Below are 65,886 nucleotides of genomic sequence, written 5' to 3' on the forward strand. Positions count from 1 at the left end.
AGGAGGTGCGGGATTACCAAAACTGTTGTCCAGAGGGCTGAGGAAGGGTTGTTGAGGTGGTTCGGACATGTAGAGAGAATGGAGCGAAACAGAATGACTTCAAGAGTGTATCAGTCTGTAGTGGAAGGAAGGTGGGGTAGGGGTCGGCCTAGGAAAGGTTGGAGGGAGGGGGTAAAGGAGGTTTTGTGTGCGAGGGGCTTGGACTTCCAGCAGGCATGCATGAGCGTGTTTGATAGGAGTGAATGGAGACAAATGGTTTTTAATACTTGACGTGCTGTTGGAGTGTGAGCAAAGTAACATTTATGAAGGGATTCAGGGAAACCGGCAGGCCGGACTTGAGTCCTGGAGATGGGAAGTACAGTGCCTGCACTCTGAAGGAGGGGTGTTAATGTTGCAGTTTAGAAACTGTAGTGTAAAGCACCCTTCTGGCAAGACAGTGATGGAGTGAATGATGGTGAAAGTTTTTGTTTTTCGGGCCACCCTGCCTTGGTGGGAATCGGCCAGTGTGATAATAAAAAAAATAAAAAATAAATATCTTTCCTTGTATTCTGACACAAACTTAAAGTAGCAATATCCGTGATGTGTCAGGATATATTTTTAAATTGCTTTTTATACATAAAAAATTTAACATTTGGATAAATTGCAACACATTACATACAATAGAAAGACTTTTTTTTTTTTTTTCAGAATCCTGAAAAGTCATACAAGCCTGGCAAGCGGCACGTATCACACTTATACTCTGGTGGCACCATGTGTGACTTGACTGGCAAGCCAAGGCAGGTTGAAGTCAAGCTTAAGTGCAAAGAATCAAACAGGTGAGTCACATTTGTGACAAAGTAATACTTGAATACAATTAATTATTTGACTTGATTTCTATAGTGACAAGATGCCCTAAATAGTTTGCAGAGAGATATTCCCCTTACATAAGTATTTAATATAATTTTATTATCTCAGTATTTCTCTTTATATAAAGTATTTTAAGAGAGGACTATTGATTTGGTTTTATTTACCATATTCACTAACTTGTATGTATATTTTATCACTCATAGTTCACCATGGAATGGGAGGTAAGTAGATAATCTTTGCCACTTTTTAAGATGTTTGATAGGACGTTTACAACAAGTTGTCTTGTGAGGTTTTTAGTTTAATATCTTTATTATGTAGTCAAAAGATTAGAGGCACTACATGAACAGCAAATGATTTGTAAAACATAATCAGACTTGGTCCTAGGTAGTAAGTTGGTAGACAGCAACCGCCCAGGGAGGTACTACCGTCTTGCCAAGCGAGTGTAAAACGAAGGCCTATACACTGTTTTACATGATGGTAAAACAATTATAGACTTTGAGAGCCCCTTGTAAGTCCGAGGTGCCAGTAAATGAGTACGTCACTAAGTGAGGAGAGGCTGCATGGACATTTTCATTAATCCATCTATATTTTTTTTCAAAATTATATAAGAAACACATTACATATCATACAAACATCATACATACACTCACATTACAACAAATTGACATAACTATGAGATGTGGTAGCCAGGCGGCTTGTAGGATCGATTTTAAGAATCATGTTTACTCTAGTCCAACACCAGAGAAACGTGTACACTATAGTATTACTGGTTTAACTGTAGAAAAATATTACTTTCGTTTGCATGAGAATGGGAGTGTTGCTGTTATTTATTCTACTGCACCATCAAGACAAACTTGTACACAATATAAGGGGCTTGTATTTTGGGGGGAAAACCTTCACAAAAGCATGCATAATGTGAAATGAATGTGTGTGAACAGAAAGTAGACAGGTCTTAATACACACTCATCTGCTCGCCCTCAGTTTACACTGTTTACATCCTCTGCATCTCTCTCATTCTCTCTTGTTTACGATAATAGTAATAATAATAATAGCGATAAAAAAGGGGAAACATAAGCCTCTTCAAATACCAAGTTAAAAGTGATTAAACTCGGTGAACAAGGTATGTCAGTGGCAATAAGCATAACCATAATAATAGCTCTTGGGTGTTTTAACTGTCATATATTACACTATTGTAGACAATTTCATTAATTCATCTGACATTTTTTCAGTTATGTAATAAATACGCTACATATCATATGCACAAAATATATACAGTGGACCCCCGAGTTTCGTGATTAATCCGTTCCAGAGAGCCTGCAGAAAGTCGAAATTCACAAAACTCGAAACCATTTTCCCCATAAGAAATAATGGAAATAAAATTAATCCGTTCCCGACACCCAAAAATATTAAAATAATTTTTTTTTTCAAATTAAATGAAGATTTACATACTGAAATCAATGAGAAATCAAGTACATACATACATAAAAAAATAATAATAACATTACACTTACCTTTACTGAAGACTTCTGGGTGGATGGAAGACGGGAGGAGGGTATAGGAGGAAGGTGTACACTATTGTTTGGAAGGAGAATCTCCTTCCATTAGGACTTCAGGTATGAAGTCCTTATCTGGGGTTACTTTCCTTCTTCTTTTAATGCCACTGGGAACAACTCAAGAGTCACTGGACCCCTGTCCAGAGAGGTCTGTTTCTGGCATTTCTTTAAGATTTCCCTGAAGTGGGACACAACATTGTCATTGTACATGTTGCAGATATGGCCTGTTTCAGCTTGGTCAGGGTGATACTTTTCAATAAAACTTTGCAATTCATTCCACTTTGAACACATGTACTTAATCACTGAAGAAGACACCTCCTTCACTTTTTTTTCCTCCTCCTCTGAAGCAAGTTCCTCAGCTGTGGTCTGATGCTGTTCAAGTTGAAGCTCTTGCAGTTCGTCAGTGGTTAGCTCTTCCCTGTGGTCCTCCACCAACTCTTCCACATCCCCATCACTCACCTCCAACCCCTTGGACTTGCCCAATGCCACAACACCTTCCACAACAGGCAGAGGGTCGGCAGGGTCAGGGTCAGGGTCTGTCTCAAACCCTTCAAAATTCCTCTGGATCGTGTTCCTCGCTTTCTTTACCAAAAGGCTTGCACTAGCTTTCCTTGGGCCCATGGTGGCTTATTTAGCAGTTGCAATCACAAAAAACAATGGATTATTACGTATGTACCCGCAGGGTGATGGTCACGTGTAGGAAAACAATGGCACACTGAGCATGAATGGCGTGGGAGATTGGCTTTGTGTGTGCGGCAATGGGCGGATGGGTACCGAACAGTCGCCGAATCACGAGTCTAATCACGAAACTCGAGGCCAAATTGTGCCGAAAAAACTTGCCGAAACTCGGATTTCACGAAACTCGATGCCGCCGAAACTCGAGGGTCCACTGTATAGTCATAGTAAAACAAATGAACATAATTGTGAGGTGTGGTAGCCGGGCAGGCTGCCACACCTGACTTCCTACAATAAATACTACTTGCCTCTCACCTTACATTAAGACTACAAATATTTTAAGTAATGAGTGTACTGTATATGCATTTTACATTTCTGCTTTACAGTGGTAGCCTGGAACCTAACCCACCATATACGTGGGGCCCTCCTGTATATATGTAGTGTTAGAGTACTAATACATTATTTTATTAATGTCTGGATGCATTAGTTCTTGTTATTTTATAAGATAATATATATTCTCAGTCCTAGTTCTGTGACACTGTACCTGCTGGAACCCCAGACTTGCGAATATACATTAGGTGTGGAGACCTCACTTATCTGCCCGCTGCTCCAACATGCTGATGAGCTGGGACTCTTCACTCTGGCCACAGGGTTAGAAGACTCTCAGGTAACTGCTCACACACTAGTTCTTACAAGTTGTCATATATACATTTAACTCTGTATATATAATGAACTTATTAAATTGTCAGGTTATAGTCATTGAATTACTTTAAAGTATCCCACAAAGAAGAGCCAAGTCTTCAGATGGTTATCTAATATTTATCTCCAATTTCTGGATTAGTGGCAAGTTGTTCCTTTCATGGTATATTGATTTTTATTCTTTAATCACAATTATAAATTTATGAAGCACTTGTTAAAATGTATAAATAAGCCTAAAAATTCATATAAATGTGATCAGGGGAATTGCTGGATTGATTACATTTTCTTGCCCACTTAATAACAGGTTATTGTAATACTTTACTGTTTACTGATAATCAAATATTTTATATATGAAACAAAATAGTTAATATGCAGTAATTAAATATTAGATGTGAAGAAATAAAACTACTCGTACGAGCTTTGACATTTCTTTATTGACCCCTAAACTGTCCAAATGTAGATCTACATTCACGTGCGTAGCACTCCGACCTTGATTTTCCCCATTTGAAAGAATGTAAAAAAAAAAGTAGATCTATGTTCGGAGCCCCCCTGCACATGGACGTAGATCTACGTTTGGACAGTTTGAGAGTTAACTCTTTACCATGAGATTTTTATATGTGACAGTAGTAAATATATATTTTTTTATATACTACATTGGTCATTAACTACCAATTTAATTAAGGTGAGGCAAAGAGGGAAATATTCTCCACATTTATTCCATAGGTGTTGTGCCAGTAGTACATACACTTCACAGTTCAGTGACCCTCCAACCTGAAACATTCCTAGAATTCAGGCATTACATGTCCAACTTCCAGGACACAAGTCTGGCTAAACAAATTGACTGACTCCTTCATAAATGTTACCTTGTTTACACTTCAGCAGCATGTCAAGTCCCATAACCTATTAGCCTCCAGTCACAATTATCTTGTCTGCACACACGCAACAGCTGGATGTTCTAACCCCTACCACACAAAACCTCTTTTACCCCCCCCCCCCTTTGTCCCTCCTCCCTCCAGCCATTATGAGCCCACCCCCCTACCTATGTTGGCAGATTCTTCAGCATTCCAGATTTATACATACTCTTGGCTTGGTCAGCTTTTCCTTTTCCATCCTGTTATTCCCCTGTATAAAATAATATTTTTGAAACTTACTTTTACAGTATTATGTGTTTCAGGACACTGTTAGCTCTCCTTCCCTGAACGAGGACACAGACCAGCAGCATGAACACACTAAGCAGTTTGCACCGCACAAAGGAGTGATTCATAAAGTGGATGATGAAGATTACGAGTATGACGACAAAGATGATGAGGAATAATACCAGAAGGCAAAATAGTGTGCTACTCTTACAAGCAAGAGAACCTTTACAACTTGGCTTGCACAAGGAAATTTCTGAATATTTTTTCTTGGTGTGATTGGTAGAGAGGGCAAGAATATTTAGTTGTTAAAATTTAAGGTAGAGGATATACTTCTGACCTAATGCACAGGGAATGTGTCAGACCAGTTCCTAAGACTGGATAACAGGGACCATTATAATGTAACAAAAAGGATGATTTTCGTGATAATCTTGAGCTTAATTGATTGTTCACAACAGTGGACAAGTATGTACACAAAATACCACATTTTGAAAATGTATCATTATGAGAGTGCTTATGTAGCCAAACTGCATGTCTTACCTGGTGTTCCATACAAAGGAAGCTACGAGAGGTGAATACTGTCTACACAACTTTCCTCTTGATACAGTATCAACAATGGCTTATTACAAATATAGTTGCCAACACACACATTGCAGAAGATTAATTAATAATGGATGTTTGTCAGAGTGTAAAGGGGCTGGTCAAGAAATAAAAACTTTTACTTAAAAATATATAGTGATGTATCATCCATGTAACAGAAATATAACTTAAGCTTCAAATACATGTAATTGGCTGCTAATACAGAGAGCTTATTGGTTGAGCAACTTAGAAAACTTGTGTGACTATCCCATAAACTCAGACACACAAGTATGTAGAGTAGGTTATGTGTAAATATCATTTAAGTGAACATGGTTAAGCATCAGAACCACCACTACAACTACCACCATAACCATTTAGCAATTACCAGTATAATCACAGACATTGCCATACAATAATCACTCATACAGACCTCTGTAGGTTTGGCACTGAGTAAGTTATCTTGGTGCTGCTTCATCTGGCTGCAAATACAACTTTTTAACCTTTACTTAGCATCAATAGATGAGAAGTTAATACTTCTTACTTAAAGGTGTATGAAAATCTCCAAGGGTTGTTCAGTATGAAAGTAAATGAAAAGTGAGGATATATTTATAATGACGCTTAGCTAATGGGGCATAGCCCCGCTATTACTGCTAGGCTGCCACATCTCACCTCCAAAGATTTTACTGTGTCTTTGTAAAACATAATACAGCTTGAGTGGACACTGCAAATTACATGAATAGCTCAGTCGAGTGTATTTCCACATTTCCCAACCCACAAAGAACACATCTTGCTAGGGGAGAGACTTGTCACTTCAATGATGTGGTATAGTGGTTAGCTGAGTCTCTTATTAATGTACAGTACGTACACCTCCCTACTTTTTTTCTAGCAGGGAGAAGCAGGATTCAGGGCTACATAAGCACTCATTTGGTTTGCTGAGGATTGTTTATTTTTTTTGAAGAGCAGTACTAAACACGTAGGGGTCATACAGCACCTGGAGAATACAAGGCTGTTAGGTTTGATCTGAGGAAAGGAATATGTCTAATTCCTGGGATCAATAGCCCCTCACAAGCATCAAAGAACCTCTCTTGAGGGTTGTGCTGCAGTGTAACAGTGAGTAACCTAGACTGTTTCAAATGTACTGTATCATGAGGTTTTATTCCTTTAAGGTATTACACTAGTATGACATGTGGATATCGTTTATGGTCTCTCAGTACCTATGCTCATCTCGACTACATTACATGCTTGGGTATGTTAGGTGTGAGGTGTTCTATACTACTGACCGAGTGGCTGAAAATTGCTGCATTTGACTTGTTGTTTCCGACACTTGTGCTCACTATGGGTGTGTAGTTCTGAGCTCAATGCTGGCCTGGTGCTTGTCTTGGGTGTTTTTTCTCAGCATGATACTGTTCATAAAGCAAATATTGCATTTTCTTGTATTATCTGATATACACTAATGTATAAGGTACAGTATACCCAAATGGTGCTTTAAGTATGTCTTTTATAATATACAGCACAGTTTAATTTGTTGATATAAATTCTGTACAATACTCAAAATTCCAAATGCAACACAGCTGCTATCTAATAAGTGAAAAATATTAATATTTATTTATAGTACATTCACAAAAAAGTGTTAAACCTATCACAAAACTGTACATTGTATATGGTGAGAAGCATAATATACTGTGTAAATGTAAATTACTGTATTTAAACTGGAATAATATACTGCACATTATAATTTGAAGAAAACTCATTTGCTAATACTTTGTGTGGTACAATAAACCTGCCTTTTGACTATGATTATTCTCTTACACAGTTGAACCACTTTATATAATGTACTGTAGTTCATTGAAAAAGGATTATAAATTTTCCTGTTTTCAGCTTAAATATTTTTAAGTATATTACTGTACTAGATATATAAAAATAATGGTTTGTTTGATGTTTCAACGTAAAATTTTTATGGGTAATTAATTTTGAGGGGAAAACTTTTCTTTGACGTAGTTGAAGAGTTAAGAGGAGGAGGAGGAGGAGGAGGAGGAGGAGGAGGAGTTCCTACACTTGTGATTGTGCATCTTTGAGCATTAAGGCAGCTCCTGCACTCTTTACCTTGTTTCTTATTTTATCTAAATATGGGTCTAAGGCATTTGGACCATCAGCTGAATGCCAGGACATACAGATATTGGAAAAAGTACAGTAGGTCCCAGACTTAGGATGTTCCAATTTATAATGTTTCTACACTTATAATAATGGTATTTTTCACCCAATTACAGCACTAATGAATGCTGATCTGCAGTTACAATCATTGCAGTATTCAAATAAATTATTTTGAGTTTACCAAATGAACTTGTACTGTGTGTATATTTATTTTCTGCATATACATATAGACTTCACATTTGTTTGGTAGGGATTGGACTAGCTCTGTAGATCAAACATTTAAATTTTTCTTAAGGCAGAATTATAAATATTTTTTCTTGTTTAGTTTTTACCAAAGGAGTTCATACTGTACTGTGAATAGGAAAGTGAGACAGGGAGGGAGGCAGTCCAATTGCTTCCTACTCCTACATGATGCCTCATTTTTACCACACCACACATTTAACTAGCAATAAGGAAGTGCTGAGCATATGTAAAAAGTATTGTTAAATACAATGCAAAAGAGGACGAGAGTGAATAGGAGAGTAGGAAAGAGAGGAAGACAATCCCACTGCTGACTGTACTGTATAAATGCAAATATTATTCCCAAAACTGTCAGTTTTGGGAATTACATATTTGTAAACTTTTTTTTTATTGGAAAGCCCTTTGTTCTGCAAATTATTATTATTATAATCATTTAAAGTGCTAAATTTGTTCTGCAAAGTATCATGGTCAGACAAAATAGCACTTCAAATTACTAAATATTAGTACAGATATGGAGGTAATTAATAAATGGGAGGTGGATCGGTGGCTCTCCTTGGTTTAATTTTTAACAGTCGTACTGAAGAGGGGTTATTGAGGTGGTTTGGCCATTTAGAGAGAATGGATCAAAGTAGAATGACTTGGAGAGCATATAAATCTGTAGGGGAAGGAAGGAGGGGTAGGGATTGTCCTCAGAAAGGTTGGAGGGAGGGGTAAAGGAGGTTTTGTGGGCAAGGGGCCTGGACTTCTAGCAAGCGTGTGAGCGTATTAGATAGTGATTGGAGACAAATAGTATTTGGGACCTGACGAGCTGTTTAGTGAAGGGATTCAGGGAAACCAGTTATTTTTATATAACCAGACTTGAGTACTGAAAATGGGAAGTACAATGCCTGCACTTTAAAGGAGGGGTTGGGATATTAGCAGTTTGAAGGGATATGTTGTATATCTTTATACGTATATACTTCTAAACTGTTGTGTTCTGGGCACCTCTGCAAAAACAGTGATTATGTACGAGTGAGGTGAAAGAGTTGAATGATGATGAAAGTATTTTGTTTTTGGGGATTTTCTCTCTTTTTGGGTCACCCTGCCTCGGTGGGAGATGGCCAACTTGTTGAAAAAAAAAAAAATCATGTAAGAATGAATGACCTGTATGGGTCATACTTCAATTAGGAATGGGAGGTGTAATCAAACTTGATCCAGGGATGGAACAGGTAGCTATGGTTTCTTGGATCAGGACCCCATTTTTAAGGTTATGCTACACAGATCATTATTTTATTAATGAACAGTGCTAAACAAAAAAGGGCTGTTTCGAGCTACACAGGAAGAGTGAGCAAAAATGGTAGTGGAACAGCAGCAGCAGTAGTGAGCAGTGAAACTAATACTGTATGTTGAATATTGAGTGGTAGATATTGCACACATCTCTGCTGTCTGTTCCATATTTGGGGTGGATTTTTGCCTCTTTTTAAAAGGTGTATTTCTGCAATTCATCTTTATTTTTGGTATCAACTTTGGTATTACACATTGTATTATTCGCATTTGTGAGTATCCTGTATGTGAATTAGGATGCACAGTAGCAATAAATTGTGCAAATAATTAGTGTTAAAACTTGCTGTGATGTTATTGTATGGGGGTATTAGGGTTTTGGTAACGTACTGTAGGTGACCTCAGTCAAGTTGGATCAGCTAAAAACAAAATTTTTGAATACAGTGGACCCCCAGTTTACGATATTATTTCATTCCAGAAGTATGTTCATGTGCCAGTACTGACCGAATTTGTTCCCATAAGGAATATTGTGAATTAGATTAGTCCATTTCAGACCCCCAATTATTATTATTATAATCAAGGGGAAGCGCTAAACCCGGAGGATTATACAGCGCCTGGGGGGGGATGTGGAAGGCATTCAGGCTTAATTCGGGGAACTGGAGCACAGATCCAATTCCCTAAATCAAGAGCCCCTCACCAACATCAAGGAACCTTCCTTGAGGGGTTCAGACCCCCAAACATACACATACAAATGCACTTACATAAATACACTTACATAATTGGTCGCATTGGGAGCTGATTGTAAACCGGGGGTCCACTGTATTCATGGTTCCTCTGTTTTCTGTTCCCTTTATAATATTAATATTACACTTTTGTTTAGCTTATTATATATGCAAAAATGTTAATGAATTTTTGAAGAGGATTTTTTTTTTTGTGCCTTAAGTGTACCAAAACAGAAAAATCTATATTAATATTGAAATTAAAAATAACTAAGTTAGCTAATTTTCCAGTATCACATTTAGAAAAATTAGTGCAACTTTACTTCAGATGTGATAGGGAACACTTTTTGCTCAGAGTAAATTTTTGTATAAAAATATAGGTCGTGTTTTGTCTGTAAATGACCATTTACATTTGGCTAGTAGAGTTTGATGATTTTGGGAATATTTTTTGATTGTTGTATTCATGGTGATGTGGGGAGTAATACAGTGCCTAAGGAATAGAAGTTAATCAAACTTGAGTCAAGGAAAGTAGTATTATTATTTTAATTATTATAATCAAGGGGAAGCGCTAAACCCGGAGGATTATACAGCGCCTGGGGGGGGGGGGATGTGGAAGGCATTCAGGCTTAATTCGGGGAACTGGAGCACAGATCCAATTCCCTAAATCAAGAGCCCCTTGCCAACATAGGAAATGAGTAGCTCTAATTCCTTGCATTAAGAACCCATCACCAAGGAGTGGACAAATGCATAGTGGCATAATAGTGGTGGTAAGTCACTTATACCATACTGGTGTATTATGGTATGTCAATCACCAAAGGTACCATCCTTTCCCTTTTACAAGGAAAATTGTTAACAAAAAACAAGTTATACAAATAATCTAATCTTCTACCAAAACTAACTTGTCACCCAAACCTATTATTATTTATGGGGAAGCATTATCATACAGCATCTCAGGAATGGGAAGCATTAAACCCTTAGGGGGTTGCATAGGACTTGGAGAAGGGGAGGCATTCAGGTTGTACAAAGAAGGGAAGGATATGCCCAGTTCCTTGGATGAAGAGCCCCTCACCAACATCAAGTTACCTCCCATGAGAGGGGATACGACCCTTGTAGGAGTCATGCCATGCCTGGGGCATTGGGAGGAATTCAGTTTGATCAAGGGGGGCCAGGTCAATTTACTTGATCAGAAGACCCTTCACTTGAGAGGAGACAAGCCTAAACTTGTTATTATTATTATTATTATAATCAAAAAGAAGCGCTAAGCCACAAGGGCTATACAGCGCTGCAGGGTAGGGAAGGAAGCAAGGGAATTGGATGGCAGAAGGGAGGGGGGATGATCAGCAGGTTACAGAAAACAGCGGGGCAGGGGATAGTACGGGGGTAGAGGGTAGCAAGAGATACAAGTAGAAAGGGCTGAAAGTATCAGAATTTGTGAAGTAAGTCAGTCGTTGTCAAAAAGTCAATGAGAGAGTCCGGATGAAAGGTGGGTCCATCAGCGAGAAGGGAAGGTAAAGAGAGAGCAGCGGGGCGAAGACGACGACAGAGGTAAATTCTGCGTGCTCGTTGATAAAGTGGGCAGTCCAACAGAATGTGGCTGACTGATAATGGAGCTTGGCAATTCTCACAGAGAGGAGCAAGACGCCTCTCCATGAGATATCCATGAGTAAGACGAGTATGGCCAATGCGAAGACGGGAGAGAGTAGTCTCCCAACCTCGACACTGGTGATAAGAAGACGGCCAGTAACCTATACTCGGTTTAATAGACTGAAGTTTGTTGCCGAGCATAGTAGACCAACGTTGTTGCCAACGGGTGTGAAGGTGGGAAGATATTACAGCAAAATAGTCCGTACATGGAATACCTCTATAAGAAACTGGTAGGTCATGTACTGCTGACCGCGCAGCAGTGTCTGCCTGTTCATTGCCCTGTACGTCAACATGACCAGGGACCCAACAAAAAACAATATCTTTATGCTTAGTAAAGATGCGGCGTAGCCAAAGTTGGATACGGAGGACTAAGGGGTGAGGTGTATCAAATTTTTGTATAGCCTGTAAAGCACTAAGGGAGTCTGAGACAACCACAAATGATGACACAGGCATAGATGCAATACGGATAAGTGCTGTAAGGATGGCATATAATTCAGCAGTAAAAATACTAGCTGAAGATAGTAAATGCCCTTGTACGACGCTGTCCGGAAACACTGCTGCGAATCCTACGCCGTCAGAAGACTTAGAGCCATCTGTGTACACAGCAATGGCATGAGAATGAGAGTGAAAGTGGTCAAGAAAAAGAGAGCGGGAAGCGACCGTAGACAGTTGGGCTTTCGAGCAAGGGAGGGAGAAAGAACAGACTCGAACAGCTGGAACTTCCCAGGGGGGTAGGGAAAAGTGAGATGCTACATGTACATAGAAAGGTGGTAGTTGAAGAGAAGACGAGCGAATGAAGGCGAAGAGAGAAGGGACGGAGTAAGCAGGGGCGGCGAACAAATAAAGAATGTCTACTAATATCAGTGACCATTCTATAAATGGAAGGATTGCGGAGATCATGAGAGCGTACATAGTAGCGCAGGCAATGGGCATCACGGCGATCGGATAAGGATGGAACGTTCGCTTCTGCATAGAGGCTTTCGACAGGGGAAGAGCGAAAAGCACCAAGGCATAAACGTAATCCTTGGTGATGAATGGGGTTAAGGCTAGAGAGAGTAGCAGGAGATGCCGCTGAATAGATCTGGTCACCATAATCAAGTTTCGATAAAATAAGGGTGGAATGTAGGTGAAGGAGGGTTCGACGATCAGCTCCCCACGAAAGATGAGCAAGGGTTTTAAGAAGGTTCAGCCGGCTGTGACAAGTTGCCTTCAGAGAGGTAATGTGAGGTTTCCAGGATAACCTACGATCAAAGAGGAGGCCCAGAAACTTGACTGTATCACGTTCAGGGATACGTGAGCCATAGAGGTACAAAGGATGATCAGAGATGACAGAGCGTCTAGTGAAAGTGATTTGGTGGGTTTTAGTGCTGGAAAATTTAAACCCATGTGTGGTGGCCCAATTGGAAACACGGTCGACTGCATGCTGGAGAGAAACTGTAAGGAGGTGACAGTCAGCGCCTGCACAGGCAATAGCGAAGTCATCAACATAGAGTGATGACCAAATATTTGATGGAAGACTAGAGGCCAAATCATTAATAGCAAGGAGAAAAAGTGTTGTGCTCAGAACACATCCCTGGGGGACACCTTCAGCTTGGACAAAGTCTGGGGAGAGCACATTATTAACCCGAACACGGAAATGCCTGTCAGTTAAAAAGTTCTTAAGGAAGGATGGTAGATTGCCTCGAAGGCCTAAGGAGTGGACTTGGGCTAAAATATTATACCTCCAAGTTGTGTCATATGCCTTCTCAAGGTCAAAAAATATGGCAATAACTGAGTGGTTATTCGCAAAGGCATTACGAACATACGTATCCAAGCGCAGTAAGGGGTCTATGGTAGAACGTCCCTTACGAAAGCCTAAACTTGTTAAAACATTCGCAGTACAGCATAAAGTAACCTAAGAATTTAAATTTTAACATATAGTATTTTTTTTTCTAACCCACGAGTGGTTTCTTTATGCTGGCGGTGCCCTTGTGGCTTAGCGCTTCTTTTTGATTATAATAATAATTTATGCTGGCGAGTGGCTCTTTATCAAACAAATTATTATAACCCAATGGTCTCAAAGGAATTAGACTTGTCCTCCCCTTCCTTTGATTGAACCAAGTTACCTCCCATTTCCCAGGTATATGGGGTAAGGAAAATAAAATGCAGGTAACCTGTAGCACCTCCTACTGTAGTTCTCAAAGTTACTTGTGAAGTTTTAATAATAGTAACTATGTATTAATTTTATGCGCTTTTGTGATTTAAATGGTAAGGCTTTGTACATATCTGGGAGTCATGTTATACTTTTTGGAAGCCACATTTGGCACTGGATATAAATAGTCCTAAGTTAATTTTTTCAGCCAGTACAATTGAAGTTGTGAATCCAAAATTTATTAAAATCTAATATTGAAAATATGAAAATGTGTAACTATTTATAATGTTATTAATAAACAGGACTCATTTCAGACTTTTCAGGATTTTACTTTCCTATTTTCTTAGTTCATTCTCTAATGTATGTGATAAGAATTATAATACAGATATTCACAAAAGCACTACATCAGTGTGTTGTTCAGCACTGTCTGGAGACAAACAACTACACACAACTTGACAAGGATGACAGCGGCATTGTTATGTAACAAGAAATTACCAAGGAAGATTGAGCACAAGTAGTACAATGCAGAGACTACAGGAATGGAAGGAAGGGCAAACTAAGACTTAATGAATTTTTAAGATGGTAGGGAAAGTAAGAAAAGATAATGACCGGTCTCAGTGCATTATTATTACAATCAAAAAGAAGCGCTAAGCCACAAGGACTATACAGCGCTGCAGGGCAGGAAGGAAGTGAGGGCATCAGGTAGCAAAAGGGAGATGGATGAGTAATAGGTTACGGATAACAGTGGGGTAGTGGATGGTGAAAGGGTAAAGGGCAGCAAGAGACTGAACTAGAAAGGGCTGAGGGGAGTGCAAAAAGTATCATCAGAGTTTGTGGAGTAAATCAGTCATTGTCAAGAAGTCAATGAGAGAGTCAGGATTAAAGGAGGGTCCATCAGCAAGAAGGGAAGGTAAAGAGAGAGTAGTAGAACGAAGACGACGTTGGAGGTAAATTCTGCGTGCTCGTTGATAGAGAGGGCAGTCTAACAGAATGTGGCTAATCGATACTGGAACTTGACACTGCTCACAGAGAGGAACAGGGTGCCTCTCCATGAGATACCCATGAGTAAGACGAGTGTGGCCAATGCGAAGGCGGGAGAGAGTGGTCTCCCAACCTCGGCACTGATGACAAGAAGACGGCCAGTAACCTATGCTCGGTTTAATAGAATGAAGTTTGTTACCGAGCAGAGTTGACCAACGTTTTTGCCAACGGGTGCGAAGGTGGGTAGCTATTGCAGCAAAATACTCCAGAAATGGAACACCTCTATAAGAAATTGGTAGGTCATGTACTGCTGACCGCTCAGCAGTGTCTGCCTGTTCATTGCCCTGTACGTCGACATGACCAGGGACCCAACAAAAAACAATATCTTTATGTTTGGTAGAGATACGGCATAGCCAAAGTTGGATACGGAGAACTAGGGGGTGAGATGTATCAAATTTTCGTATAGCCTGTAGAGCACTAAGGGAGTCTGAGACTACTACAAATGATGACACAGGCATAGATGCGATACGAATAAGTGCTGCAAGAATGGCATACAATTCAGCAGTAAAAATGCTAGCCAAAGATAGTAAATGCCCCCACATGACGCTATCCGGAAACACTGCTGCGAATCCGACGCCATCTGAAGACTTAGAGCCATCTGTGTACACAGCGGTGGCATGAGAATGGGAGTGGAAGTGATCAAGGAAAAGAGAGCGGGAAGCCACCATAGGCAGTTGAGCTTTCGAGCAAGGGAGTGAGAAAGAACAGACCCGAACAGCTGGAACTTCCCAGGGGGGTAGGGAAAAGTGAGATGCTACATGAACATATAAAGGTGGTAACTGAAGGGAAGACAAGAATGAATGTAGGCGAAAAGGGATGGAGCAAATAGGGGCGGCGAACGAATAAAGAATGTCTACTAATATCGGTGACCATTCTATAAATGGAAGGATTGTGGAGATCATGAGAGCGTACATAGTAGCGAAGGCAATGGGCATCACGGCGATCAGACAAGGATGGAACATTCGCTTCTGCATAGAGGCTCTCGACAGGGGAAGAGCGAAAAGCACCAAGGCACAAACGTAATCCTTGGTGATGGATAGCGTTAAGGCTAGAGAGAGTAGCAGGAGAGGCCGCGGAATAAATCTGGTCACCATAATCGAGTTTCGATAAAACGAGGGTTGAATGTAGGCGAAGCAGAGTTCGACGATCAGCTCCCCAGGAAAGATGAGCAAGGGTTTTAAGAAGGTTTAGCCGGCTGTGACAAGTTGCCTTCAGAGAGGTAATGTGAGGTTTCCAGGATAACCTACGGTCAAAGAGAAGGCCTAGAAACCTGACTGTATCACGTTCGGGGATACGGGAGCCATAGAGATACAAAGGATGATCGGAGATGACAGAGCGTCTAGTGAAAGTAATTTGGTGAGTTTTGGTACTTGAAAATTTAAACCCATGCGTGGTGGCCCAAGTGGAAACACGGTCAACCGCATGCTGGAGAGAAACTGCAATGAGATGACAGTCAGCGCCTGCACAAGCAATAGCGAAGTCATCAACATAGAATGATGACCAAATATTGGGTGGAAGAACAGAGGCCAAATCATTTATAGCAAGGAGAAAAAGTGTTGTGCTTAGAACACATCCCTGAGGGACACCTTCAGCTTGGACGAAGTCTGGGGAAAGAACATTATTGACTCGAACACGGAAATGTCTGTCAGTTAGAAAGTTCTTAAGGAAGGATGGTAGATTGCCTCGGAGGCCTATGGAGTGGGCCTGGGCCAAAATATTATACCTCCAAGTTGTGTCATATGCCTTCTCAAGGTCAAAAAATATGGCAATAACTGAGTGATTATTCGCAAAGGCATTACGAACATACGTATCCAAGCGTAGTAAGGGGTCTATGGTAGAACGACCCCTACGAAAGCCATATTGACTTGCGGAGAGACTGTTGTGTGTCTCTAAATACCACATTAAACGTCGATTTACGAGACGTTCCATCACTTTGCAAACTGCACTAGTAAGAGCAATGGGACGATAGTGGGAGGCATCATGTCCTGTAGTACCCGGTTTACGGAAAGGGAGAACAATGGCAGATTTCCACAGCTGGGGAAGAACTCCTTGTGCCCAAATAAGATTGAAGAGGTGTAAGAGGACTACAAGGGCTGACCGATGTAAATGTTGTAACATACGAATATGAATGTCGTCAGGCCCAGCTGCCGATGATCGGCAAGCTGAGAGCGTTGCCTCTAGTTCTTGAAGTGTAAAAGGCACATTATACTGTTCTTCTCTGAGAGAAGAAAAGTCCAAGGGTACTAACTCTCTGGCAGACTTTGAGGAAAGAAACGAGGGGCATAGATGGAGCCCCCGGGAAATACGGACCAGATGTGTACCAAGTTCAATGGCAACGTCGAGAGGGTTTGCTTCATCAACACCAGCGACCCGTAGAACAGGAGCCGGGTCAGGAGAGTATTTACCACTCAATTTCCTCACTTTTTTCCAGACTGCACTCATAGAAGAAGCAGAGGTGATGGTGGAAACATAGTCTCGCCAACAAGTGCGTTTAGCTTCACGGATGACACGGCGAGCGATCGCACGCTTCTGCTTAAAATCAAGAAGTCTCTCAGCGGTTCTATTGTACCGGTACCTGCCCCATGCAGCGCGTTTCAAACGTACTGCACGAGCACAAGCAGGAGACCACCAAGGCACGCACTTCTGAGAATGCCTGCCTGAGGTTTGGGGTATAGAATGAGAAGCTGTGGTAGAAACTGACGTCGAGAAGAGGTGTAGGAGCTCATCAATGGAGGATGAAGAAGGAACCTCACTAAAAGCAATGAGGTGTGAGTAAAGATCCCAATTTGCCCGATCAAATTGCCAGCGAGGGCTACGGAAAGGTGGTGAATAGGAAGGAGAAGTAAGAATGATTGGAAAATGATTGCTGTCATGTAAGTCCAGTAGAACAGACCAGGTGAAGTCTAGTGCAGTGGAGGAAGAGCAGACTGATAAATCGATGCAAGAGAGAGTATGAGTATGAGGATCAAAATGGGTGGGAGTACCCGTATTTAAAACATGGAGGGGGTGAGAGGCGAGAAAAGCCTCCAACTGGATGCCACGTGAGTCACAATGAGACCCCCCAGAGGAAATGGTGGGCGTTAAAATCACCAAGTAACAGAAGTGGTGGTGGTAAGGATGAAACAAGAAAGGCAAAGTCTGGGATAGAAAATGCTCGAGAAGGAGAGAGATATAAAGAACATATTGTAAACCACTTATTCAAGTGGATACGGGCTGCAGTGTAATGCAGCGAGGTATGGACAGATAGTTGACAGTACGGAATATCATTGTGTAGAAGAAGGGCACTTTCATTAAAGGTCCCATCTGAGAAAGGATCCGAAGAATACAATAAATTATAGCCTGAGATAGGTTGGAAAACAGCCGAGTGTAATTTTGGTTCCTGTAAGCAAGCACCAACAGGGGAAAACCTGGAAAGCAACATCTGAAGCTCACCCCGATTACCCCTGAGGCCGCGGATATTCCACTGTAAATAGGCCATGATTAGCGATGAAGAAAATACCAGGAATCCGTAGGGAAAGGCACCTACGGACTAGAGGGGTTAGAAAAGTCAACGTGTGGTGGCATTGGAAGACGTTCAAGCAGCGAAGGAACGGAGCGTTGCGAAGAATGGGGTTGTGAAGATGGAGGAGAGGGAAGAGAAGGAACAGGAAGTGAATCAGTGTCCATTGAAGGTTTAATCTCTGCAATATATTCTGAAATGGCTTCAAGTGTTTCTGAATTCAAAGATGGATGGGAGACCATATTGGAGATAGAAGGAGGAAGGTGAGTAAAGATTGGGACAGGAATGGACTGTACCAAAGTAGAGGGGGAGGGAAGAGTGTAAGGGACTGGAGATGGAGTGTGGGGGGGACAGAAGAGGCAGAAACCTGGGAGGTGGCAGGAGGGAGAAACTTGGGAGGGGACGGGGGTGGAAGGCATAGTACAAGGAGGAGGGTGAATCTCCACACTTGTAATAAAGCCGGAGAGAGGGAAAGAACTAGGTACAGAGACTGGAAAGGTAAAGTGTGGAGGTGGAAGAAGGGAAGGAAGGGGCAAAGAAGATTTGAGCAATGTGGATTTTTTGGACTTCTGAGTAGAGGGGCGATTGGTAGTAGGTGTCGTACGAGGTCTTGTCGATACTGGGGCTTGTGAGGAAGGACGCGAAGATGTGAGAACAGACTTGAGTTGTAGTCGGGACGTCAGAGCCAAGGACAGCAAAAGGATTAGATGCCGGAGTGGCTATGGGAGGGGTAACAACAGAGGAGGCTGCAGAAGATAGGACCCCAGAAGTGGGGGGATGTTTTGAAACACGAGAATAAGAAACACGGGGTAGTCTCCCTTGGAGGCGGAGATGAGTAACTGTCATAGCATAAGGGAGACCTTCTGCCTCTTTGAGGCAACGGATTTCACGTTCATTTAAGTAGACCTGGCAACAGCGGGAGTACGAAGGGTGAGCTTCATTACAATTAAGGCAAGATGGAGGTTGACTGCAAGATGTATTAGAATGGTCGTCGGCACCACAGACTGGGCATTCGGCCATAGATCTGCAATATTTCGCTGGGTGACCAAAACGCCAGCAATTTCTACACTGTTGCGGTGTAGGTATCACCTTTCGAACTTGTAACCGATGTCCCGCGACATATACAGAGGACGGGAGTTCTCGGCTGTCAAAAGTTAAACGAGCCACATTGCAAGGGTAACGTCTCTGCCCACGGGCAGGAAGGACATAAGTGTCTACTTTGAGGATTGGGAGATCCTGGAGTTCCAGCTGTTCAAGAATGTCATTGCCACATGACTGGAAATTCTGTTGGACTATGGTATGGGGCAGAATGACAGTACCACTACAAGAATTGAGAGAAAGATGTTTTTCAATAGTGATAGGAGTAGTATCAATATTCGAAAGGAGAGAAAGATCATGAGCTTGGGTAGCATTCTGGACAGTGACGATGTGCATACTGCTCTTGAGAGCATGAAATGAAATATCTCTACCAACATGACGCAGGAGCGCTTTGCCAATACTATGGTCAGAAAGGTAGGCAGAAGAAGAAGTCGGTCTTAAAGTAAAGAATTTAGTCCATTGTGTGGTCCGAAACTGAGCGTGGAGAGGGAGTGCTTGACGTGTCGGTCTTTTCCGAGTAGAATGGGAAGGTAATGAAGGAGCATCATCAGGAGATTGACGTTGGCGTTTAGGAGTAGGACCGGAGTTGGTCCGGCGTGAAATGGGCGGGCAATTCGAAAATTGCCGTACCGTAGAGGGAGAAGCCGGAAGCATAGTCAAAGGAGAGCGGAGTTCAGACAATTCGAAGGAGTCAGTCGAAGCCCCGGTACCTGAAGCGGGTGAGGAAACAGCACCAGCAAGAGGTACAGGGGCATCAGGAGTGTCCGAAGGGTGGTCTTAACACAAGGCAGGGTCAGAATGGGGTGCGGTATCAAGAAGGGGCCCAGGGGTAGTGGGTTCATGGATTGGGTTCTCCATGGTTAGGTTACTCCTTTGCTTTTTGTTTTTAAGAAAAAAAAAGAAAGAAGAAAAGAAAATAAAAATAAGAAAAAACAATAAAAAAACGGGGGAACGGGGAGGAATAGTTCCCAGGAGGAATGAAAGGGCCAGAAATCTCCCTCCGCACCCAAGAGGACCTCAGCACCGCTAGTAGTGCAGATGCAGCATGGAACCCGTGCCATACCCTACCCTTCATGCCAGTAAACCAGCAATCCGGGATAGCAACCTCACATCTGCCGAGCTACCTCGGTGGACAAAAGAGAGGGCGGCCGGATATCTGCCACAAAGCATACCTCCTTCAGCCACCACCCCCGGAATCCGAAAGGTGGCTTCCAGAGATACACCCGTCGCCTGAAAGACACCCAAAGCTACTCTGGGATACCGGAGAGGGATCGGGACATCCCCAGGCGATCCAGATTCCACAGCAAACTACGCCACCGTCAAGAACCTCAACGGAATGGGATGGACCCCGGTATCCTTTCCTCTACCTAGGAACTAGCGCACCTGTGGGAGAAATCCCAAAGGACAAAAAGAGGAAGGGCAAAAGGGAGGGGTGGGGAGGGGGAGGAGGAAAGAAAAAAGGGGAGGATGGGATAGGGGAGGAGAGATTGGGGGGTAATTAGGTTCGGTCTGAGGAAGAAGACCGACAGGTCTAATTCCTCAGACCAAGAGCCTCTTCACCACGCCAAGGAGCCCCCCTTGAAGAGGTGTCTCAGTGCAGATAGGAGCATCCCAAGATTATAAAAAAATTAACCCATGCTAGTAAAGGGTTCGTGATCCACGGACCTGAAGCTACCCTCCTTATTCTCTGATGAAATCTGATTGCTTCCAATTTCCAGGGTACTTATTGAGCAACTTTGTTCAGTGCTTGCACTAATTAAACAAGTGTTGCCAAACCCATGATAGTCATACAGTACTGCAATAATTATAATCTTAATGAAGCACTAAACCCTTAAGGGTCACACAGCGCTACTACTGCAACAGAGGAGACATCACTATATTCATGAAGATGCACCAAACTTAAGTCAAGGGAATTGTGATCACCCTTAAATACGTACCTAGACACGTAAGGCTTTGTCAAGGTAAATGAAGCTACAGTGCACTTTCTTAGAACATATTTGATTACCTCACACTCTCCTCCTTCCTTTCCAAGATGACCCCTGCAGGTTTAGTGCCTCTTCATAAATATAACCACATTAATGTAGTAAACCCATAGGAATACTTAAATGTTTAAGGGAAAATAAGGCAATAAGGTTTAATCCAGGGGGAAGGATTTGCAACAACACTTGATCAGTAGTTCCTTCCTGGAGAGGGTTTCAGGGGTCAATGCCCACATGGCTCGGTCTGAGACCAGGCCTCATGGTGGATCAGGGTCTGATCAACCAGGCTGTTACTGCTGGCCGCACACAAGCTGACGTATGAACCACAGCCCGGTTGGTCAGGTACTGACTTGTGCCTGTCCAGTGCCTTCTTAAAGACAGCCAGGGGTCTATTGGTAATCCCCCTTATATATGCTGGGAGGCAATTGAACAGTCTTGGGCCTTGGACACTTATTGTTGTCTATTAATGTCAGCGTAGTTGCTGATCCCTGTGTTATATAGCATAGCATATTAGTATCATCCATGTGCTTTAGATAGTTGATTCCTTGTAGGCCTGTGACTTTGTGTGACGTCACGGGATGCGCATGTGTATGCTCATACCTCTGCCCCGGTCTCACTCGGCGTAGACACCCAGGCGAAGACAGGCAAGGCACTGGGCTCCAGTTCTCATCATCTCAGTCTGACAATATATCGTAACCATCCAACAAGTGTGTCTACCTTCAACCCTTGATATCTCCATTTAAGAACCCCTACAATATTAATGTACTTGTGGCATCAAGGCACATACCCTTGAAGGGTTTTCAAAAAACATTTGAAAGGTTTGTAAAAGATATTTACCTAAGAGGGTATTACAATGCACTAGTTTCTGGTTTCAGTTCTCCAATTTTTTTTTTATACACCTACCAGGGTTCCACTCCAATAGGCACATGTTTGACCATTCCTTTACATAGTTCAGATATTCCTGTAGTCTCCTGCCGTTCCCTGTGAGTAAAGATTCAAAATGGTCACTGGAAGCACCAAACTTACATGCGTCATACAGCACTATGAAAGTACAAAATATAAAAAAAATGGAAAACCCTACCAAAGGCCAAGGGCATCCTGCCACAGCACACACTATGTAATTCCACACAGTGTGCCCAGACACCTTGTTGCACAGTCATACAGTTGGGCAAAGAACATTAGTTAGTACAAATCTGATAAAAAATACATAGCATTTATATGTAATTTTATTTTAATTTTGTCATGAATATTTTATAAGAAAAGTGTTTCCTCTGTACATAATACAGTCAATTATAACTATAGTCAACAATGAAAGCTGTGCATCAGCTACTTCACTACACAGAAAATAAAATAACTATAAAGAAGAATGTACAGTATTTACACACTTTACCCCTTCACTGATGCCAGTGATGGGCTCTTGATCCAGCAAAATGGAGCCATCTCCACTTCCTTGGATAAATAATAATATAATCAAATGAAACACTAAACCTGAAAGGCCTTCCATGGATTAAACCTGACTGCCTCCCAGTCTTCATTCTCCAGGCACCATGTAACCCCTACAGGTTCAGTGCTTCCCCATAAATATAAAAAAAATTATACAAGTTACAACATAAAAATACTAAATTAGTAGAGTATCTGATTTCACAAATTGTCATATTACACAGAAGTCATTGGTCAACACACGTTCTTAAAAATTTTAAATTCTTGTTGACCGAGATTGGCTGCAAATTTTGTTGTCAATAATTATATTAGACAGTGCAGTATCTATTAAGCTTTCCCCATCACTAATTATGCAGTGGAAAACTATTTGGTATTCACTGCAATTACTGCTTATTAAAATTAATTAAAACTGCGCCCATGCACTTGCACACGCACAGGTACACGCACGCACATGCGCACACTTACACTCTCTCTCTTCATGTTTCAAACAATATTTAAACTTTGAAGTTGCAGAAAGACTATAGCACTGATCAGCAACACAGCTAGGTCTTTTGATAGAAATTCCCCCCTCCCCACCTCCACTTGAACTTACATCAACCTTCAGTTTGTAATAGTCTAGGCCAGGGAAAAACCCACAGTTACCATATATCATTGGCATCATGTATGATCCCTACAATATCTCAGTGGGATACAATTTAAATTACTATGCAATTAATAGGCAAAAAATTTAACAACTTTTAAGTTTTCAAGTACAAAAGCTTAAAGAGCAGTCACCTTGAAGCTAATGAAAGGCTTTTGATCAAAGGAATTCAAGCTAGCTTAATCTTTGCTTAGATCAAACCCAATTACCATTTTCTCCAGTTACTGTATCATCAACTACAAGTTCGGTGCCTCCCCATAAATATAATACTACATAAATACATAGATCTAGGAGCTACTTGCTGACTAAATTAGAATCTAAAATTTTTAAATAATACTATGTAAAAGATTACCAATTATGCAAATGCAGTCAACTTACAACATACCTCCAGGGAGGTGCCCTCATGCTAGTGTGGGGCTCTTGATCCAGTGAACTGGAATTCTCCCCTTTCATGGATCAAGACTGAATGCCTCCCATTCCCCAGGTGCTAAATGATTCCTATGGATTTAGTGCTTTTTCCCCAATTGAATAAATTAAAAGAAAAAAGCCAGTACACTATACAAAGAACGAATACAGGCTGCAAGTCTCACAAACACGGGAGAAAACCATTGTTTTCCCAGATGAAAAATGGGAAATAAAAATGACTCAAACTCAAAGAATGAAGTGGAGTGATAGACAATGAAGAAAATCCTTGAGAGTTTGGGAAAGCGGCATATGTGGAGCTAACACGGTAAAGTACCTAGGGTTAGTGCTTACCCATGAAAATAACAGCGCAAGCTTAGTTTAAACACAGACAACTGTTGCTAGACTAATACATAATTAAAAGAACTGTACACACACACACAATACAATATACAGTGTTCAGGCAAAAAAAAATCACAAAATTCATAACCACAAATAAAAAAAAAATAACAGTGAAAAAACTAGCAGAACAAAAATACCCAGAGTATTTCTGTGCATTAGTCAATACTAATCAGTACATTATATAAATACAAGAGAATTTTCTAAATAGGTGGGGAACAAATTTCAAAACATCTTGCCTTCCTTTCATTATATATAAATTAGTCAGCCATACAATTAAAAATATTGCTCAAAGTTTTGACAGTATCACTTCTCAGGAAATAAAAGCAGTGACGAATGGCTCAAAGGTTTAGCAATTTTGTAAATGTTAAATAATAATAGTGTGAACAGGGAAACACTTATGAAGGGATTCAGAGAAACGGTTAACTGGATTTAGCATCCTGGAGGTGGGACGCACAGTGCCTGCACTCTGAGGGAGTGGGTGCTAATACTGCAACTTGGGAGGGGTATTTGAACTGTGGTATCAGCACACCTCTGGCAAGACAGTAATGGAGAGTGAGGGTGAAAGCATTTCTTCCTTTCTGAGTCACCTTACCTCAGTAGGAGATAGCTAGTGTGTAAAAAATAACAATCAGAAAACAGCTATCACATCTGTATACAGTATATTAAAAAGCATGCTGTATTTAAAATTTATATCAAAACAAGTAATGAACTAGGAACATGATATAGTACTCATGAAAGAAATACACAAAGCTAATGGCTTACTAAAATTTTTCTGCACAAAAAGCAAGATAATGTCCAAGCAGTAACCCATCCAGTCACTGGCCAAACCTAAAGTGTTTGCTTAACCTGAGTGAGCAATTTGCAAATCATCCTTCAAATGACATTAACAAAGCTACTCTCAAACAATTCCTTCTACAAAGAATAAGAAATTCTGAGGAATTTCTCATTCTTATATCAAAGAGAAATAATATCTACATATCTGCAACTTACTTCATCAGATTATAGATACTAATTAATGTTGCTTCTTTATAAATATACAAAATGCCAAAGCGTGAGCCGAGATATGTGTAATAATAAATTTCGTTAAAACACGAAACTATACACTATACAAAAGTAACTTTTTTATTCATACTCTGTCCTTAAAGCTAACAAAGTTTGTATTGTACTGTAACATGGCTATCTGCTATGGCTATGTGCACACAAATAACCTCTACATAAGGTTATTTGCATATTGTTCTAATCATGGTATTGTGCCTTTGTGTTTTTTATGTATGTATGTATGTATGTATGTATGTATGTATGTATGTATGTATGTAGCAGTAAAATGCAAAATCAGCATTTCCGTGTCAACGTAAATCATAGCCTTTTATGCTTCCCATCAGGTTTTCATGGAGAGAGCGGCTCTGTAAAAGGGGCGATATGACATGAGTGGAGCACAAAGTACATACATCAACACCTTTTTGCCATTCCTCAGTTATTCAGTGAAGCTCTAAGCAACCAGTGCTCAGTTTTCTACTTTGCTCCAGCAGATTTTACAGAGACAGTCTTGTGAAAAGATGCAAGTCAGTCATCTGTATGTGATGCAGGTTCCTCACTTGCTCAACATAGCTTAGTAGGTAAAACAAACAAAAAATAATGTTACCATTGATTTGCAAGACTTTTTTTTTTTATAATATTTCTGTTTTTGTATTTGGTTTAATTTACACTTGCTACCAACTTATGCCATTTTTTTCCTAAAAAAAATTATCACTAAGATCATAACTATTGAACATATTCAGCTTACCATTCATTGTTTCTTGAAGCTTTTTAAAATAGGGTATATATTGTCAAAAGCTTCATATATCTGACCTCTCACTTTTGCACCTGAAACAAAAAAAAATTCAAAGTTAATTTTGAATATGGAAGTATTTAAAATTACAGGAATAGAGAATCTTCAGTACAGTTGGGTGTCCACACATATTTATCACTCTTTATAAGTCATAAGCACGTACGACAATTACAGAATTAAAACTTGAGTAAACGCTTCACTAGAGAAGGCCTAGCAATGGGCAATTACAATTTAAGGTATAATACTGCATACTCGTGGTTTAGTCTTCCAACTGTTTTGATACAGGGCTTCTACATATTTTGACCCTTGTGTGTGTGACAAAAGTTTTTAAAAGGTTACTGTAGTTAGGTTAGGAGGGGCTGTGTCTAGCAGATATGACTAAAATACTTGAAACACTAGCTCAGTAACCCCCAGCAGGGAGAGTAAGTGGGTTACCATGGGCCACCCAGCCATACAATGCATTACCATGACTAATTCATGAAAACTGAAGAGAGACTATTATTTTCTATTATAATCAAGGGGGAAGTGCTAAACCTGTAAGATTATACAGTGCCTGTGGAGGGATGTGGAAGGTATTCAGGTTTAATTCAGAGAACTGGAGCACAGATCCAATTCCCTAGATCAAGAGCCCCTCACCAGCATCAAGGAACCTTCCTTGAGGGGTATTACTTTCTAGATTACACTTAGGAACACTAATAACAAAACTTCACAAAACAGTCACACAATGTGAGGGTTTACTTAGATATTCAACATCAAGTGTGTGGTGCTGCTGATGCCCAAATGGGCACCAGACAATACAGGAGTATTGAGGATTGGTTATTTAACTTCCAGCATTATTCGTCTGTTTTGTTCTGTCAGGCACCTTAAATGATAATGCGAAAAAGGAGTGAAAACAAAGAGGCCATAAAAAAATGCCAAGATTGTATGGTGTTGTAAATTCAGTGCACCTTGCTACCTGAAAGAACTGGATAATCCATGAGCTACAGAATAATGTTTATGCTTTCTTTTTTTTTTTTTGCTTCAATCTTGTACCAGTGTTGCCAAAAGATTCTCTTTTCTCGTGTGACAAAACTTACAACAAAAATTATTTTTCCTTTTAATTTGTTTTCTTTAACACCAGCCATCTCCCACCAAGATAGGGTAACCCAAAAAAGAAGAAACATTTTCACTGTCATTCACTCCATCATTGTCTTGCCAGAGGCACATTGATACTACAGTTCGGATGCCCCCTCCAAAGAGTGTAGACACTACTTCCCACTTTTAGGACTCAAGTCCAACTAACTGATTTCCCTGAATCCCTTCATAAATATTACCTTGCTCACACTCAAACAGCACATCGAGTCATAAAAACCACTTGCCTTCACTCACTCTTATCTAACATCTTCACACATGCCTCTTGACTGTCCAAGCCTCTCGCATACAAAACCTCTCTTAACCCCTCCCTCCAGCCTTTCCTAAGATGACCCCTACCCAGCCTTCCCTCCACTACAGATTTATACACCCTCCAAGTCATCTTATTTTTCTCCCTCCTCTCTAAATGTTCAAACCACTTCAACCCTTCCTCAGCCCTCTGGATAATACTTTAATAACCCCACACCACCTAATCTCCAAGCTATGAAATCTCTGCATTATATTCACACAATACACTGCCCTCAAACACAACATCTCCACTGTATCTAGCCTCCTCCTTCTCCTCCTCACTGCAACATTCACAACCCATGCTTCACACCCATGTAAGAGTGTTAGTACCACTACACTCTCATGCATTTCCCTTTTTGCCACTATGGATAATGTTTTTTGTCTTCACAGATGCCTCAATGCACCACTCATCTTGCCCCTCCCCTTCCTCATCAATACCTTTCCTTTCGCAAACCTGTTTCCCAACAAGTCCACTCTCAAATATATGAACATATTTCACTTCCCTTCATATAGTCGGACTTGAGTCCTGGAAATGGGAAGTACAATGCCTGCACTTTAAAGGAGGGGTTTGGGATATTGGCAGTTTGGAGGGGTATGTTGTGTATCTTTATACGTATATGCTTCTAAACTGTTGTATTCTGAGCACCTCTGCAAAAGCAGTGATAATGTGTGAGTGTGGTGAAAGTGTTGAATGATGATGAAAGTATTTTCTTTTTGGGGATTTTCTTTCTTTTTTGGGTCACCCTGCCTCGGTGGGAGACGACCGACTTGTTGGAAAAAAAAAAAAAAAAAAAAAAAAAATTTCACTTCCTCCATATACTCTCCTTCCAATCTGAAATAAATTAGGTAATGAAAGACTGGATGCTTCCCTCATTGCTCTGCTCTTTCCCATGTTCACTTTTAATTTCCTTTTGTTACATGCCCTTCCAAATTCATCCACTAAGTTTTGCAACTTCTCTTCAGAATCTCCCAAAGGTACAGTGTTATCAGCAAAAAGCATCTGTGACAACTTCCACTTTGTATTAGATTATCGTTTAATTCCACACCTCTCCCCAGCACCCTAGTATTCACTTTTCTTACAACCCCATCTATAAATATGTTAAACAACCATGGTGACATGCATCCCTGTCCAAGGCCTACTTTTACTGGAAAATAATCTCCTTATCTCTTACATACTCTCACCTGAGTCCCACTATCCTCATAAAAACTAAGAAATTCAGGGTAAACTAGTTAGATGGATGAGAATTCTAGAGGGAGGAAAGTACAGTGATTGCACTCTAAAGGATGGACAGACATGTTGTGTTTTGATGAAGAATTAGCACTGTGATGCTTGTACTCTTCTGGAAAGAAAACTAGATACCGAGTGATTGTGAATGTGCTATTTTCATCTTTGGGTTTCCCTATCTTGGTAAGAAAAGGTGAAACTTGAGATCCTGTAGTGTCATTGACACAAGACACTGCAAACTTTCTTATTACACGATCCACAAGAGTATCTGCCAGTTTTACATTTAATTCGCACATTATTTTCTTGCATAGATGAAAATTCCCTAAACAATCATTCAACACCTTCAACAATCTTTTTTTAATTGTGAAAATGAAATGGATAAAAGGAGCTGCCATTATTTTTCACTGAATAACCATTAACTACCCCATCCCAGTGATACAAGGAATTAATTTAATCACTCCAATAAGTAAAATGCTGTAAATGGATTTTTAAAAATGTCTTCCAAGAGAACTAGTAAATTAACCCAAAAGTGTAGCACAACACTTACCTGTAAGTACAACTTTGCCAGATACAAATATAAGAAGTACAATACGAGGTTTCACCATGCGGTAGATAAGACCCGGAAACAATTCAGGCTCATAACTAGAGAAAAGAAGAGGCATTAATAATTTTTATATACAGCAGAATCTCTAATAACATGTGTCCGAGTAACACACTTTTAATATAATATTTTAATATTGCTCCCAAATTTTGTATTGCATAAGAGAATGACTAACACTCTTTAAACTTAGTGTGAAATATGCCATGCCATAATACAGGAGGTCCCCAAATATCAGCACCTGTTTTTGGTGTCCCACGTTTTCATTGGCTTTCAACTGAGCTACTGTTCCACCCGTCGGTGAAAAATAGCTGGTGGGTGGAACATAATGAACAATGGCTCAATTTGAAGTCAGTGAAAATGTGGAACACTGAAAAGAGGGTGCTGTATATGCAAGGCTGTACATGTCCCCACACCTTCCCTCAAACCTCAGAATAAGAGCAAGGTCACCGTTTGTACGAGTGGCCTAGATTCACTCTTAATGAAACCTCCCATGCCACTGGTTCACCATGTGTATGTGTCCCATACCTTATTCAGCCCTACATTATTCAATTAGTTTTTGATCTTTTCAATCTCATTTCTGGATATTAACCCCTTGACTGTCGCAACCTCAAATCCTGAGGTGTCTCCTGGCGTCGCAAAATTTCAAAAAAATTCTTATGAAAATGATAGAGAATCTTTTCCCGATTGTAATGACACCAAAAGAATGAAATTTGATGGAAAACTGACGGAATTAAGCTCTCACGAAGTCAGCAACCTTGGCGATATTTACGAATCAACAATTTCGCCCACTTTGAGCCCTATTTTCGGCTAATTCTACTGTTCCAGTCGGCCAAAATCATAGCTATTTCTTTAGAACTAAATTTTTTCTATCGATTGAGTACAAGGAACTGCCCATTTACTGATTTCAACTACCCAATAACATGGTCAGAAATTTGCAATTTGGCCAATTTCACGAAAATTTAAAAATATGACAATTTCAAAATAGGGTCCAGAATGAACAATGCAGACATTCTTGGCTCTAAAATAACATTTTCTTTGTTCATCAGTCACGTTTCCAGGCCCCTCTGATATTACTCTTGTTTTCTATTTTGAATTTTTATTCAAACAAAAAGTAGATGATTTACTGCTATGCAGACTGCTGCAATATTGTAATAATTGTATAAATAATGTCAACCCATTCATGACTGCATATTAAAATGGCTACTTCAACATTTATTGGAAAATGACATCATTTGTTTACTTTTGAACATTGGCAAAAATCAAACATTTCCCCTACTTTGAGCTCCATTTCAAGGTTCTTTTCATAGTGAAACCAATCAAAATCACCTCTATTTCTATAATATGTTTTCTATTCTATCAAATGAGACCAAGAAAATGAGAATACAACCATAAATACTATACAAAAATAGACCACAAAAATCAGCATTTTAATTAAAAAAATGGTCGGAGTTTTTTTTCTCATTATGCACTGCGTGCTGCAGGATTGTTTTTATATGGTGCACACTGACCACGCAGACCCATTCTCTCACATGTGGGCCTACCAGCTTTCTCCTGCTTGATTTGAAGCCGCTAGAATTTATGAGTATATATACATGTACGTCAAAAACGGTGGCTCATAAGACGTATATATACGACCACAACAGTCAAAAGGTTAACAAACACTGAATATAATAAAAAGCTTGAGATGTAAGATATACTTAAATATGAATCAAGTGTAAAATTTCCTGCCATGTTGTGGCCCATAAGACACACATCACTATCTCTACATACTTCTATACAAGAGGAATAAGGAAATGATGGAAAGATGAAATTCCTTCATGTCACTTTGCAGTCAACTTTAAAATGAGAAAGTTGTATTTGTCATGTTATAGGCTTGACTGAGGTGCAACTGGTAATTGGGAATTTTGAGCACCACCACAGTGGCACCAGTACTCAGTCCTACCTATTTTCTCTGGAATGAATAACATTAAACTGACTGAACAAGTGGTTTTAACCAGGCTTTAGTATAAGAAAAAGACTACATAATTTCCATCACCTGAACTGAACTAGCTTCTATTTTGTCATACATATATAGTGATTTCTTCTCTAAAACATTTTTCAGACACATTTTAGTGTTCATCAAGAATAATTTTATTATGTTCCTTTACACTAATTTCCAAGATTATCAAGATGTTAGTATTATATTAAGCACACCTGTATGAATACTAACTTTATTATATCATGTTTTCACGGTTATACAAGCCTAGCCTATCCTTACCTACATGCCCTATTATTTGCCACAGTACTGTACTGATCACTATTTTACAAGTTATATTACTTCTTATTTACTCAAAATACATAAACTTTATTAAATTTTCCATTCTAACTTTAATCCCATCCAAAATGCTGAGCAATATATAATGTAACGCATTTGGCAATACACACCAAACCTTTCAAAATTTAATCCTTTCTAAAAAATCATAACTTAAGTTTATCACAATTACTGCAAATGAAGTTTCTTGGTCAACTGTTTGAGTGATCAAGCATACTATGACTCACCTACTGAACTGACTGTGTGTTAGAACAAGGCCTTCCAGTCTGATGGGAAATTTCACATCACAACTGCCCACCATGTTTTGGATCTTGAACTCCAGGAACTTTGCCTGTTGAAACATCAAGACTTCAAGTACAAGCACGAACTGTACATTAATTGTATTTGAAAAAAATTATTAATATACAGTACTGGTTCAAGTAATAACATTAATGATAAACAGCAGTTGCTATCTTAAACCACCTTGATATATCTTAAATGAAGATTATCTATAACACTTGTAACCTATGAAAAATTGATCAAAAACAAGCAACAATTAAATAATATCAATATGTATTCATTTAACTGACCATGACTGCCAGTTTCCAGTTAATTTTATTTTTACCATACCATAAAACAAAATACTGATAAAGACACACTGAACTTTTAATGAACTATTTTTGTAACATGTTGGCCGTTTCCCACCGACGCAGGGTGACCCAAAAAAGAAAAAACCCAAAAAATAGTAGGCTGATAGACAGTAACTGCCCAGGAAGCTACTACCTTAATGCCAAGTGAGTGTAAAACAGAAGACTATTTGTTTTACATGATGGTAGGATTGCTGGTGTCTTTTTTTTCTGTCTCACAAACATGCAAGATTTCAGGTACGTCTTGCTACTTCTACTTACACTTAGGTCACACTACACATGCATTTTTTTTTATTATTAACACACTGGCCGATTCCCACCAAGGCAGGGTGGCCCGAAAAAGAAAAACTTTAACCATCATTTACTCCATCACTGTCTTGCCAGAAGGGTGCTTTACACTACAGTTTTTAAACTGCAACATTAACACCCCTCCTTCAGAGTGCAGGCACTGTACTTCCCATCTCCATCTGCAGGCACATGCATGTACACATTTATGTATACACACTCATCTGAGTTTTCTTTGATTTTATCTTAACAGTTCTTGTTCTTGCTGTTTTTCCTTTCATATCCATGGGGAAGTGGAATAAGAATCTTTCCTCAGCAAGTCACGAGTGTTGTAAAAGTTAACTAAAATGCCAGGAGCAATGGGCTAGTAACCCCTTTTCCCATATAGCTTACTAAAAAGAAAAAGATAAACATTTATAACAGTAAAAAATTAAAGATTCACCATAACATTGTCATTTTTATGATGGAATGAGTGTAATGTAACATGTGAACTCAGATTATCAGGCACTGAAATGCACTATAAACTCAATTTTTTATGTTGGTATTTTATTGTTTACAATTAAATTTTTTTTATTAACACACTGGCTATTTCCCAGTAAGGTACAGTGACAAAAAAAAAAAAAAAAAAAAAAAGGAAACCATCATCACTCAATATTACTGTCTTGCTAAAGGAGTGCTGACACTACAGTTAAAAAAAAAAAGTGCAACATATCTGTGGAAAATACTGTACACATTTTCCAGAAATACAGTAGTTATATGTAAATAGATGGCCATACTGTTTACCTGGAGACCTGGAGAGAGTTCCGGGGGTCAACGCCCCCGCGGCCCGGTCTGTGACCAGGCCTCCTTAGGTCAGTGTCCCAGGATGCGACCCACACCAGTCGACTAACACCCAGGTACCCATTTTACTGATGGGGAACATAGACAACAGGTGGAAAGAAACACGTCCAATGTTTCTACTCTGGCTGGGAATCGAACCCAGGCCCTCACCGTGTGAAGCGAGAGCGTTAACCACCAGGCCACCAGAAGCTGCGCCTGCGCAGAAGACACTCGCCATGTTTGAACGAGACAGTATCAACTGTTAGTGTAATGGGTAGAATTTTTCGTGCTCTAGAGGTTAAAATGGGCGGACACCTCTCAAATAGGAGGCGAAATTGTTGGATGTGCATTCCTGCATAACTTGAGATATCAGGCGACAGGACAGGACAACTCCATCAATTTATGTTTAAATTCTGGCCAGTAAATTTTTCATAAATGTAGGCAAAAGGGGGGGTCCTGTACATGACACATTAATCTCCAGTCAAATTGGTGAGTGATTTTAAGATATATTCTTCTGTTATGCAAATGTGTGTATATATAATAATTTTTTAATTTTAATATACAGTCCACAAATTTATATATTTACCAGAATTCCTGGTGATGTATATTTCATTTATAATTAATAGGTCCAGAGCAACTTGTGGATATGACAGTTGTAGGTATCAAAGGGGGACATTTTTTGCAACCTAGGTGTCCCAAATTCCTACTTGTCTAACTGATAAATAATAATTATCTTTGTTCATTTACTGTTATGTACATAATGATACATTCAGATAAATGCAATTTTCCACAATATCTTCAACCTTCCTTCAAAGCGAAGGCACTGTACTTTCCACCTCCAGGACTCAAGTCTGGCTAACCAGTTTCACTGCATCCCTTTATAAATGTCACTATGCTCACACTTCAAGAGCATGTCGCAATTCCTAAATCATTATTATTACATTCATGGGAGTGCTAAATCTGCAGGGGCCATACAGGGTTGGTCGAATGAAGAAAAATAGGTACATGTCAAATTCCTCATACCAAAGAACCCCTCGCGTGAAGGAACTCCCCTTGAGGGGAATTCTTTAGTCAACAAGTAGTACTGTATGAATTAATTTGTAATTTACATAGGCACTCACCAGAAACTGCAAAATCAATATTAATAAGGAATTCTTATTAGGGAGAGATGCTTAAGACAGTTACTAAAGCAATTTAGCTCCTTTGGAGATAAACTTGTGTAAGAGGTGTGCAAAATTCTTAGCAACTAGTTTACTCTTGTATTACACAAGAGACACTTTAAAAAGGCTAAAAAACAAACATTCGGATAAGCAAGTAGATAAACTCACAGGAAAGCCCAATTTCTGTACAATTCGAGCATATTTTCTTGCAGCTAATCGGGAGTCGTCTTCACTCTTTGCTCCAGTACACACCATTTTTCCAGAGGAAAATATAAGTGCCGTTGTACGGGGTTCACGAATTCTCATGATTACAGCGGCAAACCGCTTTGGGTTGTATTCTGCATTACGAGCGTGAAGAGCTATTTTCTTAAGGTCCAGTTTACAGTTTAAGTTGACTGTTGAAACAATGTTTCTGGAAAAGGATATACAGAACAAGTAAGAATTCCCTTAGTCATTCAAGGTTAAGAAGCATCACATTCTACATACAGTGGACCCCCGCATAACGATCACCTCCGAATGCGACCAATTATGTAAGTGTATTTATGTAAGTGCGTTTGTACGTGTATGTTTGGGGGTCTGAAATGGACTAATCTACTTCACAATATTCCTTATGGGAACAAATTCGGTCAGTACTGGCACCTGAACATACTTCTGGAGTGAGAAAATATCGTTAACCGGGGGTCCACTGTATTCATATTTTTTTTTATCATCATGCTTTTTCCCCACAAAGGTAGGGTCACCCAAAAATACAAAACATTTGCCATCATTCATTCAACAGCTGTCTAGCCAAAAGTTCACATAATTAAAATTACAATCGGTCCAAGTGACCTTCCAAGTTGCTACTTCATCATCCCTCCTTCAGAATGTAGACACTATATCCCACCTTCAGGACTATCCAGTTTTTCTTAATTCCTTCATAAATGGTATCCTGCTCACACTTCAGCAGAACATCAAATCCACATATTAATGTAGAAAAAATAATCTCACTCCTATAACCGAGAAAGTGAACAACTTCCAAACTACCCACCCTGACTAAATGATTGGCAAGAGGTTACATGCCTACTGATGACTGAAAATTATGCAATCACTGTATTTTCACTAGGTTAATTAGTCTTGTCCATCTACTAGCAGTATGGTGGCAGCAGGCCTCTTGCATTGTTTGAGTGGTAGAGAACTAGTTTCCTGCACTGTCACCATGCATGGAAGGCTAAAGGTCAAATGTTATTTAATTTGTTTAACCCTCATGTACCCCATAACCACTTGCCTTCACTCACTACTATCTAACATGCTCACACATGCCTGTTGGATGTCCAAGTAAAAATTACCAATTTCTGATCACTTTATTGGGTAGTTAATAGTTAAATGGGCAGAATGAAAGGTATACTGGTGAAATAGCTAAGAGTTTTATCAACTGGAACAATGGAATTGGCCTAAAACAGGACTCAAAGTGGGAGAAATCTCTGGTTATAAATTTTGCAGAGACTGTTAACTTTGCTAAAACATAATTCCATAAATTTTCCATCAAATTTTGTATTTTTGGAGTTATAATTTTCAGAAAAAGTTTCTTTATCACTGCATACAATTTTTTTTTTAATTTTTGAACCCTGAGAACAAATTTCAGATCGGAGGTCTGGACCCTGAAAGGGTTAAATACTGCAGTAAAGAGGAGACTGAACATTAAAATGGTATGAAATACCGACAGATTGTTAGGTAAGACACATATGCAACAGTTAGGTATCTTTATTTCGAAACGTTTCGCCTACACAGTAGGCTTCTTCAGTCGAGTACAGAAAGGTTGATAGAAGCAGAAGATACTTGAAGACGATGTAATCAGTCCATCACCCTTAAAGTTTTGAGGTGGTCAGTCCCTCAGTCTGGAGAAGAGCATTGTTCCGTTGTCTGAAACAATATGAAGTTGAAGTGACAGAATGGGGCCTTTATATAGTGCCAGGAGGTGAGACGTAGGTTGCTTTGGGAGGGCAGGTCCTTCTCAAACCCAGCCGTTCTCACTAGTAGAGGTTGTCGAAGTGGTCTGTACCAAGATACCCTTGTGTTGCAGTGTCTGACAGAATGAACATTAAAATGGTATGAAATACCGACAGATTGTTAGGTAAGACACATATGCAACAGTTAGGTATCTTTATTTCGAAACGTTTCGCCTACACAGTAGGCTTCTTCAGTCGAGTACAGAAAGGTTGATAGAAGCAGAAGATACTTGAAGACGATGTAATCAGTCCATCACCCTTAAAGTTTTGAGGTGGTCAGTCCCTCAGTCTGGAGAAGAGCATTGTTCCGTTGTCTGAAACAATATGAAGTTGAAGTGACAGAATGGGGCCTTTATATAGTGCCAGGAGGTGAGACGTAGGTTGCTTTGGGAGGGCAGGTCCTTCTCAAACCCAGCCGTTCTCACTAGTAGAGGTTGTCGAAGTGGTCTGTACCAAGATACCCTTGTGTTGCAGTGTCTGACAGAATGAACATTAAAATGGTATGAAATACCGACAGATTGTTAGGTAAGACACATATGCAACAGTTAGGTATCTTTATTTCGAAACGTTTCGCCTACACAGTAGGCTTCTTCAGTCGAGTACAGAAAGGTTGATAGAAGCAGAAGATACTTGAAGACGATGTAATCAGTCCATCACCCTTAAAGTTTTGAGGTGGTCAGTCCCTCAGTCTGGAGAAGAGCATTGTTCCGTTGTCTGAAACAATATGAAGTTGAAGTGACAGAATGGGGCCTTTATATAGTGCCAGGAGGTGAGACGTAGGTTGCTTTGGGAGGGCAGGTCCTTCTCAAACCCAGCCGTTCTCACTAGTAGAGGTTGTCGAAGTGGTCTGTACCAAGATACCCTTGTGTTGCAGTGTCTGACAGAATGAACATTAAAATGGTATGAAATACCGACAGATTGTTAGGTAAGACACATATGCAACAGTTAGGTATCTTTATTTCGAAACGTTTCGCCTACACAGTAGGCTTCTTCAGTCGAGTACAGAAAGGTTGATAGAAGCAGAAGATACTTGAAGACGATGTAATCAGTCCATCACCCTTAAAGTTTTGAGGTGGTCAGTCCCTCAGTCTGGAGAAGAGCATTGTTCCGTTGTCTGAAACAATATGAAGTTGAAGTGACAGAATGGGGCCTTTATATAGTGCCAGGAGGTGAGACGTAGGTTGCTTTGGGAGGGCAGGTCCTTCTCAAACCCAGCCGTTCTCACTAGTAGAGGTTGTCGAAGTGGTCTGTACCAAGATACCCTTGTGTTGCAGTGTCTGACAGAATGACATACCATTTTAATGTTCATTCTGTCAGACACTGCACGGAACAATGCTCTTCTCCAGACTGAGGGACTGACCACCTCAAAACTTTAAGGGTGATGGACTGATTACATCGTCTTCAAGTATCTTCTGCTTCTATCAACCTTTCTGTACTCGACTGAAGAAGCCTACTGTGTAGGCGAAACGTTTCGAAATAAAGATACCTAACTGTTGCATATGTGTCTTACCTAACAATCTGTCGGTATTTCATACCATTTTAATGTTCATTCTGTCAGACACTGCAACACAAGGGTATCTTGGTACAGACCACTTCGACAACCTCTACTAGTGAGAACGGCTGGGTTTGAGAAGGACCTGCCCTCCCAAAGCAACCTACGTCTCACCTCCTGGCACTATATAAAGGCCCCATTCTGTCACTTCAACTTCATATTGTTTCAGACAACGGAACAATGCTCTTCTCCAGACTGAGGGACTGACCACCTCAAAACTTTAAGGGTGATGGACTGATTACATCGTCTTCAAGTATCTTCTGCTTCTATCAACCTTTCTGTACTCGACTGAAGAAGCCTACTGTGTAGGCGAAACGTTTCGAAATAAAGATACCTAACTGTTGCATATGTGTCTTACCTAACAATCTGTCGGTATTTCATACCATTTTAATGTTCATTCTGTCAGACACTGCAACACAAGGGTATCTTGGTACAGACCACTTCGACAACCTCTACTAGTGAGAACGGCTGGGTTTGAGAAGGACCTGCCCTCCCAAAGCAACCTACGTCTCACCTCCTGGCACTATATAAAGGCCCCATTCTGTCACTTCAACTTCATATTGTTTCAGACAACGGAACAATGCTCTTCTCCAGACTGAGGGACTGACCACCTCAAAACTTTAAGGGTGATGGACTGATTACATCGTCTTCAAGTATCTTCTGCTTCTATCAACCTTTCTGTACTCGACTGAAGAAGCCTACTGTGTAGGCGAAACGTTTCGAAATAAAGATACCTAACTGTTGCATATGTGTCTTACCTAACAATCTGTCGGTATTTCATACCATTTTAATGTTCATTCTGTCAGACACTGCAACACAAGGGTATCTTGGTACAGACCACTTCGACAACCTCTACTAGTGAGAACGGCTGGGTTTGAGAAGGACCTGCCCTCCCAAAGCAACCTACGTCTCACCTCCTGGCACTATATAAAGGCCCCATTCTGTCACTTCAACTTCATATTGTTTCAGACAACGGAACAATGCTCTTCTCCAGACTGAGGGACTGACCACCTCAAAACTTTAAGGGTGATGGACTGATTACATCGTCTTCAAGTATCTTCTGCTTCTATCAACCTTTCTGTACTCGACTGAAGAAGCCTACTGTGTAGGCGAAACGTTTCGAAATAAAGATACCTAACTGTTGCATATGTGTCTTACCTAACAATCTGTCGGTATTTCATACCATTTTAATGTTCATTCTGTCAGACACTGCAACACAAGGGTATCTTGGTACAGACCACTTCGACAACCTCTACTAGTGAGAACGGCTGGGTTTGAGAAGGACCTGCCCTCCCAAAGCAACCTACGTCTCACCTCCTGGCACTATATAAAGGCCCCATTCTGTCACTTCAACTTCATATTGTTTCAGACAACGGAACAATGCTCTTCTCCAGACTGAGGGACTGACCACCTCAAAACTTTAAGGGTGATGGACTGATTACATCGTCTTCAAGTATCTTCTGCTTCTATCAACCTTTCTGTACTCGACTGAAGAAGCCTACTGTGTAGGCGAAACGTTTCGAAATAAAGATACCTAACTGTTGCATATGTGTCTTACCTAACAATCTGTCGGTATTTCATACCATTTTAATGTTCATTCTGTCAGACACTGCAACACAAGGGTATCTTGGTACAGACCACTTCGACAACCTCTACTAGTGAGAACGGCTGGGTTTGAGAAGGACCTGCCCTCCCAAAGCAACCTACGTCTCACCTCCTGGCACTATATAAAGGCCCCATTCTGTCACTTCAACTTCATATTGTTTCAGACAACGGAACAATGCTCTTCTCCAGACTGAGGGACTGACCACCTCAAAACTTTAAGGGTGATGGACTGATTACATCGTCTTCAAGTATCTTCTGCTTCTATCAACCTTTCTGTACTCGACTGAAGAAGCCTACTGTGTAGGCGAAACGTTTCGAAATAAAGATACCTAACTGTTGCATATGTGTCTTACCTAACAATCTGTCGGTATTTCATACCATTTTAATGTTCATTCTGTCAGACACTGCAACACAAGGGTATCTTGGTACAGACCACTTCGACAACCTCTACTAGTGAGAACGGCTGGGTTTGAGAAGGACCTGCCCTCCCAAAGCAACCTACGTCTCACCTCCTGGCACTATATAAAGGCCCCATTCTGTCACTTCAACTTCATATTGTTTCAGACAACGGAACAATGCTCTTCTCCAGACTGAGGGACTGACCACCTCAAAACTTTAAGGGTGATGGACTGATTACATCGTCTTCAAGTATCTTCTGCTTCTATCAACCTTTCTGTACTCGACTGAAGAAGCCTACTGTGTAGGCGAAACGTTTCGAAATAAAGATACCTAACTGTTGCATATGTGTCTTACCTAACAATCTGTCGGTATTTCATACCATTTTAATGTTCATTCTGTCAGACACTGCAACACAAGGGTATCTTGGTACAGACCACTTCGACAACCTCTACTAGTGAGAACGGCTGGGTTTGAGAAGGACCTGCCCTCCCAAAGCAACCTACGTCTCACCTCCTGGCACTATATAAAGGCCCCATTCTGTCACTTCAACTTCATATTGTTTCAGACAACGGAACAATGCTCTTCTCCAGACTGAGGGACTGACCACCTCAAAACTTTAAGGGTGATGGACTGATTACATCGTCTTCAAGTATCTTCTGCTTCTATCAACCTTTCTGTACTCGACTGAAGAAGCCTACTGTGTAGGCGAAACGTTTCGAAATAAAGATACCTAACTGTTGCATATGTGTCTTACCTAACAATCTGTCGGTATTTCATACCATTTTAATGTTCATTCTGTCAGACACTGCAACACAAGGGTATCTTGGTACAGACCACTTCGACAACCTCTACTAGTGAGAACGGCTGGGTTTGAGAAGGACCTGCCCTCCCAAAGCAACCTACGTCTCACCTCCTGGCACTATATAAAGGCCCCATTCTGTCACTTCAACTTCATATTGTTTCAGACAACGGAACAATGCTCTTCTCCAGACTGAGGGACTGACCACCTCAAAACTTTAAGGGTGATGGACTGATTACATCGTCTTCAAGTATCTTCTGCTTCTATCAACCTTTCTGTACTCGACTGAAGAAGCCTACTGTGTAGGCGAAACGTTTCGAAATAAAGATACCTAACTGTTGCATATGTGTCTTACCTAACACTGTATCTTTCATTGCTTCGAGCTTTTGTTACTTTCATAACCTTTTTCTTTCCTATGTTCTTCAATTTATTTCTTTTACATAATGAAACAAAGGGAGAAAAAAAAAACTCTCAAATATTGGGCTCAAAGTAAATTGACTAAAATTAAGGAACTTATACTAGCCATTCCAACTGCTGAAACAATAAACTATCTTCTTGACTAGGATCAAACCTAGCCAGCAAAGTCCCAAACTCTAATGCCCAAGTTAAAGATTACCTCCTTGATAATTACTGCTTGAAGAAAGAACTTGTATAATAAAGCAGAAAATAAAGCCAATACTCCACAATTCATGTATAAGAAAGCTGCTCTTGTGCCATCACCTACAACTGCAGCACTGGTCAATAAATCTACAGAAAAGCAAAACTCTCCCAACATAGTTAAGAGAGCAAGAATAGCAGAAACAGATACCAATAACTACAGGCCAATTTTTAACTTGCCAACATCTAAAAATTTTGAAAAAATAATACAAACAAATGTTTGCATTCATTTTTTTTTTCAACAAGTCGGCCGTCTCCCACCGAGGCAGGGTGACCCAAAAAAGAAAGAAAATCCCCAAAAAGAAAATACTTTCATCATCATTCAACACTTTCACCACACTCACACATTATCACTGTTTTTGCAGAGGTGCTCAGAACACAACAGTTTAGAAGCATATACATATAAAGATACACAACATATCCCTCCGAACTGGTAATATCCCAAACCCCTCCTTTAAAGTGCAGGCATTGTACTTCCCATTTCCAGGACTCAAGTCCGACTATATTCATTCATAACTATATCATTCATAACTAAACATAATATTCAACCCTTGCATAACTGCTCATCTTTTAAGGAGTAAATTAAGACAATACTGAAGATGATTAGTACAAAGGTCAAACCTTTAATAAAAACAATGATTTACTCTCCATGAACCTTAACAAGTCACTAGATTCTTTGATAAATCTTGCTCTGAGCAAATCATTATCTCTGAGTATAGCCATTGCCGTATTTTGTAAGAAAACACATTACTAACCGGGGTATGAGGCTGCATCATACTGTGAGGAGTGAAACCACCACTGTAAGCCTGTTGTCCCTGTTGCTGCTGCCCTTGCTGTTGTGACTGTTGCTGCTGGTTGTGTTGCTGTGCTGACTGTTGCTGTTGCTGCTGCTGAGCTGATGGTAGGATCATTTCCTCCTCTCCAGCAGGAGCCAGAGGTGTCCCAATGCTGGGTATGCTGAACCCCGGGGATGGTAGCATGTGATCCATGGTGCCGACTGTGCCAACAACTGTAAGAATAATACCAATTTATGCAGACAAATAAGCATGCATTATATCAAATTCCCAATGGATTCCATGTAAGTAAGTAAGTAAGTAAATTTATTCAGGTATACACAAATACAGTTACATAGAATTATCATACATAGCAGCATATGTGTAGAGAACCTAGGATAACCCAAAAAAGTCAGACAGAGTGACTTATTTCCATTGGGGTCCTTTACTTACAGTATATCTAATTACAGTATATCTAATTAAAACTTAAGGAAAAAAATACATATCTGTAGCTTTCTACTATCTGAACAGTAAGAAAAAAAATTACTGCACACAAAAATGGCAACTGGCCTCGAACCTAATAAATAAAAAATATTACTAAATTTTATCAGCCTTTTTTACCAATTTGGTTAATGTATGTACTTAGTAAAACTATGAGAATTAAGCATAATACTGCAGAACAGGGGAAATGGCCCACATTAAAGAAAACAAGAACAGATGTCAGACAAAAATGAATTCTAGAATATAAATTCAACCACAATAATAAAAATACCATCTATCACGGGATCCAAAACCTTCACCAGCATCAAGTAACCTCCCTCGAGTGATCCTTAAATTAAACGAGATACTTGGGCAATATTTGGGTATTATGTTCTGAAAACCTTTCGCCAGGCAGCGGCTTCTTCAGTCCAATGTAGTGCAAAAAGTGGAAAATGAGGATTATTATTATATTATAATCAAGGGGGAAGCACTAAACCTGTAGGATTATACAGCACCTGTGGGGGGATGTGGAAGGTATTCAGGTTTAATTAAGGGAACTGGAGCACATATCCAATTCCCTAGATCAAGAGCCTCTCACCAGCATCAAGGAACCTTCCTTGAGGGGAAAAATGACGAGTTTGAGGTAATCAGTCCCTCAGTCTATGTTTTCAGTTCATCAATCTGGACTGATGATGAATGATAGACTGATTATGACTGATGGACTGATGATGAGTGATGATGAACACACTGACTCCAGGCTGAGGGACTGATTACCTTAAACTCCTCTTCTTCCACCTTCAATATAAGTCACTTTGACTGCCTTTTTTGTGTTATCCCAGGTTGTCTACACATATGTTATGTATGATAATCTATGTAACTGTATATATGTATACCTGAATAAACTTACTTATTCAGGACTGAAGAAATCACTAGCTGGTGAAACGTTTCCAAAATAAATTCTCATAACCAAAACCAAGCGCTAAACCCACTAGGTTCCAGGATAAACCTACCAAAATGATGCACAAGTGTCTCAATAAACCAACTTTTCGGGTTTATAAACCGTTTATTCACATATATACTTAACGTTTTAATCAGCTTAACCCTCACCTATCAACTAATATATTGTACATAAACCCGCTTATATAAACCTTCTACTCCACTTACAACTAAACTCAAATATTAATGCAACAATAACATTTTATGTCAAAAAAATGTTGAAAATCTCGTGTAAAAATGATATAAATCAAGAGAGAGAGAGAATGAGAACCAACCTGAAGCAGCTGATGTAAACACTGACCTGTGACTCTCTCCTTCATAATGTTAACTATTATTATCAACATTACTAAGTGAGTAAGTAAGTAAGTGAGTAAGTAAGTGAGTAAGTAAGTAAGTGAGTGAGTGAGTGAGTAAGTAAGTAAGTAAGTAAGTAAGTGAGTAAGTGAGTAAGTGAGTAAGTGAGTGAGTAAGTAAGTAAGTGAGTAAGTAAGTAAGTATGTAAGTAAGTGAGTAAGTAAGTAAGTAAGTAAGTAAGTAAGTAAGTTTATTCAGGAATACACAAACACATATATAGCAGCATATATATACAGAACATTAACCTGAACTGTATTCTAATGTATCTAATTTTTTTTTGTAAATGATTCATTAGAGTATAATATAAATATTCTATTTTAATATATCTAACTTTCTGAAAATTAATCATTAGAATATAATATAAACACTTGATTCTACTGTTTAATTACCTAAGAATAATTTTCATAAATTTACATATACTATAATATATATATATATATATATATATATATATATATATATATATATATATATATATATATATATATATATATATATATATATATATATATATATATATATATATATATATATATATATATATATATATATATATATATATATATATATATATATATATATATATATATATATATATTATGTACATATATAAACAAGGACCTCGATGGAGGAAAATTTACACATACATGTAATTGTTATCATCTAAATTTGTATAACTATACCTGACCTGACTAGGTTGGGTGCATTGGCTTAAGCCGGTAGGAGACTTGGACCTGCCTCGCATGGGCCAGTAGGCCTTCTGCAGTGTTCCTTCGTTCTTATGTTCTTATGTTCTTATATGTACCTGTATGTAAATAAAGTTACTTTCTTAAGTAAATAAGTAAGTATATTTAAGTACAGGTAATCATAAATACAATTGCATTATTATTATTATTATAATCAAGGGGGAAGCGCTAAACCCGGAGGATTATACAGCGCCTGGGGGGGGGATGTGGAAGGCATTCAGGCTTAATTTGGGGAACTGGAGCACAGATCCAATTCCCTAAATCAAGAGCCCCTCACCATCAAGGAACCTTCCTTGAGGGGAAATACAATTGCAGATAGATGTAAGTATTACAGTTATCATACAGAGTAACATTTGTGTACAATTACCCTCCATAATAACCCAAAAATGTCAGATGAAGTGATGCATTTCCATTGTCCTCGTAATATCTTAATATTTAAATTATTAAAAATCTGTTGGTGTTATAGAATATCTGGGGCAGTTAATAGCAGTTTAATAAAACATTTTAATAGAACTAGTTATTATAAACATCGGGGATTTAAAGGCAGTGATTTATTCTTAGTAAGTTCCTACATAATACTTTTTCTTAATGGATTTTTTTACAGAATTTCCAACTTTGTAACGCCACATAATCCTACGGGTTTAGTGCTCCCCCTTTATTATAATAACAAATCCAACTTTGTAAAATAATTACTGACAGATTTCAAAAAAGACATAAAATACTTTAACATTATAACTATAAACGACTAATATAAAATATTTGTGTAATGATTTGTATACAAGTAAAACATATCAAGAGGTTTAGTCCCCAGTTTTATAAGAACAAAAAAAAAAAAATTTTTAGTGTAGTTGAGGCGGCCATCTTGGCGGGCGAGTCAAACACAGTGACCTCCTTCAACCTTATTATTCTCTATTATCATTTCTGCTGCGTCCTATATTGAGGTCAGCAGGAGGTAGGGTGAGTGTGTGAGGTCAGCAGAGTGTCAGTAGAGGTGTGAGTGGCTGGGTAGGACCAGTGACACCAGTAATGACACTCAAGGTCGTCTACACTTGCCATAACAACACAAATCTTGTCAATAAATATTTTTTCTAGAAAACTCATAAATTTGATCAGTGAGAGACTTGCGCAGTATTTAAGATATCTTTATTCTGGATACATTTCACCAGCCCCCCCCCCATCTCAGGGGAGGGGCTCTTGATGCTGGTAAGGGGCTCTTGATCCAGGGGAATTGTATCTGTGCTCCAGTTCCCTGAATTAATCCTCATTATCTTCCACACCTTAATCCTACGTGTTAAGCGCTTCCCCCTTTGATTATAATAATTTCTCAAGCCAGTGGCTTCTTCAGTCAAATGGTGGAGGATGAGGAGGAGTTTGAGGTAATAAGTCCCTCAGCCTCGAGTCAGTGTGTTCTGTCATCAGTCTTGATTAATGGACCTGGACACAACACCAGGCTGAGGGACTGATCACCTCAAACTTGTATTTTTTCAAGGACCTTAACAGTGCTGTTTGACCTTTATGGCTTTAGCGCTTATGGTTATAATAATAATCAAGGACCTTAATGGAAATACTTTGACCATTTTTTTTTTAGGCTGTCTTGCGTAATTTACACATACACAGTAAGTCCTCGCTAAACGTTGTCAATAGGTTCTTGGGAACTGCGGCTTGAAGCGAAACGGCGTATAACGAAACCAATTTTACCCTAGGCTAATTGATGTAAACATCAGGGGTACACGGTGCACCTTTAGCACTCATTGCAACAGGATTAAATCAAGGAAGAAATGTTTGCAAAGAGAAAACTGTAAGGAGCACCTCCTACCACCATCCAGTTTAATAAGTACGGCGGACTTGCTGAGCACTTTTGTACTGCATTGTTTATTGTGCATTTGTATGATTATCATATGCTTTATGAATTTTATTTTACAATTTGTATTCATACATTTATTCATTATCCAACCTGCTTATTCCAGTTCAGGGCCACGGGTGGCCGGAGCCTATCCCAGCAGCTCGGGGCACAAGGCATGAACCAGCCCTAGACAGGATGCCATTCCATTGCAGGTCACACTTACACATACACTTACACACACACTTACACACACACTTACACACACACACGCGCACACACGCACGCACACACACACACACACACACGCACACACACACACACGCACACACACACGCACACACACACGCACACACACACGCACACACACACACACACACACACACACACACACACACACACACACACACACACACACACACACACACACACACACACACTGGAGGACAGGAGGGTCAGGGGAGACATGATAACGACATATAAAATACTGCGTGGAATAGACAAGGTGGACAAGGACAGGATGTTCCAGGGAGGGGACACAGAAACAAGAGGCCACAATTGGAAGTTGAAGACACAAATGAGTCAGAGAGATAGTAGGAAGTATTTCTTCAGTCATAGAGTTGTAAGGCAGTGGAATAGCCTAGAAAATGACGTAGTGGAGGCAGGAACCATACACAGTTTTAAGACGAGGTTTGATAAAGCTCATGGAGCGGGGAGAGAGAGGGTCTAGTAGCAACCGGTGAAGAGGCGGGGCCAGGAGCTAGGACTCGACCCCTGCAACCACAAATAGGTGAGTACAAATAGGTGAGTACACACACACACACACCACACACCACACACCACACACACACACCACACACCACACACCACACACACACACACACCACACACCACACACACACACCACACACACACACCACACACACACACCACACACACACACCACACACACACACCACACACACACACCACACACACACACCACACACACACACCACACACACACACCACACACACACACCACACACACACACCACACACACACACCACACCACCCACACCACACCACCCACACCACACCACCCACACCACACCACCCACACCACACCACACACCACACCACACACACCACACACACCACACACACCACACCACCACACCACCACACACACACACACACACACACACACACACACACACACACACACACACACACACACACACACACACACACACACACACTCACTCATACCAGGACAATTTAGACACACCAATTAACCTAATGTACACACCTTTGGGATGTGGAAGGAAACTGGAGTTATTATTTTTTTTTTATTATCACACTGGCCGATTCCCCCCAAAGCAGGGTGGCCCGAAAAAGAAAAATTTTCACCATCATTCACTCCATCACTGTCTTGCCAGAAGGGTGCTGTACACTACAGTTTTTAAACTGCAACTGGAGTACCTGGAGAAAACCCACACTAACATGGGAAGAACATGCAAACTTCACACACAGTGGCCCAGGCCGAGAATCAATTTTTTTTTTTCTAATTAACATTTTAACGAAATGACAAGTGAGAACTTGTTATGACCAAGGTCATAATGTGATTAATTTATATGTATTATCCACTTAATATTATACTCTGGGTTTCTTTAATATTAGCTAAATTAAAGATTCCACTAGTTTATAATATTATCTGATTTAGGAATATACCCGGGTATGATGTATATATATATATCTTGAGTAATGTGTTAGGTAGGTACACCTGGCTAAGGTTTATAACAAGGTATCTCCATTGGTGGGTAGTTTGCACCGCTCTACCCTCTCTCCCTTTTGACGAGTTGATGTCATGAAGGAATTTACTGTATATGGCAGTTCACTCTCTCTGCTGACTCAGTGTGCATTGACTGAGCTACCCTCCTAGTACTCCGCCTTATTCTCACTTGGATAGAGAATTGGGTTATAGAAACTCCTGATCCAGCTTGTGGTTTATTGTGAAGTCTGCTGACAATCATATACTGTTATCTTCAGGTTACGATGTGACGACCAGTGTCAAGCTTAGAACTTTGTGATATATTCCTTATGCCAGGGAGTTACTCAGAAAAAGTGTTAATTCTCAATATATGTACTTGCACACAAGTAATGTTACTATTGAGGAAGCGATAATATTCCTCTGATCATTATCAAGTGTAGTGACCATATTGACATGTACATTCTATTTAAGAGTTTTCTTGTGTGAAGGAAAGTTTCTGACAGTGATATTTAATAGATATTTATGAATATCTAAAGTATTTAAGCTTTTAAATAAAAAACTGGAAAAGACTGAGTAACTATTATTTGTGCCTTACATTTCTCAGTTTGGAACCATATCTTTTCATTCTTTGAAGTGTGTTGTTACGGAGTGCACTAACCTGGCTAAAGATTAAGATTTGAACCGTAACAGAACTCCATTACTATTTATGATAATTATACTTATTACTTACTGACCCTTTGTGTTAGGTAAAAGAACACACATGCATCTAATAAGAAATTTTATTGTCAGTGTTTGGCTGTCCAGGACCTCGGAAGCCAAACATTGCTATAATAAAATGTCACATTAGTTGCACATGTCCTTTTACCGAACACTTCATCAATTCACTTGAATTCATCAAGTGCTTGGTGGGCAAACCATCTTCACAATAAAATGCCATAACCTGCATTGTGTGGCTTATTTACATAGGTTAAGGGTGATTGTGTGGTCATCAATCAGATGGGTAACTGCCTTGATACAGCATCAGTTGTAATTACTGTATTTGCTTACCTTAATAATTTTTCTCAGCACTCCACTGAATGCTGACAGGTTGAATAAGATACACATATGCAATACAAGTACACATCTTTATCGATGAAAAGTTTTGCCTTAACGGCAGGCTTCTTTAGATGAACGTAAAACTAGAGACAGTAGATGTATGGTAATTTTGAGGTGATCAGTCCCTTGGTTTAAAGCAGAGGCTTGTCTACCTGCTTCTACTTTAAACTGACACCTCGATCAAGGTTGAGAGACCAGTCATCTCAAAATTACTTTTTATACTGTGTCCAGTGTTATTTTTGCCTGTTTGACTGAAGAAGCTAGCTGCACAGGAAAAACATTAAAGCAATGAAGATGCCAGTGTTACACATTTGTCTTATTCATTAATCTGTGTTCAGAATATCTTACCTCAAAGTTTTTAAGCATTAAGAACAAATTAAACATGATATTGTAATACCCCACTATAGGTGGCCAGGCATTAAATACAGTACTTTCTGTTGAGTTAAAAGTGAATTGTACTGACAGTAATACATTACCTGAGAATAACTGCTGATTGCTGTTGCTTTTCGACATAGTTTTATTGACAAATTATCATTTTATTTGGCATACTGAAATCACTCCATATGAAAGCAAAAGACTTGACAGATGGTTTAAAATACTCCTAATAAAAAACAGGAGCACAATGACTAAGAGAGAACTCACTAAGTGTAAGAGGACCTCACCTTTTCAGTTCTCTCTTTGTGCATAAGGAGAATTACCAAGAAGCCTTTGGCTGTCTTCAAGAAGGAACTTGATAAGTTCCTCAAGTCAGTTCCTGATCAACCAGGCTGTGGTGCATGTAAACTGCATGTTGCTGGCACCAATTGCCTGGTTCATTAAGCCAGCAAATGGGAGTAAATAAGCAAGTTTATTTAGGTATAGGTACCCCTGGAATTGACATAAGGTACAAGTTAAAGGTAAGGACTATCCTTAGTATTGCATTTCTGAAGCATTTCAATAATTTTCAGATGATGGAAGATGTTTATATGGAGATAGAAAATTCGACTCCAAGAACTACATTGCAACAACTGTTGGAAGTTCATGATCCAGAGGAAACTCCAGATGTGCTCAAGAATCAACCACTTCGCACACCCTCATCTGCCAAAAAACGAAAACGTGAAGCAAGAAAGAGCAGTGCTGCCAAACAAATTAAAGGTCTGTAGGTTTTCATATTGTCTAAGATTTTTTTTTCACTGATAACATTTTCCAAATATTTATTATTATAATATAGTTGTTGACAGAGTGACCTGCATCTCAGTGGCAAAGCACTTGGTTCACAAGTGAAGGAACCTAACAGTACAATACAGCCTCTCCTCATTTAATGAGTGTCATTCCTAAGACCACATCATTAAATGAATTCGTCGCTAAGTGAGGAGCATACTATAATGGTAGCGAGTTTGTCATCCATCTTTGATATTGTTTTAATGTCACCTTTGCATCATTTATAACTTTTCTGGTATACATGTACTATTTTTAAATGTTTATACAGTAGTGTACTCTATATTGAGATAAACAGAATAGAGGAAATCAGCTCTAATATACATTTTTAGGTATAAATACTGGTCAGAGAGCCTGTCGTAAGTCTGAGGCGTCGGTAAACGAGTACGTCGCTAAATGAGGAGAGGCTGTACTGTAAATGGGTACTGTACCTGGGTATTTGTTAACTATTGTAGGTTGCTTCCTGGTTGAAAATGTTGGACAGCATCTAGATACACAGTACATATATAAAATACATAAGATATTTAACTTTTTTAGGATCCACATCCCTGATCTGATAATTGCTCTCGGGGTCCAAGAATTTAAAATAACGTATTTTTTCTTATAGATTAAAAGAGTACATTTATTAAAGGTAATGAAATGAAAGCAAATTTTTTCCCATCAGTACTTAATGAAATATAGAGGCATTGAAGTTGATAGTAAATGATCCGAAGGGTACAATTTGGCAGCATTCCACTTTGATTATCAAATTGATGGGGATTGGGCTCAAATTTGCATGTTGCTGCCAGTCCCAGATGCAGTGTGTTGGCGAGTACTGGATATTAGTAGCTGGTTGTGGTGTGTGGATGGTTGAGGATGCCCTGGATCGTTGACGTGTTGAGTGAGGGTTGTGACTCCCAGCCTGGGCTGCTGCTGCTGCCGCATCCCACATGGCACTACCACTGTCACCTACTTCTGCATGCAGTCTATTCCATCCCAATTGTAACAACTTCATCTTCGCTGTCACTGTCTGTTGCTGGTGTAGGACCATGGGATGTACTCCGTCCCTTTATTCAAGCTGGCTACACTTGTCTATTAAGTAAACAAGTAGACAGTACAGGCAGTTCATCAGGCATTGTGGAATACACCTGCCATCCAACTTACGACCGAGTTCGGTTCCGAGAAACCGGTTGTAAGTCGAAATGGTCGTAAGTCGAACTTTACTACTGAATATCAACAAAACATTTTTGTAATGACTTTATTTTATTGTTTTATTTTGGTATTTCACGTTTTACTTTACTTTTTATGCTGTTTGTACTGTATTTTATACTGTAAGGTTTAGGATAAACACTTTGTACAACACAAATAGTTGTTTATTTCCCAGAAATTTGGCATAAAAAACACGGTCGTAAGTCGAGCAGGTCGTAAGTCGGATGGTAGGTGTATTTATTTTTTCCTTTCTTTGCCATCCCAGTCTACTGTGCACTTTCCTATTGTTTATTCCTCCTCAACTACTTACACCAAATCAATTCTTAAATAACTTAAATAGCTTGAATTTTTATTTATTTATTATCTCTTTCCATATGTATATTTTACACCCATAATTCATTATTGGAAGAATATACTACAGTTTCACATTATTCTTTATTGAATTCCAGATTAACCCTTTCACTGTTAACACCCCCACAAATTAAAAGCTCCTGTGTGAATAAAAAAAAAAGATCTAAAATTATGGCAGTTCACTTTCTGGAGGTAATTACATCAATACTAAATTTGATACAGTACTTGCTGAACTAAGCAGGCAAAGCTGGAGATCTGAGTGCACTTTACATGACAGCAATTTTACTTGCTTTGAGGCCTATTTAGGCCAGTTCCAATGCTCAAACTGACCCTGTTCCCACTTCTTTGTTAGTATGCCCTCATACTACTCATTGATATCAAGATCCTGCCTTTCAATCATCATAACTACCTGATCTCAAGTGCTGAGAAGTCAGTAATTTGGCCAGTTTTACACTTTTTTTTTTTTTTATAATTTTAAAATAGTCCAAAACAAACATGGCAGGCATTCCAGCCGTTAACCCTTTGACTGTCGCGGCCGTATATATACAGTGGACCCCCGCATAACGATCACCTCCGAATGCGACCAATTATGTAAGTGTATTTATGTAAGTGCGTTTGTGCATGTATGTTTGGGGGTCTGAAATGGACTAATCTACTTCACAATATTCCTTATGGGAACAAATTCGGTCAGTACTGGGACCTGAACATACTTCTGGAGTGAAAAAATATCGTTAACCGGGGGTCCACTGTACATTTATGAGGTACCGTGTTTGACGTATATATACTCATAAATTCTAGCGGCTTCAAATCAGGCAGGAGAAAGCTGGTAGGCCCACATGTGAGAGAATGGGTCTGTGTGGTCAGTGTGCACCATATAAATAAAATCCTGGAGCATGCAGTGCATAATGAGAAAAAAAAAACTCCGACCGTTTTTTTTTTAATTAACCCTTTGAGGGTCGACAGGCCCTCTCCGAAACTCGTTCTCAGGGTCGGCCAAATTTAAAAAAAAAAAAAAATTATTTTCTCTTATGAAAAGATAGAGAATCTTTTCCCGATCATAAAGACACCAAAAGTTTGAAATTTGATAGAAAACTTACGGAATTATGCTCTCGCAAAGTTAGCGGTCTCGGCGATGTTTACGCATCGGCGATTTTGCCCACTTTGAGCCCCATTTTCGGCCAATTTCGCTGTACTAGTCGACAAAAAACATGAATATTTCGCTAGAACTCCATTTTTTCTATCGAATGGGTGCAAGAAACCACTCATTTATGAAATTCAACTATCCAGTACAGTGGTCAGAATTTAGCAATTTTGCTAATTTCACACAAATTTCAAAAGATGCCAATTTCCGAATAGGGTCCAGAATAAACAAGAAAGACATTCCTGGCACTAAAATGACATTTCCTCTAGTCATTAGTCATGTCTCAAGGCCCCTCTTATATTCTTTTGCTTTCCACTTTGAATTTTTATTTTCACAAAAAATATAAGATTTACTGTTATGCAGACTACTGCATTAGTGTAAAAAATGGTATAAATATTATTGGTGCACTTGTGAAAGAATATTAGACTCACCAGTTGACGTGTATTGCACGCTTGGCACGATTTGTTTACTTTTGAAGTTTGGTAAAAATCGAACATTTCTGCTACTTTGAGCTCAATTTCAAGGCACCTTTCTTTGTAAAACCAGTCAAAATCATCTCAATTTCTGTAATATGTCTTCCATTCTATAAAATGATACCAAGAAAACTAGAATATAACAATAAATACTATACGAAAATACACTGCAAAGTCGCTGATTTATTCAAAAAAAATGGTCAAAGTTTTTTTTTTCTCATTATGCACTGTGTGCTGCAGGATTTTTTTTAGACTGTGCACACTGACCACATAGACCCATTCTTTCATATGAAGGCCTACCAGCTTTCTCCCACTAGATTTGAGGGCGCTAGAATTTATGAGTACTAGTACGTCAAAAACCCCTACGCGTAAGACGTACTAGTACGACGAAAACCCTCAAAGGGTTAAAATGCCGACTTCGTGGTCTATTTTCCTATAGTATTTGTGGTTGTATTCTCGTTTTCTTGGTCTCATTTGATAGAACGGAAACTATATTATAGGAATAGAGGTGATTTTTATTAATTTTACTATAAAAAGAACCTGGAAATGGAGCACAAAATACGGGAAATGTTTGATTTTTGCTGTCAGTTTTCCATCAAATTTCGTTTTTTTGGTGTCTCTACAATTGGGAAAAGATTCTCTATCGTTTCATAAGAATTTTTTTTTTTTTTTTTTAATTTTTTTAATTTTTCGACACCAGGAGACACCTCAGGATTGGGGGTTGCGACAGTCAAAGGGTTAAAGCAACCTTTCTCTCTGTTCATTAATCACATCCCCATGCCTCTCCTATATATCACTTGCTTTCCATTTTTCATCACACTCTAACTGACCTTGTTAAAAGTTCCCACTTTAACACAGGCTTTCTCTTTGACTTTTTTAACAAAAGCTAACTTATTGCACTGACTTTGATTTTATTTTACCTTTTGCACTTACCACTGCCCTTGCACACTCGTGAACTTCACTCATTCCTAACCTCCACATATTCCTCCTTATTTCTTGGCTAATAAGCTATGGTCATGATTTAGGCAGTCCCAGTAAGTGAAATAGGCTTAAAATGCATAAAGCAGACCAGGGGTCCCCTTCTGGGGAGGCCTCTTTCCCTTCTCGAAGAATATATCCAAAATTTTACTATTTCTGCCAGTCCAAGGCCTATTTCAGACCACATCCAGTCTGAAACTAACCAGAATCTTCTTGATTTTGTTAGTATGTCTTTCACACTATCTTTTGCCATCACAAAATGGCCAATAGTACCATGAAAACCATTTTGGAAAACATACCAAAGTCACAAATTTAACGCAAACACGAGGTTAGATTATAGCTGTTCCCGTCATGTACTGCATGGGGCAGAATTTATTTTTATACTGTGCACACACTCGCTGCACAGATCCGTTCTCTCAAACTTCATTGCCAAAATTAAGTTTAATAGCTAGAAAAAAGAAAATGTAGGGGTTACTTAGTCTCTAGTTTCCAGCAGTGATTATTTGATTAATGGCATTATCTTTTTCTTTCAGGTAAAGATGTTACAAATCTTCAAACTAACGTTCTCAGTCAGTCACGACAATCTATTAGTACTTCAGTTCTTGGTGAATCTCTCAATGCCAGCAGCATCAGAGGTGTAGACCAGACTTATGCAAATTTAAATATCCTTGAGAGTAGCGAATCGTCCATCAATGAGGACCTTGATCTTGAGAGGGCAGCTAGGTTTCACAAGAGACGGCAGCATCCTTTGAAGAACCTCAGTCAACCAAGGGTATCTGTTGCTAAGTTGAAGAAACCTAAAACTTCCAAGCCAATAACTCGTCAAGATTTAGAGAAGTCTCCCGGGGATCATGGTTCAGTATTAAACACAGCTGAAAATAAGGTTAATATTGAAAATAGGACATATGCTGGTGTTAACACCAGTATGATGGAATCGTCATCAGACAGCATTGATTATGAGGCAGTAAAAAAAATGCGCAGTCGGACCAGGAGAGAAGTCACAGTGTCTCACCAGGGATTAAAAACTACATCCGTCTCTCACAGTTTGCCACCAAGTAAAGCTCCAGATGATGTAAATTTGGAAAATGACATTACATATGCTGGTATCAGCAGTAATATAATGGAATCGTCGGTTGATAGCATAGATTATGGAATAGCCAAGAATGTGCGGTACAGGAAAAAGAAGCAGGACATAGTTCTTGATGAATTTGGTCCAGTGCCTTCTGGTCAAAACTTGCCACTGGGTAGTGACCTTACATACACTGAATCTGTTACAAGTGTATACAGCCCTGAAGACATACAGAGTGGTACAAACAGGGACACTGTCAAGGAGTTGAGATCTCTCAAAACTAATAAAACTGCTTCTCCACAGAAATTGGATTTGTCTCTAGATTCTCGGAGCACTACTTTCTCAGAAGGTTCTGTCTCTAAATTAGATCAAATTTATGAGGTTAGTAATGAGGGAGATGAAAGTCTTGAAAATGTTAGAAAGACAACTAGACAGAGATTTGCTCGAAAGGCCCCAGATTTGAAACTAAATGTGACTGCACTGGTTGAGAAGTTCAAATTAAACCAGAGGTCAGCCTTAAATGCTGAAGAAGCCCCAGAACAGATTGAAGCAGATTTGAAAGCACCATCTTCTCCAACTGAAAATGAATTCTTAGATGAGGAAAAATCAGATTGGCAAGCCTCCCAGGAAATTTCTTTACCCAAGAATGAGGTGACTAGTAAATTCCTGCCTTCAGAGGTGGAAGCAAGCACAATTCCTCAAGTAGAAGGTGTGAAGAGCAGTAGTCATGGCAGGACATCTAATGATAACACAACAGGACTTCAGTCGAAAGAAGTTGTACTTCCCCCTGTTGGTTTTAGAGATGAACGCAATAAATTTCATAAGACATCACTGGGAGATTTTTCGAGTGATAGCGAGGATGATGAACTTGTGAGTAACATAAATGCCACCCTCATTGCCCTTGCTAATGAAAATGAAGAGATCAGTGTAGGTAATAATCAGTATAAATTACAGTTGTCTCCTCTGAATAGTCCTTTGGTCAACCATGGTGTATCTGCCCCATCTTCTCCAACACATGGGCAAGATAGCCCCAGGAACAGGGCTAGAGATAGGTCCACTTTTAAAGGTAGCCCCAGGAAATCACAGCAAAAGAGTGCCACACCATCGCCACTGGAAAGCCCTCAAAAAAGTGTTGAAGCAAATGTTGCCGTGTCTCAAAGGAAAAGCCCTCGAAAAAGTGTTGGAGATTCATCAGCATTACTTTCAAAGAGTCCAAAGCTAAGTGTAAGAGATGATGGCTTGTCAGCTGCAAGACAAAGTCCAAGAAAAGGTTTGGTAAGACGTGTGTTGTCACCTGCAAGGGAAAGTCCAAGGAAAAGTATTAGAAGATCTGCAGTGTCACCTGCAAAGGAAAGTCCAAGGAAAAGTATTAGAAGAGCTACAATGTCACCTGCAAAGGAAAGTCCAAGGAAAAGTATTAGAAGATCTATAGTGTCACCTGCAAAGGAAAGTCCAAGGAAAAGTGTTGGAAGAGGGGCAGTATCACCTGCAAAGGAAAGTCCAAGGAAAAGTATTAGAAGAGCTACAATGTCACCTGCAAAGGAAAGTCCAAGGAAAAGTATTAGAATAGCTACAATGTCATCCTTAAAGGAAAGTTCAAGAAAAAGTGTTGGAGGGGGTGCCGTATCACCTTCAAAGGAAAGTCCACGGAAAAGTATTGGAAGAGCATCAATAGAAATTCCGAGAAAAAGTGTTGGAAGTGGAACAATGTCACCTAAGGAAAGTCCTAGAGAAAGTGTTGAAAGAATTGCACAGTCACCTACAGAGGACAGGACTAGAAGTGTTCATAGGTCTAGCATATCGCCTTCGAAGGACATTCCTCAAAGTGTTCAAAGAACTGCATCATTATCACCTACAAGTGACAGTCCCAGGAGTGCTCTAAATTCACCAAAAAATGTTTCATCTTCATATAGCCCAAGCGATCTTGAGGAGAGAGATATTACCAGATCAGTTAGGAATTCGTTACCTTTTATCCCTGAGAAGAAATCCAGTATGAAAAATATTGTATTGACACAAGAACAGTTTGAAGTGCATCCAGAAGAAGCTTTCAAATTAAAACACAGAATATCAGGAAATTTGGATGGCAGTGCAAATGCATTGTTAGATAAGGATGATATGAGGTCTTCCATAATACCCAAGGATAAGGCAATAGTTATGCAGGAACAATTAGTGCTTAGAGATGAAGATATTCCTACAGATATTATGATGACCAAAGTCAGGGAAAATGTTGCTACATATTCTTCAAATGTAACTGCTAAAAGTAATGAGCATGTTCCTGTACGTGAGGAACTTCTAGTTGAGGATAATTCACATGCTCGTGAAGTTTCAGCCAATAAAGGGAAAGACAATACCGGAATGCAGAGGAATATATCAAGTAAACATATTGTACAGTATGACGATAGCTCGAGTGAGGGTGAGGTTATCTATCGTTTCACCCAAGATAATGCGCGTATTAAGGAAAAGGAATCTCTTCCTGAAGATATTTCCACTTCAGAAGATTCTGGAAGTGATGACTTAAACTTGCTTCCAGTGACAGAGAGGAAAATTGTTCGTCTGCAGCAAGGTAGCCCAGTAGATGCTGATAAAAAAAGGTCTGAAGCTGAAGTAACAGCCTACCATTTGAATGTTGAAGAGCAGGTTGAGGATGAGGGTTCAGACAGCAATTCAAGCAACCAAGAGCTGGGTGCAGGTACATCACAGCAACACAGGAATAATTCTAGATCTGGAATCCAATCTAAAAGCTTAGTATCATCCAAAGGAAGGCAGATGACCATGAAAGAATTTATACAGAATCTGGCAGTTAAGCCAATGCCACCACCAGCAGTAGCAGATATGGAAAAAGAGAGATCCACACTGGCTGGCCTCCTTAAATTTAACACTTCTAGGGTGCAGAAACTGCCCCAGCAAACTGCGGCTGCCAAGAAGATCAGAAAGAAGAGCAAGCAGTCATTGCCTGCATCATTGCCCAAGAGTGTCACAAAAGAAATTTTTTCTCATTTTGCAAAGTGCAAAGTAACTGAAGGTGCCATGAAAGCTATAATGAAAACCAGTGAAGAGTACTGGAAAAATTTGTCCACCGATCTCTCAAATATAGTGAATGCCAGAAAGGGAGGAGATGAAATTCTTGGCCGTGATGTGAGGAAGCTTATGACCAGACAGGGCCTCATCACCACAGAAGAGTCTCTGTTTGCTCTGGCAGAGAAATATTTGCCAGCAGAAGAATGGAACACTATCATTCCTACAGAGTATGCAAAGGGTAATGTGCATCCTCCTGAGAAGGTTATTCAAGATATGTTTATGTGAGCTCCTGTACTTCTTAATTTACACCAAAATATATTGAACATGTAAAATAAAGATCCCATTTACGTTTAAGAGTTCACAGATTATATTTGTACAACATAGTTTTTAAGTTTTGTACCAGACTGAAAAATAGGAATAGCCTTTCTAACCTCTGAAAATATAATTCTTCTCTCTGTTATAATACATATATTGTAGATGAATGGTTCAGAGAACCAACACGTTGAAAAATTAGACACGTGCAACTCTTCATCAGTCCATGAAGACACTGTGTGGCAAAAAGTTTCCTCAATAAAGATACCCAAGAGTTGCACATGTCTAATTTATCAGTATTACATATATACAATAACAAATGAAACTTCTTGTCATTGTGTAACCCATTCAGGTTGAGTTCTTGTGAATATAGAATTTCCTGATTGTTAACAAGGTTGGGTTTATTTTCTGTGAATATGATCATAATACCAGGATATAAAGTTTGGTACTTTTATTATTGTATTATAAAACCTATTTTGTTACTAAGGATTTTTTTTATTATATTACCACTTCAAAAATTGTTTTCCCCATTGTTTGTTTTCTGTTTTGTTTACCTTCAGCTTAACTGTTTTTGACTGGAACGTGTTTTTCAGGTTTACACTTATTGCTGAGGCCAGTCTACACTTCAAGCTGCCCTTTCCTTGGATCAAACCTGATTATTACTTCCAATTCCCAGGGTACTGTATTACTGTTTCCCTTTAAGGAAGGTCCTTGATATCAGTGAGGGGAAGGCTTCTGATCCAAAAAGTTGGGGCTGACTTTCCCTTGGATCAAATCTGATTCCCTCCCATTCCCCAAAACATCACATGACCACCAGCATTCAACCCCTATGGGTTTAATGCTTCCTCATGAACCCAGTGGTAATCTACAGTAATTGCTCCCTGCAAGAGTGGTTCCTTGATGCCAGTGAGGTGCTCTTGATCAAAGGATTGAAATTGAATGCCTTCCATTCCCCTAGATGTTTTATGATCACTGCTTGTTTAGTGCTCTCATTTTCCATTAAAAATGAGCTATTGATCTGAAGGCCATATGACCCTTGTGGGTTTAGCACTTAGTTATGATTATAATACTGATCTGAGGAATTTGATGTATTGTCCTCTGGATCAAATCCAAATACCTCTCCAACCCTTCTACCTTATTAGTGAGGAAATTTCCTCACTTGTAAAGTGCAGCTTCCCTCAAGGAAGGTTCCTTGATGCTGGTGAGGGGCTCTTAATTCAAGGAGTTTGATCATATATATCTCATCCATGCTCTGTATGTTTGTAATCGTTTTAGACTAGTGTTAAGAGCTATTCAGAAATAACCCATCCAGGGAAGTTCCTTGACACTGCTGGGGGCTCTTGATCTAGGGAATTGGATCTGTGCTTGTTGCCTGAATTGAGCCTGAACGCCTTCCATGTCCCCCACTACAGGTGCTGTATGATCCTACTGGTTTAGAACTCCCCATGATTATAATAATATTGCTGTATAGCCCTTGTGGCTTAGCGCTTCTTTTTGATTATAACAATAATATTAAGAAATAAGATTACCTACATCCCATTGTACTCCATATACCACAATGATTGTGACAAATTTCTAGCAAGCACGAAGTTTTTTGCTGGGTCCCTGGACACTGATGTTCAAGGAAACAAACGTGCAGACTCGTCTGCTATTTATGATCTACCATTTTCCCACAAGGGATTCCCTTTTTTTCAAACTGTTTTCTAGCGCTGTTCCAGAGATACCACATGGAGAGGCTCCCAACACACTTCTGCAAGGACTGCCATATAGCACTGACAGTTAACCATATATTAATGCTGTCCTATTTATCAGAGCACAAAGAATTCACTTTAGACATCCATAGTGCCTGAACTTTCACACACTACCTGACCTTGCCAAAAGTCTCACCTTCAATGTAGACTTTTTGACAGACTAATTTACTACATCAGTTTTGATATTAATTTCGTACCCTCACCTACTCTGGCCCCCTTTAACCACTGCTCCCACCTTCACAAACCTCTACTCTGACTCACACCTTGAGTTTAGTGTGTGATTTTTATATTACTGTATCAAGGAATTGAACCTGACCTACCCTTCATTACATCAGACCCATTTCCTAGGTGCTGTGACCCCTATTAGTTTAGTGCTTTCATTTTATTAAAAAAAATAGCACTTGGGCAGGAAAAAGTAGCCACTTACAGCCCTGTTCTACAGTAGCTTATGTTCATAGCAATGGTAGCAGTAGTAATAGTAACAAGGTAATAACAATGGTAGAAGTATCAAAAGAAAATGTAGTGGTTAAAGAATTAACAATTGTACATAATAAGAAAAAGCAGGATTAGTGATTAACAAGAGTAAATTGTCTCTCAAGGCAGTGTAGATCATATTATGAAGATTGAGACACTTATGCAGCATATGGGAATCTTGATTCAGGAAACGTTTCGCCACACAGTGGCTTCATCAGTCCAATACAAAGAGGAAGGCGTAAGGAGAGGAGGGGAATGAGGTAATCAGTCCCTCAACCTGGAGTCGATGTGTTCAGTCCATCAATCTTGTAGAATGTACAGCATAAGTGTCTCAATCTTCAACTTGTCGGTTTTTCAAACCATTCATCACAACTGTCAGACACTGCAGCATCATGGGATCTTGTTACAAAGAATTCTTCAACACTTGTTCAACCTTTGGACGAAGACCTACTTCGACTAGTGGATGGTACCACTATGACCCCGCCTCCGCCTGCTTCACCTCACCTCACTACAGTATATAAGCCACGTCTACGGCCCTATGCTGTACATTCTACAAGATTGATGGACTGAACACATCGACTCCAGGTTGAGGGACTGATTACCTCATTCTCCTCCTCTCCTTACGCCTTCCTCTTCGTATTGGACTGATGAAGGCACTGTCTGGCGAAACGTTTCCTGAATAAAGATTCCCATATGCTGCATAAGTGTCTCAATCTTCAACTTGTCGGTTTTTCAAACCATTCATAACACAGATCATATAATGTTATCGTACTCTTGTGCCCGGGGAGGCGGAGACACTTAAGTAGGTTTACTGACCTATACTGTTCAAATGGAAGGAAGAGAAAAATGAGAAGACAGGTAGGGTAGGTGTAGAGGAAAGAGGAGATGGCAAATGTGAGGTCAAGTCACAAGTGTTCTGAAGATTGGAGCATTTGACAATGTACTGAGAAAGTGAATCATCTACAGAAACAAAGCCAGTACAGTGGACCCCCGCATACCGTACGTATCGCATACCGTACAATCCGCATACCGCTTGCTTTTTTCGCAAAAATTTTGCCTCACATACCGCCCAAAAACCCGCTCACCGCTCTTCATCCGAGACGCATCCAATGTGCGCCCTTAGCCAGCCTCACATGTGCTGCCGGTGGCATTGTTTACCAGCCAGCCTCCGCGGTAACATCCAAGCATACAATCGGAACATTTCGTATTATTACAGTGTTTTCGGTGATTTATCTGGAAAATAAGTGACCATGGGCCCCAAGAAAGCTTCTAGTGCCAACCCTATAGGAATAAGGGTGAGAATTACTATAGAGATGAAGAAAGAGATCATTGATAAGTATGAAAGTGGAGTGCGTGTCTCCGAGCTGGCCAGGTTGTACAAGAAACCCAAATCAACCATCGCTACTATTGTGGGCAACAGAAAGGCAATCAAGGAAGCTGTTCTTGCCAAAGGTTTAACTGTGTTTTCGAAACAGAGATCGCAAGTGATGGAAGATGTTGAGAGACTCTTATTGGTGTGGATAAATGAAAAACAGGTAGCAGGAGATAGCGTCTCTCAAGCGATTATAAGCGAAAAGGCTAGGAAGTTGCATGAGGATTTAATTAAAAAAATGCCTGCAACTAGTGATGATGTGAGTGAATTTAAGGCCAGCAAAGGTTGGTTTGAGAGATTTAAGAAGCGTAGTGGCATACATAGTGTGATAAGGCATGGTGAGGCTGCCAGTTCGGACCACAAAGCAGCTGAAAAATATGTGCAGGAATTCAAGGAGTACATAGACAGTGAAGGACTGAAACCTGAACAAGTGTTTAATTGTGATGAAACAGGCCTGTTTTGGAAGAAAATGCCAAGCAGAACCTACATTACTCAGGAGGAAAAGGCACTCCCAGGACATAAGCCTATGAAAGACAGGCTTACTTTGTTGATGTGTTCCAATGCTAGTGGTGATTGCAAAGTGAAGCCTTTATTAGTGTATCACTCTGAAACTCCCAGACCGTTCAGGCAAAAGAATGTCCTCAAGGAGAATTTGTGTGTGCTGTGGAGGGCAAACAGTAAGGCATGGGTCACTAGGGACTTTTTCTATGATTGGTTACACCATGCATTTGCCCCCAATGTGAAAGATTACCTAACTGAAAAGAAATTAGAACTTAAGTGCCTCCTGGTGTTAGACAATGCCCCTGGTCATTCTACAGACGTGGCAGAGCGACTTTATGGGGACATGAAATTCATTAAGGTGAAGTTTTTGCCTCCTAATACCACTCCTCTCCTGCAGCCCATGGACCAGCAGGTTATTGCAAACTTCAAAAAACTGTACACAAAAGCTCTGTTTGAAAGGTGCTTTGTAGTGACCTCAGAAACTCAACTGACTCTAAGAGAGTTTTGGAGAGAGCACTTTAATATCCTCAATTGTGTAAACCTTATAGGTAAGGCTTGGGAGGGAGTGACTAAGAAGACCTTGAACTCTGCTTGGAAGAAACTGTGGCCAGAATGTGTAGACAAAAGGGATTTTGAAGGGTTTGAGGCTAACCCTGAGAATCCTGTGCCAGTTGAGGAATCCATTGTGGCATTGGGAAAGTCCTTGGGGTTGGAGGTTAGTGGGGATGATATGGAAGAGTTGGTGGAGGAGGACAATGAAGAACTAACCACTGATGAGCTGATAGATCAACTTCAACAGCAAGAGGCCAGACCTGAGGAAACTGGTTCAGAGGAGGGGAGAGAGAAATTGAAGAAGTTGCCTACTACAAAGATTAAGGAAATCTGTGCAAAGTGGCTTGAAGTGCAAACCTTCATGGATGAAAATCACCCTCACACAGCTATTGCAAGCCGTGTTGGTGATTATTACACTGACAATGTTGTGAAACACTTTAGGGAAGTCATAAAGGAACGAGAGGTACAGGCCACTATGGACAGATATGTTGTGCGAAAGAAGTCCAGTGACTCTGAAGCTGGTCCTAGTGGCATTAAAAGAAGAAGGGAAGTAACCCCAGAAAAGGACTCAACACCTCAAGTCTTAATGGAAGGGGATTCCCCTTCTAAACACTAACACTCTCTCTCCCCTCCTCCCATCCCATCAATCATCACCAGATCTTCAATAAAAGTAAGTGTCATGTAATTGTGCATGCCTTTTTCAGTTTGTGTGTATTAAAATTAACATTTCATGTGGTAAAATTTTTTTTTTTCATACTTTTGGGTGTCTTGCACGGATTAATTTGATTTCCATTATTTCTTATGGGGAAAATTCATTCGCATACCGAACATTTCGCATAACAACCAGCCCTCTTGCACGGATTAAAGTCGCTATGCGGGGGTCCACTGTACTAATATTAATGTTAGGAATGCTGTATATAAAGGCTAATTCAAAATGGCTTCTGTGAAAGCTAGATGGGTTTACAATTTTAGCAGAAGATGCAGCGCTGTATAAACGTGATGGGTTTAGCGCTTTTGATAATAATAATAATAATTTAGCCTGGTGGCTAAAGTTCCCGCTTCACACACGGAGGGCTCGGGTTCGATTCCTGGCGGGTGGAAACACTTTGACGCGTTTCCTTACACCTGTTGTCCTGTTCACCTAGCAGCAAATAGGTACCTGGGTGTTAGTCGACTGGTGTGGGTCGCATCCTGGGGGACAAGTTTGAGGACTCCAATGGAAATAAGTTAGACAGTCCTCGATGATGCACTGGCTTTCTTGGGTTATCCTGGGTGGCTAACCCTCTGGGGTTAAAAATCCGAACGAAATCTTATCTCTTAAGACCAGTTAACAGGATTCCTGTGATTTCTAATATGACAGAAAAGAACATTGTTGGGGTTAGCAAGACCAACACTGATGTGCTCTCTAAGTCTGTGAGAATAATGGAGTGGACACTAGAAGCATTAGCGACATATCCTTCACTTTTACAGATATCATTCACTTTCATACACATCTTTCACTTTCATACACATATTTTCAATTTCATACACATCTTTCACCTGCATACGCATATCTTTCACTTTCACACACACATACTTTTCACTTTCACACACATATCCTTCACTTTCACACACATACCTTTCACTTTCACATCTTTCACTTTTATACACATTTTTCACTTTCATACACATATCCTTCACTCATACACACACATATCCTTCACTTTCACACACATACCCTTCACTTTCACACATATCTTTCACTTTCATACATCCTTCACTTTCATACACATCCTTCACTTTCACACACATATCCTTCACTTTAACACATCCTTCACTTTCACACACATATCCTTCACTTTAACACATCCTTCACTTTCACACACATATCCTTCACTTTCACACACATATCCCTCACTTTCACACATATCCTTCACTTTCACACATCCTTCACTTTCACACACATATCCTTCACTCACATATCCTTCACTTTCACATACATATCCTTCACTCTCACACACATATCCCTCACTTTCACACATCCTTCACTTTCACACATACATCCTTCACTTTCACACATATCCTTCACT

At 39.8% G+C, this 65,886-nt stretch overlaps 3 protein-coding genes across 7 annotated transcripts in view; 2 read left to right on the plus strand and 1 right to left on the minus strand.

The window, feature by feature from the left end:
• Nucleotides 1-10,058, plus strand: part of LOC128704166 (endoplasmic reticulum lectin 1-like) — a 22,587-nt gene extending 12,529 nt beyond the window's left edge. Inside the window, exons 9-11 of one of the 2 annotated variants that reach the window (XM_070099265.1) lie at nt 688-815; nt 3,597-3,741; nt 4,948-10,058. In XM_070099265.1, coding sequence (XP_069955366.1) covers nt 688-815; nt 3,597-3,741; nt 4,948-5,088 — 414 coding nt within the window. In that variant the 3' untranslated portion in view covers nt 5,089-10,058. Of the gene's footprint in view, nt 1-687; nt 816-1,049; nt 1,087-3,596; nt 3,742-4,947 lie in introns of those variants that run through there. The other variant, XM_070099266.1, reaches the window with a different exon arrangement.
• Nucleotides 10,059-22,457: 12,399 nt separating this feature from the next.
• On the minus strand, nt 22,458-44,034 carry Tbp (TATA binding protein). Its single transcript, XM_070099014.1, has 7 exons — nt 43,927-44,034; nt 42,129-42,411; nt 34,574-34,817; nt 31,743-31,846; nt 29,151-29,245; nt 25,915-25,994; nt 22,458-25,739 (listed from the first exon to the last, which is right to left on the minus strand). Exons 2-6 carry the CDS (start codon nt 42,389-42,391, stop codon nt 25,918-25,920), a joined length of 783 nt encoding a protein of 260 aa, XP_069955115.1. The 5' UTR covers nt 42,392-42,411; nt 43,927-44,034; the 3' UTR covers nt 22,458-25,739; nt 25,915-25,917.
• A 1,558-nt stretch (nt 44,035-45,592) lies between these two features.
• Nucleotides 45,593-59,691, plus strand: LOC128704048 (uro-adherence factor A). 4 transcript variants are annotated; one of them, XM_070099267.1, is made up of 4 exons: nt 45,593-45,692; nt 50,388-50,574; nt 55,302-55,326; nt 55,360-59,691. In XM_070099267.1, the coding sequence occupies exons 2-4, from the start codon at nt 50,388-50,390 to the stop codon at nt 59,138-59,140; spliced, it is 3,993 nt and encodes a 1,330-aa protein (XP_069955368.1). In that variant the 5' UTR covers nt 45,593-45,692; the 3' UTR covers nt 59,141-59,691. The 4 variants fall into 4 exon arrangements, with proteins under 4 accessions (XP_069955368.1, XP_053654989.1, XP_053654988.1 ...); XM_053799014.2 differs by having other exon boundaries at nt 45,593-45,703; nt 55,302-59,691; XM_053799013.2 differs by having other exon boundaries at nt 55,302-59,691.
• Nucleotides 59,692-65,886: the final 6,195 nt, after the last annotated feature.

Source organism: Cherax quadricarinatus, chromosome 66 (genome assembly GCF_038502225.1).
Source record: "Cherax quadricarinatus isolate ZL_2023a chromosome 66, ASM3850222v1, whole genome shotgun sequence".
In the NCBI taxonomy this organism is placed as follows: Eukaryota; Metazoa; Arthropoda; class Malacostraca; order Decapoda; family Parastacidae; genus Cherax; species Cherax quadricarinatus.

What these genes read in the sequence shown, in the direction of transcription:
- LOC128704048 (XM_053799014.2), top strand. Translation starts at nt 50,388, where the DNA reads ATGATGGAAGATGTTTATATGGAGATAGAAAATTCGACTCCAAGAACT. An exon ending in TGCTGCCAAACAAATTAAAG is followed by an intron (nt 50,575 to 55,301) that starts GTCTGTAGGTTT and finishes TTTTTCTTTCAG; the next exon opens with GTAAAGATGTTACAAATCTT.
- Tbp (XM_070099014.1), bottom strand. Translation starts at nt 42,391, where the DNA reads ATGGATCACATGCTACCATCCCCGGGGTTCAGCATACCCAGCATTGGG. An exon ending in GTGTTTTCTTACAAAATACG is followed by an intron (nt 34,818 to 42,128) that starts GCAATGGCTATA and finishes ATCCTTTTCCAG; the next exon opens with AAACATTGTTTCAACAGTCA. An exon ending in TGGCAAAGTTGTACTTACAG is followed by an intron (nt 25,995 to 29,150) that starts GTAAGTGTTGTG and finishes TTTTTGTTTCAG; the next exon opens with GTGCAAAAGTGAGAGGTCAG.